Source organism: Tamandua tetradactyla (assembly GCF_023851605.1).
Source record: "Tamandua tetradactyla isolate mTamTet1 chromosome 22 unlocalized genomic scaffold, mTamTet1.pri SUPER_22_unloc_2, whole genome shotgun sequence".
Classification (NCBI taxonomy): Eukaryota; Metazoa; Chordata; class Mammalia; order Pilosa; family Myrmecophagidae; genus Tamandua; species Tamandua tetradactyla.
The window spans coordinates 1,034,702-1,106,790 of NW_027518252.1; the positions used below are offsets into that span (position 1 = coordinate 1,034,702).

Sequence of the window (72,089 nt, forward strand, 5' to 3'; positions counted from 1 at the left end):
TATTTACTCAGTCTTCTTTCAGTTATTACTAATCCTTTAACTGCTTTCTGGACTATTATAGAAGATGGACTTGATAACTTTTGTTAGTAGTTTGGAGATTTTATGAGGGAATGACACCCTGGAATGCTTTACCTTGCCATCTTTCAAACCTTGCCTAACAGGTTAATGACTTTTTGAACACATCCCATGAAAAAAAATGAGCAAGTTTCCTCTAAAATCCAGAGGAATTTGCAATCTGGTTCTCAGAAATAACGGAATAGAGGTCATGTGTGTGTTGATAAAATAAAAATTAAGTCAAGACCATTAAAAAATGTTCTCAGAAACAACATGGCTAAGGTAGCACTGAAAACCAAGAAGTATCTCTCATTGTTAAGATTATTCACAAATCTAAAGGCAAGAAGGATTCCATAGATATAATGACCACCCAGATGAAAAGGTCTTGGGACCCCAGGGCTATTACTATTATACTCACTTTCCAGGTGCAAAAAATGCATACAGTCTACTATTAATGAAAAGATGTTGTTGGAGGGTTGATTGCAGCAGGCAGTCAGTAAAAATGTTTCACATTTCTCACTCTACAGTGTTTGGAACAGCAGGTCTATCATCTTATTCTGTTGGAACTGAAAAATATCTTTCATTTCTTAATAATGTAAAGTGAGAGTTTTAGGAAACTTCCCATACTTTCCTTCACTACAGGCTCAAAATCTACTCCTTTACTTCTTGGGCCATTGATGTAGCAGAAAACACTTGGGAAAGTTCAGAAGATCTACTGATTCTCAACATCCTCACCATCTTGGTATTCAGCCACACTGCAGCTGCCACTGCTGTCACTCCAATGCAGACATTCTCACCACCTGGTCACTTTTATTACCTGTTCATTCTGTGAACAGCTGTCACATTTGCTGCTGTGGACATAGCTTTTCCCACTGTCTTGGCACTGGCTGCATATGTGCCTTTGGTTGTGAAAGTGGTTACAGAAGATGCTTGTTGACCTGAACTAAAAGCACCCTCTCTCAAATGAAAATGTTCTCATCCATTCCTTTACTAAGTCAATAGATATTTACTGGACACTGAATATGTGTGAGGAAATGTGCTAATTTTTGCAGGTATGATTTTAGAAACAGACAAAATCCATTTTCTAGGAATTTACATTCTATATACTACTGAAATATATATATAATTACATATTTATATATAATACATAAATATATATATGTAATAGAGTTATTAAAATATATTTTAGATTGCAGTAAATGTCAAAGCTGAAAAATAAACTAAATAGGGAGAAGGGATGGGAAGTGTGGGATTAAATGTTAACTAAGAAATGTTTCATGAGACAGTGATATTGGCATGAAGAGCTAATGAAAGAAAGAGGTGAGCTACAGAGGGTTCTAGGGATAATGTATCACAGGCAGAAGGAATTTATCATTGTTAAAGAGCCTCAGGCAGCATGTCATACAGTGTGCTTGAAAGCCGTGGTGGATATTGGTTTGTGCCCCTCCAAAAGATATATTAAGGTCCTAAAACACAGCCTTGTGAATGTGACTCTATATAGAAATAGGGACATTTAAGAGGTAATGAGATTTCAACCAAATGAAAATAAAGTGATCTACCAAACAAAAATGCAAAAGTAAAGAAAATTAAGCACCTCACCTGCATAGAGAATTCATACTGGAAACTATTCTGTATGTATATAATTTATATTAATTAACAAATCAATTTATATTATTTTTATATAATTACATACATAATTTATATTACATTAATCTATACTTTATATTAATTTATACTATATGATGTCCCCTTTCTGATTAGGAAAACCAACAATTAGTACTCTCAGAGGAAATATTTCTGGATAAAACTGAATTATACCCATCTTATAATGGGGGATGTTATAATCAATTTAATATGTTGGAAAAGAAATTTAAATGTAGAAAAGTGGCAATTTTATATCTTTTATATTCTTGAGTAAGAACTAATTTTTCCGTGAATCCTATTTCCAGACAAAAGAAAATAATAAATTGTCATTAGAATATTTTTTCTGAAACATGAAAAATCATTTCCCCAAAATATGATTATACATTGAACTCATTATAAGTTGGTATTTTTCATGGTAGACAGGTAAATTTTAACATTATTTATGTTGTTTTAGCATGGATTTTTATATTGTTAAATATTTGCATGTAAAAATTTTGTTGTTCAAGTCATTTAGATACGAATGTGTAGGATTTTTATCTTATTTTTACTTCTTAACATGATTTTCCAGTAGTGCATTGACTATCTAGGACTTTGGAAACTATCATAAATTAATAACTTTTTATTAAAACCATGCATTTATATATATATATAAAAGAATTGAAGCATTCATACCAATTCTTCAAATTCCTTAAATCATCATTCTATTTTTATAATTTTTATCCTATATTGAAAATTCTGGTTCCCCCCCAAAATCACTATTTTTGCTCACTTTCTGTACCTAATACATAAACACAAGTTTTGTAGTTACTACCCTTTTTCTACTACACTGATAAATTCTTAAAGATTTTGCAATCCCTTTTAAATTTAGAATATATTCCACTAAATGTATATCCTTAGCATACAATGTTTATAATGCATTGGAATTAATTCTTATTTTTCTTATGTCATTAGGGATTTGATGAACAATTAGGTCACTTTTCCTGTTTGCATTCAATTTTAGGACTTTTTTTCATCCAATAAATATTAATTTTCCTTTTTAAATCAGGAATGTGTACTCTGTCATAAATACATAAAATTTTATACCCAGAATTTTCATTGTCATCTCCATTCCTCCCACACTATTCCTGCCCAAGATGAACTGCTTAAATTGTTTATTATGTCTGAGGATCTTATTAGAAATGATATTAAAAGTTTATATATATAAGGATATATATTTGCATGTGGAAGACTATGCATATGCATTTTTTTCTTTTCTTTTTTACATGAAAAAAGTTCTCTCTACATTTTTTCACTTTTATTTTAATTTTTGATTAGACATACTATGTAAAACACTGGATATTAGCTTATAGAGAAACATTCTGCAGTATTATTATGACATATATCTTTAGATTGATGAATTACAGTTTATACCATCATGCAGAATCAGCATAAAATAATAACTTTATTAACTATATATTATATTTCACAATACAGAGACTGGTGTAGTAGTTTGAAGCTCAAAAGACTTCAGGTGATCATTTTCTTAAAGCAACTCCACTCTTCTGATTGTAAACTATTGCAGGTTGAATGTTTTTATTAGGTTATTTCAGTTGAAATGTGTCTCAGGTGGGCTTCAGTCCTCTTACTGGAGTCCTTAATGAGAGGATGAAAAGTAGAGAAAAGAATACAGTAGACAGAGAGGAAGACACAGAAGCTGAGAAAGAGCCATAAAAAGAGGAAACTGGAAGCAGCAATACCTGGAAGAGAAGGGAGAGACCAGTGATAACACCATTCTCCTTGCCATGTGACAGTGGTGGACAGGATTGCTAACAGCCTGCCTTCAAGAAGAAGATTTTATCTTGATGATACCTAGGTTTAGACATTTTCATGGACTCAGAACTGTAAGTTTATAAACTAATAAATCCTCATAATTAAAGCCACCCCATTTTATGGTATCTGCATTTCAGCAGTTTTAGTTTTAGCAAAATAAACAGCAGATATATATTAGTTTAGAATACATAATATTGTACATGTACTTACTTGACACTTGTAATATAGTTAGATTATGGATGACTTTAATTTTTCTATAATGTTTTAACTTTATGAAATGAAAGGTTTAATACAATTAAACAAACATAAAATCATGATACAATGAAAAATATGTCTCAAAATCTACTTTTTCCATTCCACATGGCTAGATGATCTCCTCATTACTGCAGAAAAAGCAGAAATTTAATCACGTGCCATGATTCTTTGGGGAATATTATCTCTTAAAAGTAGACAGGTGTGGAATTTTTCTGGGTCATATGATAAGTGTATGTTCAACTTTTATAAGAAACACACAATTTTCAATAGTGGCTGTATCATTTTATGTTTATACCAGCACTATGGGATAGTGCCAGTTGTTACAAATCCTTGGCATCATTTGGTATTGTTGTTCTGTTTTATCTTACCAGTGGTATCTCAAATTAGCTTAAATGTTTCTTACAGGTTTGAATCTTTATTGTTTTAAAATTCTACATGTCCTTTATGATATAATATTTTGTTATTTTATGACTTCTATATGGTAATATACATTGAATATCCTTTTTCCTGAAATTCAACCATGTATTATGATTTCATCAAAATGATTATTCTAAACAGAATAGTAAAGATGTTGGGGAGGTTTGAGTGTTTCATTTGAACATGTCAATGGCACAGACTCTCTCCTACTTTAGGACCAGATGACCAATATGTTGAAAGTGCTTTGGAAGGCTGCTGATTAATTATGGCTGATCTTAAAATCAGCCAATCTAATTACTGAATTCTTTTTTTCTTTTTGCCTTGAAACATCAAAGGGTATTTAAAAAATAAATGAAAATTTCCATTAGTAATCTACAGAGGCAAACTCTACATTAAGATTATCTGCATGCAATAACACTCCTTTTAAAATAATTTTGAAGAATTTACAAATTTTATAAAGAATAAGTTAAAGAGTGTGTGTATTCTGATACCAATTTCACAAAGGACAAATGGTGGTAATAATAACTAAAATTTAACATCTATGATCAAGAGAATATATATTTAATTGCTACATATATATAGCAATTAACATGGATAATCGCAAGCCACAAAAGACAGAGGCTTCCCTTTAAGAAAATGAATTGTGTTGGGCCTTATTTCTAGACTTACCTTGATAAAAACAAAACCAAATTCATTTAAATTCAGTTAAGGGCTTTGATGAATTTATTGTTCCTAAAATGTAGCCATTTAAAAACCAAATCTTGTATATCAATGAAGTACATTGTCATTTTGACTTGTATAAAAAGATGACCAGCTATTTCTGGAGTGGTAAATGTGTAATGTAGGACAATTTGGAAAAATGTCACTGGTGTATTAATTTCTTCTACAAGTTATACTTATACTATGACACAGCTTTCAGTCTGTAAAATTTTGTCCCCAAAGGAACTTTAAATCTGTTTTGTGCCTTTTCAGCTTGACTGTAATCCTTTCCCTTTATTGTCCAAGTACCCAGGGTCTTCTAGATGCACCTAAAGCTGGTTGAGACTTAGGGCAGATAGGAACTCTGAATATAGAAAATATAAGTTTGCACTAACAGCAAATAATACATAATGCCATGACATTCATCCAGGATGAATGAATACAAAATGACATTCATCCAGGATGATCAGTACCAAACCTCCCACCTGAAAATCTCTAATAGCTATTTTTTCAGAATATCTTGAAGATACTGAAGACACGCTCTGAGACATGTCTTATTTTCTTCTTTCAATTTCAGTTTTCATTCTAATAGCATTAACCTCTGTTTTTCTTCAGACAACATATGGATGCTTTTTTTACAGACGTTATGCTTGTCTCCACTGCTGAATCTAATCTTCTTTCATCTACTCTTTCCATGTCTGATTTCTCTGCTTTCTCTGAGAGTTCAGGTGCACAAGCTCCATAAAGTTCTGGGGTGGCAGCCAAATTGCTATTTTGCAACTTAACTTTTTCAAGTTTTTTATTTTCCTTAAGCAGACAAGGTCAATCTTTAGAAAATGACTCCATCAAATCTGTATCCCTTTCTTGTTACTGCATTGTACTTTTCAATTTATAATTAACGTCATTTATTATGTTTTTTCTCATTTTCTCTTTTGTTAAAGCAATGTTAAATTTGGTCTTTTGTTCAGCAATCAAATATGTTCAAACATTTTGCATTTCTTCGTGATTTCTTTTTCTTGCTCTTCAAATTGTTCTAGAAACAGATTTTTCTTCCTGAATCTTTTCTTGAAGTTCAGCAACTAAACTTGAAGAATCTTCTCTGGAAGATCCAATGTCAGGACCTTTTGTTATTTGACTAACAAGATGTTTAACTTTGTCCAATAACTCATTTTCAACAAACTCTCTCTCCAACTTAAATTCTTTTATGGCAGTGTGAATGGTAGCTTCTTTCTCACAATTAAGCTTCTGAATTAACTCTTCTCTTTCTTGTTCCTGACTCAGGATCAATTTCTCTTTGTCTTTCTCAAGTTTCTGGTTAATAGTGTCATATTTTTGTTCTTGCATGGTAATTTTTTCATCTTTTTTTTTCAAGAGCTCTCAATTCAGATTCTAATTTACTCTATAGTTCAATATTTGTTTCTTCAATTTTTTTCTATTTTTATGTTAGATAATACAAAGAGGTTACATTGTTTAATTCAGTTTTAAGTATATCTGCTTTATCTTCATGTCTACTAATTAACTCTGAAATGCACTGATCTTTTTCAATTGTCATAAAAGTTCTTAGCTCTGCTAAGCCCACCTGATAATTTTCATTATTATCCTGATTTTTTTGGTTTAATGTACTTATCTTTTTTCTCAAATTTTCAGTCTCTTGTTCAAGGAAAAATTTTAAGGTCTCTCTCTGCTGGGCTCTACTTTCTTCTAGCAAAATTTTTATTTCATCGGTCCCTGCTACCTTCAGTGCAAGTTCAACTTCTAACTTGTAGCTCATATCAGACAAATTAGAAGTCTTGAGTTTCAATTCCTGTAACTGCTGTTCTTTTTCCTGAAGAATTGTGGCATGAGATTTTTGTATCTTATTGATCCCTTGTTTATTTTCTTTTTTAATCTCTCCAAAGAAATGGGATCTATTGTAATTGTCACAAACTCTTATGTATGCTTGACTTGCAGAGTGTCCTCCAATTATTTTAGATGACTTTGCTTCAAGCACTCAAGTTCTGCCCTCAATAATTGTATCTTCTCATCTTTTTCCATAAGAAACTTTTAAAAGTCTTCTAACACTATCTCTTATGACTGTTTCAGTTCTTTAATTACACAATTCTGAGGATGCATTATATTTTCAATCTCCAACGACTTCTGATCTTTTTCATTCTGCAGGCAAACAATAGCTTCTTTTTCATGGTTAACCAAAGCAAATTCATTATCATTTTTTGTAAAACTTCCTCAAGACATACTAAGTATCCTTTCATTTTTTTAATTTTGCTTTCATTTTCTTCACCCTTCTTCAGTAGTGTATCAAGTTTAGCTTCATATTCATTTTTCAAGGACTGTAGATTTTTTATGTTTTTCCGTTAGTGTTATTTTCAGGGAGTATTTGCTTTTTCCAATACTGTTTCTTATTTCTATGGCTGAACATTTTAAAGAACTTCAGAAGCCACACTATTCTTTTTGTACAAATGTTCTGTAATGGCAAAGGTCTTCCTTGATGGTTTGTATACTGATGTGAGAGTCTTGGGGAAAAACTACATTTTTTCATTTGGACAATTAAAGAAATATAATCTGAATCCTCATTACCACATATATCTGTATCCTCCATACACCTACTATGTATATATTTCATTGATAAATCATGGATAAAGTGATTCCACCACCATTTCTGGGCTTTGTGGATCACTTATTGGATTAGGAGATAATAAAAATTTTCTATTACAAACTCATTCACAGGAGTTATAAAATCTGGTTCAGAACTTTTGCTAATGAATCTAAGTCTAAAGGACCTTGGTGAAGAGTTTGTTTAATGTTTGCCTGAGAAATAGTTTCAAAATCAAATGCATTTGCATTAATGCTGTCTGGAGACAATTATTCTAAGGAATAAACTCCAGGACATAACGGATCCTAAACAGCAAGTGGATCAGGAGTTCTCAGTTGCACTTTTTATCCTCAGTGAAGAAATAGACTGTGGGGATGCCTGATTTGTGGATGCCTTTTGTTCACTCAGTAAATCTCTAATAATCTGTGCCATTTCATCCAAACTTTGTGCTGCTTTTACCAAGTTATGTAGTACAAGTACATGCTGATGTCACGGTTCAAAGTCACAAAGTAAGGGACCCTTGAGAAATGGCTGAACTTCTGAAGGACAAAATGATTGCTAAAACCATAAACCTTGTAATTAAATATCTGGATGTTTACAGTCAAAGTTTCAAGGTTTCTGAGCACAAAAGGAAGGGGGATAGTGTTCCAATCCCCTAAACAAGTAATTTCTTAAAAATGACTTCCTATATAATTTCTCACAGGATTCCCTCTTTGACTTCTCAGCTTCATATAATTACTTCCCATCTTTGACTAATGCACTAGCCCACTCCCTGTAGTATAATTTTTTTCCTTATAACCGCAACAATAGCTAAGCAGGACATCTGAGGAGCTGTGCTAAGTGCTTCAACAATCTTCACTTTTCTAAAAGCTCTATTATGAGACAGAGCAAAGCTTGCAATTTTTCTCCATCTTGATCATCATGAAGTACTACAAGGCAACACTACTTCATTCTGACATGTAGTTTATTTGCTAGTTCTTGTTTGGCTGTGGTATGTTTTTTTTAATATCCAAGAGTTTTCTCTGATTTTACAACATAATCATCAACTGATTTGCATGACTTAGACCCAAATTAGGCAATGCAGATGCATCCTTCATGTTTTCAGCACTCATCTAGTTAGCTAAAAATCCCTGAGGAAGTTCTTTTTGTTCATTTACTAGCTGGCTGCAGCTAGCAATCATCTGGTCAGCAAAGAGGCTATCTTCAAGCTTGTTAATGACTTTCATATTCTGATTATTAAGACTGGTAATAGTGTGATGACATTCTGCTAGAAATGATCGAATAATCCTTGGATCAAGCTGCCTCATAGAATCAAAGTATTTCTTGACCAAAGATTCCATGTTATTAGGTCTAACCTGAACATTTATCCAGTCTAACAAAGAAACATTGAAAATAGGCAGATCATGCTCTTTAGCATCTACTGAAGTTTCATCATTCTGGATAGTACTTTGACAAGATTCCCTAATTTCTTTGCTACTTTCAGCACCAGTGATATCGGAGGTTACATTTTCCACTGATTGAGAAATGAGTTAACAATGATTTATCAGTTGCTTTAGGCATATGAACTGCACCAGCTCACTTCAGCCTTTTCTTAGTCTTCATGTTCAGGTTCTAAACATTCCCTCTAACTGTGCCTGGTTAGGCACTCCAACAACAGAATCTTGGCCATTACTGAAACCACAGTTCCTAAATGAGCAAGTTTTAATTTGATGTCTTCTATCAAATGCAGATAATTTGAATAAATGCTTTCAAATTTGAAAAGTAGTTTTTAGTATGAATTTGAACAGTCTTCCAAATTGACCGTGATAGCAGCTCAGTCTTTGTGTTGAAAATGTGCATCATGGACAAGACCTTACAAAAGGAGCAAAGTTTCTTGGCAACTTCATACATTTCCGTGGCAAGTTGTATATGTCCTTGAAGCTACAGTGTGAAAAACTGCAGGCTTCATAAAAGACTATTCAACTTTTATTTCCATGTCATTTTCTGTAGAAAAGTAGTTTTAGGAATTGTAGGTGGATGATCACATAAAATTCCTTCATTAAAATTAAATATTTGACTCATGTCTGTCCCGGCACTGCAGATGCACGTTTTCTGATCAGCACACTCCCCACCTTTGAACGCCAGCACCTGGGACTGGATAACAATCTTGAATTTGTTTGGAATAGAATGCTTAAGGTCTGCCACAGTTTGTACTGTAAGTTCAGTGTCAAGTGTCAGGGGAGTTCCAGTGTTGACCAGAAATATATACAATTTCACGATGATTTCTCTGGAATCTGTGAGATTACACCTCGTGCTGTGATACGATTACAGGGAACTCTTCCTTGGGCAGCACTACAGCCCCAGGCTCCAGACCCATCTTCTGCCACCTCAGCTGCGGCTACCAACAGCCCATTCAGTGCCACCAGCAGACACAAGGGCGGCGTCTGGTGCAGATCCGGAGCTCTGGGTGGGAAGGTTGGGCCCGGCCCGTGGAAGACGTGGCCAGGGGCCGAGGCCTGGGGCTGGGGGCCGCAGCCTGTCAGAGCCTGGGAACCGAGGGACTGAGACCCGGGAAGCGCAGAGGATCCATGGCCAAGGACACTCCCAGCTCCAAGTTAGCTTAAATTTGCATTTTTGTATGGATACTGGTGTTGAACATCTCTTCTTGTGCTTATTTTCCAACTTTTATTCTCTCGATGAAGTCCGTGTCAATTTTTAATTGTATTGTTTTTCTTCCTTCTGAGATTTAAGTGTTCTTTATATGTTCTGGGTGAAAGTCCTTCATCAAATATTTAATTTGCAAATATTTTTTTCCTGATCTATAGCTTGTCTTCATGTCTATCAGTAAACTTTATTCAGTGAAGACCAATGTATTATTTTTTTTCCCTTTTTGTGGATAGCACTTCTAATATCATAGCTAAAAGCATTTTGCCTATCCTTATACATCAAGATTTTTTTCTCTTGTCTATTAAATATTTTAGTATTTTATAATTGGCATTTAGAGTTAGTATTTGTATAGAGTGAGATTTATATAAAAATTCCTCATTTTGCATATCATGTCCAAATGTTCCCACTTCAATATTTCAATTTTTTCTTTTTTTAATTGAATAACCTTTATATATTTCTCAAAAGCCAGATGATTTTTACCATATAAATACATTCATTGAGCTCTCTATATATGTCGTATATCTTTTTTTATCTGTCACAAACACTACAAAATCTTACCCTTAGTGTAAGTTTAAAAACTGGTAGGATCAGTCTTTTAAGTATACTGTTCTTTCTCAAATTTTTTTGTCTATTCTAGTTTTTGCCAGGGCCATATAAGTTTTAAAAACAGTTTGTCTAGAGCTACACAAAGTCTGATGGTGTTTTAGCTAGAATTCTGATTAATGTATCTAGATCAATGTAAAATTTGGCAAATTTCTTATATTCTTATGCAATCTATAAACAGGAATTGTTTCTCCATTTAATTCGATGTTTGACATCTTTCTTCACACTTGTTTTAGTTTGGAGAATTCAGATTGTGTACATAGTATAATTAAATATTTAAGTAATTCATCTCTCTTTATTATTGTAGCAAATTTATATCTTTTTATTTTGGCTTTCATGTTTTAAATAGCTACTACATTGAAATATGATTGATTATAGGTCATTGTCTCTGTATCCTGTGACTCTGCTAAACTTATGAGAGAGGTTATTGCTTGTGTAGAATCTTTGAAAAATTTATGTTGGAAACCATACCCTCAGTGAATAAGGACAATTTTTGCATGATTTCTCTGTATTTTATTATACTTCACAACTTATTAGAATGACTAGTAGTAGTGGAAATGACTATTTTTTTGTCCAAGTGCTGGAGTTTAAACATTCAGTCTTTCACCCTTAATGTGTGGTTAACTAGGGTTTTAAAAGATGATTTCATTGAGGAAATTTGGGAGCTTTATTGTATTCCTAGTTTGGTGATAATTATTAACAGAATGAATGTTGAATATTAGGAAATGTTTTCCTGCGTCAAGTTCTATGAGTTTATTAGTTTTTCTAACATATACTGTTAGTATGTGGGATTCATTGATCAATGACCCATTATTGAATAATTTTTCCTTTCCACTAAAAACCTTACTGGGTCATAATGGAATAAACTTTGTGTTTTGGGATTCAACTTGCTAATTTTTGTTAAGAATTGTTGTATTATGTTTATGAAAGATATGTTTGGTAGCTTACTTTCTGGTACTGTTTGCATTGGGCTTTGTTACCTGAGTATGCCGGTCTTACAAAAAATAAGTTTCTGCCAAAGATTTTATAAGTGTTAATGTAATTTCTTCCATAAGTATTGGTTTAAATCTGTCAATGAAACTCTCTGGGTCAGGAAATGTCTTTTCTGAGGTTTAATAGTTATAAATTCACATTCTATAAAGTTTTGATTCTCTTCATGTTTTTTTATTGAATCTTGAGAGAATTTTGAAAATTTACAGTTTTTGAAGAATTTTCCTATTTCAGGTAAGTTGTCAGTTTAATGTGTGTATGTGTTCATAAAATCTCTTATTATTCCTTTAATTTCTTAGTAATGTTTAAATCATAATCATAGTTTTGTGTCTGATACTTCATCTTTGTCAGCCTTATTACATGTCCACAACATTTTTTTAATTTTTAAGAAGCTGCCTTATGGTTTTATTAGTTTTAACCAATTTTGGGTCTTTCAATTTTATTGATTTCTGTTCTTGTACTTTTATTTTCTTCCTGTAGCGTGCTTTGGATTTATTATTTTTCTCTTCTAGTTTGTTTTGGTGGAAATTAATATATTAGTTTGAGACATTTATTTTCTCATATAATGGTATAAATTTTCCATTAAGCACTTATTAGACATATGCTGGAAATTCTTATATGTTTTCTTTCATTCTAAATATTTTCTAATTTCCATTGATATTTACATGTTGAATAAGGGACTATTTTGAAATCTGTTGTTTAATTTCCATATGTTTGGAGAATTTCCTTTATTTTTCTCTTACATATCTTATTTCCATTATGGTAAGGGAGCATATGCTGCATGATTTCAGTTTTTTCAGGCTTGTGAACTTTTGTTTTGTTGTTGAGGAAATACTCTATTTTGATGAATATTTCATTTTCACTTAAAAGTAATTTTTATTATGTGGTGTGCTAAAGCTGCCAGAATGCAATATGCAAAATTTTGCAAAGTCACTTTATTAAGTTACAGAAAACCCTTCTAGAGCCATGAAAATGTCCATATTAAGGCACCAACAAAAGGATACCTTCTGCAAAGCAATGTTGCTTACATCTGGGCTTCCTCTTTCACATGGGAAGGCACATGATGAAGTTTATTGGTCTTTTGATCCAAAATGTCTTTGTGGGTGTTTTCTGTTCCTCTTAACATCTCAGGTCCCTGGCCCTCTCCAAGATATCTCTCCCATAAAGGATTCCAGCAAACAGATTAAGACCCACCTTGAATGAACTGGATCACATCTCCATGGAAAATAACTAATCGAAAGGTCGCACCTAACAATAGACCTGCCCCCATAAGATTGGATTAAAAGAACATAGGCTTTTCTGGGGTACATAACACTTTCAAACCAGCACATATGGTGTTCCACTTCTTAAGGAGTTATACTCCTACATGAGGAACAGCACTTGCTCAGGGGAGTTTTTTACTAGCCTTATATTCTCATTTTCTCCTTCAACCTTGGGGACATAACTAAGACTGGTCTACTAGAAGATGATTAGGCCTTGCCTGACTTCACCTGAGATAATTGATCAGGGTTATCATGAGTGGTAGTATATGATTAAAATAGTAAATTGCAGGCTTACTTCCCTATATTGGTATTTCTGTTGGTATCCTCAATGATGACAACAATAATCATGTACAAAACGGTAAAATCTAGCACCCAAAACACTGTACTATAACAGATGGGATCACAATAACAAATTATCCTAAACCTCTGGGTTAATGATAGGAAGGCTACAGGATGATGTAATAAACTCCAGGATAAATCATCTACAGTAGTAGATCATCAGCTACAATAATCTTCACTCTGTTATTCCATCCTAAGGTATTTATGATTTTTTTCTTATTGTAGTAACATATTTGAGCTACAGTTTTCCCTTTTAACCACTTTCAATTTTATACTTCAGTGTTATTATAATTTTATAATTATAATTTTTATAATTCAGTGTTATACTTACAATTTATAATTCAGTGCTTTAATTACACTAAGAAAAATGTGCTACCATCACCACCATTTCAAAACATTTACAACAAAACTAAATATTCTGTACAAAGTAGGCATTAACTCCCCATTCTGTAATCCCAGTATATTTCCTGATACCCTATATATTCTAGACTCCAACACTATGAGTTGGTTTATTATAATTACTTCATATCAGTGAGATCTTATAATATTTATCTTCTTCATCTGGCTTATTTCACACACCATAATGCCATCAATGTTCATCCATGTTGTCACATACATCAGAACCTCATTCCTTTAAGAGATAAATGGTATTCTGTTGTAAGTACACATCGCATTTAACTCATTCATTCCTTGGTTGTTTGACAATTGAGTTGCTTCCATCTTCTGGCAGTTGTGAATAATGCTGCTATAAAAATCCATATGCAAGGGCCTGTTCAAGTCCCCGATTCCAGTTCTTCTGGGTATATATGTAGTAGCAGGATTGCCAGGTCATAGGGCAATTCTATACCAATATCATCCTCCAACACCTCTTTTCTCCACAGGTGGAATAAGAGAGATGATTGGTGTTCTAATTTGTAAGTTGCTGGAATGCAGTATACCAGACATGGAAAAGCTTTTTTTTTTTTCTACCTTTTTTATTGTTTAGTATAACATATATACAGAACAAAAAATTAAAAAAGCAATAGTTTTCAAGGCACTGTTCTAAAAGTGGTTACAGAATAGATCACAGAGTTTGTCATAGGCTGCCATATAATCCTCTTATATTTTTCCTTCTAGCTGCTCCAGAATATAGGATACTAGAGGGCTTAAATACCTTTTTATTATCACAATCAATTTTTCCCCTTCTTTTTTTTTTTGTGAACAATAACATGTATACAAAAAAGCTATAAATTTCCAAGCACAGCACCACAATTAGTTGTAGAATATATTTCAGACTTTGACATGGGTTACAATTTCACAATTTTAGGTTTTTATTTCTAGCTACTCTAAAATATGGATACTAAAAGGGATATCAGTTTAATGATTCAGCATTCATATTCATTTGTTAAGGCCTATCTTCTATGTATAATTCCATCATCACCTTTGATCTTTCCATACCTCTCATTGGGGTTGTTTGGGCAATGGTAATTCTAAATTTTTTATATTGGAAGGGTCTACCACTAATATGGGGTAGGGAGATGGAACTATCTGATATTCTGGAGAGGTTGGGCTAGGTTTCAAGACTTGTTTGGATCAGGGACCCATCTGGAGATTATAGGTTTCTGGCAAGTTACCCTAACACCTAGAACCCTTGCAGAATCTGATAAATTGCCCTAGGTCTTCTTTAAGATTGGCTGGAATGGTCCTGGTTAGGGGTTGGCAGGTTATGACAGGTATCAAGGTCCACCTGAAGCTTGCATAAGAGCAACCTCTAGAGCAGCCTCTCAACTGTATTTGAACTCTCTCTGCCACTGATATTTTATTAATTATGCTTCTTTCCTCCCATTTAATCAGGATGTAATTGTTGATTGTGCCAGGTCTGGATTCAACCCTGGGAGTCCTCCCCCACATCAGACTTTCCCCCCTGGATGTTATGTCCAATGAAGTGGGGAGGGCAATGATTTCACTTGCAGAGGTGGGCTTAGAGAGACTGAGGCCACATTTGAGCAACAGCAGAGGTCCTCCAGAAGTAACTCTTAGCCATACTTATAGGTAGTGTAAGCTTCTATGTTACCTTCATAAGCTTCACAAGAGAAAGCGTCATGATTGAGGGCATGGACTATTGATTTGGATGTCCCTAAAGTTTGACACAGTATCAGGGGACTCCCTGATGGTGAAATTTAATAGTTCCATAGTCTTTCTCCCCTCCCTCAGGGGACTTTGCCAATACTTTTTGATTACCTGGTTAATATACTCTAGGATGTTTCCAGGCATTATAATAGTCTATACAGGATTAAAGGACCCCTTTCTCATTCTGGGCTTTCTATGTTTCAATTGTTCAAATGAGCTATACAGATATGTTGAATTTGATTATGCAATACAGAAAATTTCAACTCCAGATCAAATAAACCTTTCTTACATTGGTCTCAAAGTGTATGTTTGGTTTTAAAATATAGACACTGTCTTCCTTACCCTTATGTTCTGAATTACTTTAATCCTAACCTGTTCAGCTTTGTTCTTATCTCAAATATAAATATCAGGTTATATATATAAAACAACCTCTCAAAATCCAGAAATAATAATCACCACTCCATACTTACTGTGCCTGCTCTAAAAGCTTACAGTCTAGGCCCCTATTTTCTTATAAGCATTTTCTAAAGGTGACCATACCATTGTTGTGTTTTGCTTCTGACTTGTTTTGTCTCACCAAGTGTCGCACATGTTCATTCACATCATTGCATGCCTCATGACATTCTACTTTTTTGTAGCAGCACAGCCTTTGTTCATATGTAGCCACCATTGTTCAACACTCTACTTCTCCATCAGTGCATCCTTCAACCACCAGCATTTATTGGGCATCATGTAGAGGGCCCAATGTCCACAGTTCATCAACATTCTCAATTTTAGATAATTTCATTGTTCTCAAAAGACAGAAAACCAATAAACACACTCTCACCAAATAGGAGATCTAAACCTCCTCTTAAATCTTGTACCTCACCTCATTTTTTACCTCTGCTGCTGCTGTGGTAGTGCTTATGGTTTCCTTCTGAGCATAGCTCATAGCACACAATAGCAGTTTCCCCCATGTTCTGCAGACTTAAGCACTCTTTATACAAGAATCATATCTTTGAAGTAATTCTTAAAAAGGTCATTCATATTTGTAGTATGAGTCAGTGGGACACATAGGTCTACACAACATACGTTGTATAGATGCATTTTGTTCATCTTCAATGTGGAAATATTACTTCTAGACCCACTAGAGAATCACCTTCACTCCTATCTATTCCATTACATTGAAGTTCAACCTCATTAGCTAATGATTCACCCATGTCTAGCATCTATGTATCTTTACATCCCCTGTACTCTGTATTATAAGTCTCTGATTATACTGTTATGCTGGTCATAAAAGTGGAATCATACAGTATCTTTTCTTTCATGCCTGGCTAATTTCACTCAGCATTTTGTCTTCAAGTCTCATCCATCTTGTCATGTGCTTCAGGGTGTCTTTTTGATTTACTGCTGCATAATATTCCATCATATGTATGTATTCCATTTTACTGATCCACTCATCTGTTGATGTGCATTTGATTTGTTTCCATCTTTTGGTGATTGTGAATAATGCTGATATGAACATCAGTGTGTAAATGTCTGTTTGTGTCATTGCTTTCAACCCTTCTGGATATTTACAAAGTAGTGCTATTGCTGGGTCATAGGGCAACTCAATATTTAGTTTCCTAAGGAACCACCAAACAGTCTTCCGTAGTGGCTGCACAATTGTACATTCCCCCCAGCAGTGCATAAGTGTCCCAGTTTCTCCATATCCTCTCCAACATTTATAGTTTCTTGTTTGTTTAGTAGCAGCCATTCTTACAGGTGTGAAGTTGTATCTCATTGTGATTTTGATCTGCATTTCCCTTACAGCCAGTGAAAATAAGCATCTCTTTATGTGCTTTTGAGCCATCTGTATTTGCTTTTCAGAAAAATGTCTGTTCATCACTTTAGCCCATTTTATAATTGTATTGTCTGTTCTTTTGTTGTTGAGTTGTATGATTTCTTTGTATATACAAGAAATTACACCTTTGATAAATGTTTTCCAAATATTTTCTCCCATTGAGTTGGCTGCCTGTTCACCTTTATGACAGAGTCTTTTGAGGTGCAGAAGCATTTGATTTTTTTTTCATAAGTAGATCTATATTTCTTTATTGACCTTCTGAAGATGAGGTACAATATCATTGCAATACCCTGTCTTAGGAATGCTGAAACTGTTGTAACTAAGATGTACTTCTTTTTTTTATTAATTAAAAAAAATTAACTAACAAAACATTTAGACATTATTCCATTCTACATATACAATCAGTAATTCTTAATATCATCACATAGTTGCATATTCATAATTTCTTAGTACATTTACATCGATTTAGAAAAAGAAATAAAAAGACAACAGAATAAGAAATAAAATGATAATGGAGAGAAAAAACAAAAAAACCCAAAAACCTATACCTCACATGCAGCTTCATTCAATGTTTTAACATAATTACATTACAATTAGGTAGTATTGTGCTGTCCATTTTTGAGTTTTTGTATCCAGTCCTGTTGCACAGTCTGTATCCCTTCAGCTCCAATTACCCATTATCTTACCCTATTTCTATCTCCTGATGGTCTCTGTTACCAATGACATATTCCAAGTTTATTCACTAATGTCGATTCATATCAGTGAGACCATACAGTATTTGTCCTTTAGTTTTTGGCTAGTCTCACTGGGCATAATGTTCTCTAGGTCCATCCATGTTGTTATATGCTTCATAACTTTATTCTGTCTTAGAGCTGCATCATATTCCGTCGTAAGTACATACCACAGTATGTTTAGCCACTCGTCTGTTGATGGGCATTTTGGCTGTTTCCATCTCTTTGCAATTGTAAATAATGCTGCTATAAACATTGCTGTGCAAATGTCCGTTTATGTCTTTGCCCTTAAGTCCTCTGAGTAGATACCTAGCAATGGTATTGCTGGGTCATATGGCAATTCTATATTCAGTTTTTGAGGAACTGCCAAACTGCCTTCCACAGTGGTTGCACCATTTGACATTCCCACCAACAGTGGATAAGTGTGACTCTTTCTCCACATCCTCTCCAGCACTTGTCATTTTCTGTTTTGTTAATAATGGCCATTCTGGTGGGTGTGAGATGATATCCCATTGTGGTTTTGATTTGCATTTCTCTAATGGCCAGGGGCATTGAGCATCTCTTCATGTACCTTTTGGCCATTTGTATTTCCTCTTCTAATAGGTGTCTGTTCAAGTCCTTTTCCCATTTTGTAATTGGATTGGCTGTCTTTTTGTTGTTGAGTTGAACAATCTCTTTATAAATTCTGGATACTAGACCTTTATCTGATATGTCATTTCCAAATATAATCTCCCATTGTGTAGGCTGATTTTTTACTTTCTTGATGAAGTTCTTTGATGCACAAAAGTGTTTAATTTTGAGGAGCTCCCATTTCTTTCTTTCTTTCTTCAGTGCTCTTGCTTTAGGTGTAAGGTCTATAATTGCCTCCAATTGTAAGATTCACAAGATATCTCCCTACATTTTCCTCTAACTGTTTTATGGTCTTAGACCTAATGTTTAGATCTTTGATCCACTTTGAGTTAACTTTTGTATGGGGTGTGAGATACGGGTCCTCTTTCATTCTTTTGCATATGGATATCCAGTTCTCTAGGCACCATTTATTGAAGAGACTGTTTTGTCCCAGGTGAGTTGGTTTGAATGCCTTATCAAACATAAAATGTCCATAGATGAGAGGGTCTATATCTGAGCACGCTATCGGATTCCATTGGTTGATATATCTATCTTTATGCCAGTACCATGCTGTTTTGACCACTGTGGCTTCATAATATGCCTTAAAGTCAGGCAGTGTGAGACCTACAGCTTCGTTTTTTTTTCCTCAAGATACTTTTAGCAATTTGGGGCACCCTGCCGTTCCAGATAAATTTGCTTATTGGTCTTTCTATTTCTGAAAAATAAGTTCTTGGGACTTTGATTGGTATTGCGTTGAATCTGTAAATCAAATTAGGTAAAATTGACATCTTAACTATATTTAGTCTTCCAATCCATGAACATGGTATGCCCTTCCATCTATTTAGGTCTTCCATGATTTATTTTAACAGTTTTTTGTAGTTTTCTTTGTATAGGTCTTTTGTCTCTTTAGTTAAATTTATTCCTAACAATTTTATTCTTTTAGTCGCAATTGTAAATGGAATTCGCTTCTTGATTTTCCCCTCAGCTTGTTCATTGCTAGTGTACAGGAACACCTCAGATTTTTGAATGTTGATCTTGTAACCTGCTACTTTGCTGTCTCATTTATTAGCTCTAGTAGTTTTGCTGTGGATTTTTCAGGATTTTCAATGTATAGTATTATATAATCTGCAAACAGTGATAGTTTTACTTCTTCCTTTCCAATTTTGATACCTTGTATTTCTTTTTCTTGTCTACTTGCTCTGGCTAGAACTTCCAACACAATGTTAAATAACAGTGGTGATAGTGGACATCCTTGTCTTGTTCCTGATCTTAGGGGACAGTTTTCAATTTTTCCCCATTGAGGATGCTATTAGCTGTGGGTTTTTCATATATTCCCTTTATCATTTTAAGGAGGTTCCCTTGTATTCCTATCCTTTGAAGTGTTTTCAACAGGAAAGGATGTTGAATCTTGTCAAATGCCTTCTCTGCATCAATTGAGATGATCATGTGATTTTTCTGCTTTGATTTGTTGATATGGTGTATTACATTATGATTTTCTTATGTTGAACCATCCTTGCATACCTGGAATGAATCCTACTTGGTCATGATGTATAATTCTTTTAATGTGTTGCTGGATTCGATTTGCTAGAATTTTGTTGAGGATTTTTGCATCTACATCCATTAGAGAGATTGGTCTGTAGTTTTCTTTTTTGTAATATCTTTGCCTGGTTTTGGTATGAGGGTGATATTGGCTTCATAGAATGAATTAGGTAGCTTTCCCTCCACTTCAATTTTTTTGAAGAGTTTGAGCAGGGTTGGTACTAATTCTTTCTGGAATGTTTGGTAGAATTCACATGTGAAGCTGTCTGGTCCTGGACTTTTCTTTTTGGGAAGCTTTTGAATAACTGATTCAATTTCTTTACTTGTGATTGGTTTGTTGAGGTCATCTATTTTTTCTTGAGTCAAAGTATGTTGTTCATGCCTTTCTAGGAACTTGTCCATTTCATCTACATTGCTGTGTTTATTAGCATAAAGTTGTTCATAGTATCCTGTTATTACCTCCTTTATTTCTGTGAGGTCAGTGATTATGTCTCCTCTTCCATTTCTGATCTTATTTATTTGCGCCCTCTGTCTTCTTCTTTTTATCAATCTTGCTAAGGGCCCATCAATCTTGTTGATTTTCTCATAGAACCAACTTCTGGTCTTATTGATTTTCTCTATTGTTTTCAAGTTCTCAATTTCATTTATTTCTGCTCTAACCTTTGTTATTTCTTTCCTTTTGCTTGCTTTGGGGTTAGTTTGCTGTTCTTTCTCCAGTTCTTCCAAGTGAACAGTTAATTCCCGAATTTTGGCCCTTTCTTCTTTTTTGATATAGGCATTTAGGGCAATAAATTTCCCTCTTAGCACTGCCTTTGCTGCATCCCATAGGTTTTGATATGTTGTGTTTTCATTTTCATTCGCCTCGAGATATTTACTAATTTCTCTTGTAATTTCTTCCTTGACCCACTCGTTGTTTAAGAGTGTGTTGTTGAGCTTCCACATATTTGTGAATTTTCTGGCACTCTGCCTATTATTGATTTCCAACTTCATTCCTTTATGATCTGAGAAAGTGTTGTGTATGACTTCAATCTTTTTAAATTTGTTGTGACTTGCTTTGTGACACAGCATATGGGCTATCTTTGAGAATAATCCATGAGCACTTGAGAAAGAGGTTTATCCTGCTGTTGTGGGGTGTAATGTCCTATAAATGTCTGTTAAGTCTAGCTCATTTATTGTAATATTCAACTTCTCTGTTTCTTTATTGATCTTCTGTCTAGATGTTCTGTCCATTGATGACAGTGGCGAATTGAATCTCCAACTGATCCAATAGATGTGTCTATTTCCCTTTTCAGTGATTGCAGTGTATTCCTCATGTATTTTGGGGCATTCTGGTTCAGTGCATAAATATTGATGATTGTTATGTCTTCTTGTCGAATTGTTCCTTTTATTAATAGATAGTATCTTTCTTTGTCTCTTTTAACTATTTTACATTTGAAGTCTACTTTGTTGGATATCAGTATAGTTACTCCTGCTCTTTTCTGGTTGTTATTTGCATGAAATATCTTTTCCCAACCTTTCACTTTCAACCTATGTTTATCTTTGGGTGTAAGATGTGTTTCCTGTAGACAGTGTATAGAAGGATCCTGTTTTTTAATCCATTCTGCCAGTGTATGTCTTTTGATTGGGAAATTCAGTCCATTAACATTTAGTGTTATTACTGTTTGGGTAATACTTTCCTCTACCATTTTGCCTTTTGTATCATATATATCATATCCAATTTTCCTTCTTTCTACACTTTTCTCCACACCTCTCTCGTCTGTCTTTTCGTATCTGTCTCTAGTGCTCCCTTTAGTATTTCTTGCAGAGCTGGCCTCTTGGTCACAAATTCTCTCAGTGACTTTTTGTCTGAAAACATTTTTAATTTCTCCCTCATTTTTGAAGGACAATTTTGCTGGATATAGAATTCTTAGTTGGCAGTTTTTCTCTTTTAGTAATTTGAATATATCATCCCACTGTCTTCTTGCCTCCATGGTTTCTGCTGTGAAATCCACACATAGTCTTATTGGGTTTCCCTTGTATGTGATGGATTTTTTTTCTCTTGCTGCTTTCAAGATCCTCTCTTTCTCTTTGACCTCTGATATTCTAACTAGTAAGTGTCTTGGAGAATGCCTATTTGGATCTATTCTCTTTGTGATGTGCTGTACTTCTTGAATCTGTAGTTTTAGGTCTTTCATAAGAGTTGGGAAATTTTCAGTGATAATTTCTTCCATTAGTTTTTCCCCTCCTTTTCCCTTCTCTTCTCCTTCTGGGACACCCACAGCATGTATATTTGTGCGCTTCATATTATCATTCAATTCCCTGAGCCCCTGCTCAAATTTTTCCATTCTTTTCCCTATAGTTTCTGTTTCTTTATGGATTTCAGCTTTTACATCCTCCCGTTCACTAATTCTAACCTCTGTCTCTTGAAATCCACCATTGTAGGTTTCCATTGTTTTTTTCTTCTCTTATACTGTATCTTTCATTCCCATAAGTTCTGTGATTTGTTTTTTCAGACTTTCCATTTCTTCTTTTTGTTCATTCCTTGTCTTCTTCATGTCCTTCCTCAATTTATTGATTTGGTTTTTGAAGAGGATTTCCATTTCTGTTTGTATTTCAGAATTAGTTTTCTCAGCTCCTGTATCTCATTTGAACTATTGGTTTGTTCCTTTGACTGGGCCATATCTTCAATTTTCCTGGTGTGATTTGTTATTTTTTGCTGGTGTCTGGACATTTAATTACCTTAATTAGTTTATTCTGGAGATTACTTTCTTATCCTGCCCAGTATGTGGCACTTGTCTGTCTGTGGGTCCCACCAGCAAAATATGTTGTGACTTCTTTAACTTTGGAAGGCTCTCCCTGCTGGGGGCGTGGTCGAGACAGAGGAAAGGTTGTAGGCTGGTTTTAATGGCTTCAAATTGCAAAGCCCTGGGATCTGAATTCCTTGAGAGAGGAATTCCTCCTGAGTTGCACCTCACCCCTCCCATGGGGAAGTTTCAGGTGCCAGACAGCCCTGAAAGCAGCCTGTTTCCGCGCCCGGGGCATTTACAGCCTGTGCAATCCCGGCGCTGAGTCCAGATGGAACCAAGCCTCTGCAGAAACAGCCGCAGAAGGCTCCACTTCATCCCCTTTCCTCCCTTTCATTCAGCCCAATAGGCGACTTCTGCCTTGATCAGTTTCACCTGGGCTGGGGGCCCACTTCTAGCAGTCAGAATTTGTTTGTTAATGCCAATATTGGTGTTTGGTTGGACCCAGTCCCTGCCACTGTTGGAGACTCTTTCCTTTCCCTCTGGGAAGCCGCCCGTGGGGGAGGAGAGCCAGTCGCCAGCCGCCACAGCTTGGGGTACTGCCATTCTGAGACTCGCGGTCCGGGAAGCCACCTGTGGGGGCAGGGCGCTGGCCACTGGCCACCACAGCTTGGACAGCCTGTCGCTCTGAGACCCGCAGCTGGTCTGGGAGCCGCCTGTGAGGGAGGGGCACCGGCTGCCGGCCTCTGTGGCTTGGGAAAGTGTGCACGGCTCGGGAAACTCACTGTTACAGAATCTCACAGCCGGTGCAGCTGATCCAGACTGGGGTGTGCTGTGTGTTCAATTTCTGTCGTGGCTCCGGGAGCTGTTCTGTACTGTTTCCGGTTATTTAGTAGTTGCTCTGGAGGATGAACTAAAATGCGTGCACCTTACTAAACCGCCATCTTGGCCCCCCTCTCCAGCATTTGATTTTGAGGAGTTCCTACTTATTTATTTTTCCTTTGGTTGCTCATGCTTTGGGTATAAAATTTGGGAAGCTATCTCCTATTACTAGGTCTTGAAGATGTTTCCGTACATTTTCTTCTAGAAGCTTTATAGTGCTAATTCTTATATTTAAGTGTTTGATCTGCTTCGAGTTAATTTTTATGTAGGCTGTAAGATAGGGGTTCTTTTTCATTCTTTTGGCTATTAATATCCAGTTCCTCCATGCCCAATTATTGAAAAGACTGTTTTGTCCTAATTCAGAGAATCTGGGGGCCTTGTCAAAAATCAGTTGACCATACAGTTATGGTCTATTTCTGCATTCTCAGTTCAATTCCATTAGTCAAGGCTTCTGTCTTTGTTCCAGTACCATGCTGTTTCAACCATGTGGTTTTATAATAGGTATTAAAGTGAAGGAGTGTTAATCCTCCCAGTTTGTTCTTCTTTTTTAGGATGTTTTAGCTATCTTTGGTCTCTTTCCCTTCCAGATGAATTTGGTAGTTAGCTTTTCCAAATCTTCAAAGTAGGTTGTTGGGATGTTGATTGGTACTGTGTTGAATCTGTAGATCAATTTGGGGAGATTTGACATCTTAACTGTACTTAACCTTCCTATCCATGAGCAAGGAATATTTTTCCACCTATTTATGTCTCCTTTTATTTCTTCTAGTAATGTTATGTAGTTTTCTATGTACAAGTCCTTTACATCCTTAGTTAAGTTCATTCCTAAGTGCTTGATTCATTTAGTTGTTATTTTGAATGGATTTTTTTCCTTAACTGACTCCTCAGCTAGCTCATTGCTTGTATATAGAGATGTTACAGATTTTTGCACATTAATTTTATATCCTGCCACCCTTCTGAATTTATTAGCTCAAGTAACTTTGCTGTAGATGTCTCAGAATCTTCCAAGTATAGTATCATATCATCTGCAACAAATGAGGGTTTTAATTCTTCCTTTCCAATTTGGATGCCTTTAATTTCTTTGTCTTGCCTGTTTGCTCTAGCTAGATCTTCAAGCACAATGTTCAATAATAGTAGTGACAGTGGGCATTTTTGTCTTGTATCTGAACTTAGGGGGAAGGCTTTTGGTCTCTCTCCATTGATTACGATGCTGGCTATTGGTTTTTACATGTATTCCCTTTGTCATATTGAGGTAGTTACCATTGATTCCTATCTTTTGGAGTGTTTTTTTATCAGAAAAGGATACTGATTTTGCTGAATGATTTTCAGCATCAATCGAAATGATCATGTGATTTTTCCCTTTTGATGTTACATTAATTGATTTTTTTTGTTGTTGAACCACCCTTGCATTCCTGGTATAAACACCACTTGGTCATAGTGTATAATTCTTTTAATGTGTTGTTGGATTCAGTTTGCTAATATTTTACTGAGAAATTTTGCATCTATGTTCATTACAGAGATTGGCCTGTCGTTTTCCTTTCTTATAACATCTTTACCCGGTTTTGGTATTAAAATGATATTAGCTTCATAAAATAAGTTAGGTAGAATTCCTTTGTCCTCATTTTTTTGGAAAAGTTTGAGCAGGATTGGTGTTAGTTCTTTCTGGAATGTTTGATAAAACTCCCCTGCAAAGCCATCTGGCCCTGAGCTGTTCTTTGTAGGAAGATTTTTGATGACTGATTGAATCTTTTTACTTGTAATTGGTTTGTTGAGATCTTCAATTTCTTCCTGAATCAGTATAGCTTCTTTGTGTGTCTCCAGGATTTTGTCTATTTCATCTAAGTTGTCTTGTGTGTTGGTGTATAGTTTTTTAAAGCATCCTTTTATGATTTCTTTTATTTCTTCATGGTCTGTAGTAACATACCCCTTCTCATTTCTGATTTTGTTTATTTGCATCCTCACTCTTTTTTTCTTTGTCAGTCTTGCTAGTGGCCCATCAATTTTATTGATTTTTCTCAAAGAACCAACTTTTGGTTTCATTGATTCTTTCTATTGTTCTTTTGTTCTTCCATACATTTATCTCTGCTTTAATCTTTATTTCTCTTCTATTTTCTTTGGGGTTAGTTTGCTGTTCTTTCTCAAGTTCTTCAAGGTTTGTTGTTAAGTCCTTGATTTTTGCTACTTTTGGTTTTATTTTAATATAAGCATTTAAGGCAATAAATTTCCCTCTCCACACAGCCTTTGCCACATCCCATAGGTTCTGGTAAGTTGTATTCTCATTTTCATTCATCTCCAGATAGCTGTTGATTTCTCTTGCAATTTCTTCTTTAACCTACTGGTTGTTTAAGAGTGTGCCATTTAATCTTCATATATTTGTGAATGCTTTCATTCTTTGGTGGGTATTGAGATCCAACTTCATCCCATTGTGATCAGATAAAATGCTTTGAATAATTTTGATATTTTAAAATTTATTAAGTCCTGTTTTGTGTCCCAGCATATGTTCCATCCTGGAGAATATTCCATGAGAACTAGAGAAGAATGTATAACCTTGTGTTTGGGGTGCAATGAACTATATATGTCTGTTAGGTCTAATTCAAATATCAAGTTATTTAACTTCTGTATTTCCTTGCTGATTTTGTGTCTATTGTTCTATCTATAGAGAGAGTAGTGTATTGATGTCTCCTACTGTTATTGTTGAAACATCTATCACTCCCTTCAGTTTTGCCAATGTCTGTCTCATGTACTTTGGAGCTCCTTGGTTGGGAGCATAAACATTTATGATTGCTATATCTTCTTGGTGAATTGACCCTTTAATTAGTATATAGTGTCCTTCTCTGTCTCTTATGATGTCTTTGCATTTAAAGTCTTTTCTGCCCAATATCAGTATAGTTGCTCCTGCCTTATTTTGTTTACAACTTGTGCGGAACATCTTTTTCTATCTTTCACTTTCAATCTATTTGTATCCATGTGTCTACGATGAGACACTTGTTAGCAGCATATAGCTGAATAAGTTTCTTAATCCATTCTGCCAATCTGTATCTTTTAATTGGTAAGTTTAGTCCATTAACATTCAAAGTTATTAGTGAAAAGGTGTTTCTTGAGTCCACCATCTTATCTTTTTTTCTTTTATTTATCAGGTCTATATATTCTTTTCCTTATTTCTCTTTGTATTCTCTCAATTACTCTTAGTGGTAGTCTTCAATTCTGTGCCCTCCTCCAGACCTCCCTCTCCTGACTTCTTTTTTAGCTTTCAGAGCTAATTTTAATATTTCTTGTAACAGCAAGTTTCTTGTTGACAGATTCTTTCAGGACTTATTTGTCTGTGAAAGCTTTAATCTCCCCTTCAATTTTTCTTTTTCACTTGGGCAGGCACCAGGAATCAAACCTGGGTCTCTGGCATGGCAGGTAAGAACTCTACCTGCTGAGCCACTGTGGGCTGCCCTCTTCCTCAATTTTAAAGGGAAATTTGTCTGGGTACAGAATTCTTGGCTGAAAGTCTTTCTCTTTTAGGATCTTGAATATATCATACCACTGCTTTTTCACCTCCAGGTTGCTAGTTTAGTAGTCTGAACTCAGTCTTATTTGATTTCCCTTGTATGTAGTAGATTATTTTTCTCTTGCTGCTTTCAGGATTTTCTGCTTCTCTTCAACATTAGACAGACTGAATAGTATGTGTCTTGAGGAAGACCTACTTGATTTTTTTCTGTTTGGAGTTCTTTGAGTTTCTTTGACTTGCATATTTATTTCCTTTAAAAGGGTTGGGGAGGTTTCCCCCATTATATCCTCAACTACTCTTCCTAACCCTTTACTTCTCTCTTCTCCTTCTGGAACACCAGTGATTCTTATATTTGTGCACTTTGTTTTGTCTATCATTTCCCTGAGTTCCCATGCAATTTTTTCCATCTCTTTTGCCATTTGCTGTTTTGAGTCTTTGAAGTCAATTATCCTGTCCTCTATACCACTTATTCTTTTTTTCTGTCTCTTCAAATCCGGTGCTGTGTGTCTCTAGTATGTTTCTTCATTTGGTCAACAGAGTCTTAATCTTTGTGATTTCTGCTATTTTTCTATTTATTCTTCAAATTCCTCTTTGTGCTCTTCTACTCTCTTCTTGATCTCTTTTATGTCATTTACTATCCCACTTATTTTATTAAGTAGAAATTTGTGAACATCTTTGACTAGTTCCAACATCTGTGTCTCCTCAGGTGGTTTAATTTGGTCATTAGGCAGGGCTATATTTGTCTGCATTGTGATATGCTTAGTGATCTGCTGTCTTCATTGCATGTAGATATCTTGATTGATTTCCTTTGGGAGTTGATTTCTTTCCATAGTCTAAAGCCTGTGTTTGTGAGATGGTTGTACAGCAAGGAGCATGGCATGGGGTGGAGCACTCAATATGGTGATTTGTTTCAGGGCAGGTATGGGTGCAGGTTGGGGATGTTATGCTGGTTTTTGTGAATGTAGGTGCCCAACGGCCAGGAAGGATGTAGCTGTGTGGGTGCACCAGTCTGGGGGATATAACTCTGGTGTGTGCTGGTCTTTGGCACAGGGCCTTTTGTGCACATGTGTAGAGCTGTGACAGTAGGTTGGCGTTACATCTTCATGGATTGGTGGCAGATATGACCCAGCTATTCATATCAGCACTTTCTTAGAGCTGGGAAGTGAGGCTGAGGGCTTTGTCTACTGCTGTACATGCAGTTCTCAGAGCTGAATGATTTGATTGGAGGGCTGTGTTGCTTCCTATGGACTGGAGCTCGAAGGATATTAAGGAATGATGAGAAAGAGATGGGATCAGGGGTTCTGAAGATCAGCAATAACAGAAAACAGATAACTTTATTCTTAACCAGATCCTGCCTATGTACTGCAGGATGACAAAAGGCATGAATGCCTTTCCTGTGGGAACAGAATGCTTATGTTTCAATGTGCTTCCTTCATACTTAAGATAACCATTTGGGGTAAACAAGCATTCTCTTCCTCCAAGACTGTTCTATATAAAGCAGATAAAATAAAGCAGATTACAATCTCCACAGTTTGCTGCTGACACCACTCTGATACCATCTGCTCCGAAGTAATTCTTATTTTAATCCTATCTCCTACAGGCCTGTGCCCATGCATGAGTGTGGGAGTGTTGTAAACAGATGTGCTGAGCTCAGGGAGGGCAGAATGTGGCTGTGTGACACTATGGAGGTCACAGGTAGCCTAGGTATGGAGGTTAGTGCCTGCAGAATTTATGTGCTGGTGAAAGCCTGCATGAAACAGGGAGGAGGAGATAGTACTTGGAAAGGGTGTAGGAGAGGTGGGTTGGGCTGCACTTGGGGTGGGGGTGGGGGCAGTTATATGCACTGGGGGCTGGTGGGGCAGGTGTGCCTGGAGTGTGGGTAATGGGAGTGGGTGAAGGGGTTCAGATGTATGTTGGTGCAGGGTGAATTGCCAGTCATCGGGTTACACCAGTGATGGTAGTGTTCCCAAGGAACATGGCCTAGCTTACTTCCTAGTCCTGTGTACCCATCTGTGCACTCCCACAGGATCTGCTGCTTTGTATCTCCACTTTAGGTTCCAGCTTTCTGCCTCTCAGTCCCTTGGCTTTTGCAATCAGGGCTGCCACATGTGATACAGAAGACTCTCCCAGGTCAGCTGTACTCCCGAATTGCTCCCTCAGTTGTCCTCCTGTCTCTTCTCTAACTTTTCCATGGAGCAGGGCTAATCTCAAGCTGCTCTAATTGGTCATCTTTCTGGAAGTCCTGGAACAATTTTCAAAGGGTAAATTTAATAAATTGTAAGTTTACAGTTCTAAAGCTGTGAAAATATCCAAATTAAGGCAAGACTATGAAAATGGACAATCTAAGGCATCTAGGGAAAGATGCCTTGGTTTAAGAAGGCTGATGATTTTCAGAGTTTCTCCCTCAACTGGAAAGGTGTGTGGTAAACATGGTGACATCTGCTAGCTTTCTTTCTAGGCTTCTTGTTTCATTAAGCTGCCCTGGGGGCATTTTCCTTCTTCATCCCCAAAGGTCTCTGGCAATGTGGGCTCTCTCAGCTCTCAAGATTTTTCCAAAATGGTTCCCTCTTAAAGGGCTCCAATAAGCAACCCCACCTTGAATGGGTGAGAACACACCTCCATGGAAACCATCTAATCAAATGCTACCACCCATAACTGAGTGGGTCACATCTCCATGGATCTTCAAAAAGCCCCCACCCAGAAATATTGAATGAGGATTAAAGTATATGGCTTTTCTGGGGTACACCACAGATTCAAACAGGCACAAATGACAGTGTGGTGGGAATCACCACTCCTGTATTTTTCAAATACTTAAGAATGACAGCAATCTCTACAATCCCTCTAGAATCCATTATTGCTTTTGATTTACTAGTTTGCTAGGTAAGTGTACTTCTAATGACTCCACTTGACCTTTCTTACCATTAATAGATTAAGGGAACCAATGTGAGAATTCAATCAATTGCTGAGTATGTCTATGCCTATTCCAATTAAGCATTCCAGAAAAGGGGAAATAACCATGGAATTGGTCCTAAAAAAAAGCATCAATCACCTGACCTCCATTAGCCCCTACACTGACTGGTGGACCAGAGTGCCATTTGGGGTTTCCTGGAATTAATGTCACTTCTGAGTGGGTGTCTAATAATCCTCCAAATATCTGATCATTTCAATTTCACCATTTCACAGTTACCCTGGGAAAATGCCACAGGTCTCTTTGGGGAAGGCTGGGAGGAAGATTAACATTGTAAATTGTGGGCCATGTAATAGGGTCTTTCCTTGAGGGGACCTGGCCTTTCCCTCATTCAAAGAGCTCTGAGTCTGTAAACTGTGTTTCATGTCTGGGAATTGATTTAGGGGCTATGAATCTCTGTTTTTGTAATTCAAGTTAGATGTTCACTTGACTTAGAACTCTTCTGCTTATATAGGTCAAATGAGAATTTATTAGACTGTCCATTTGTTTTACTTGATCTACTATCCCATGATTTGTTAACCAGTCCCATAGGACTCTGCAAGTCAGATTATTTTGAGTCTGGTCTCCATTATGGTAGCCACAACTACCTTGCTTTGGTGAATACATGCTGTCTTGTGATTTCTGCCAACTTAGGATCTGATTGCCTACATTTTGTTTAAAGATTCCTGCTCAGTGACAATGGTTCCGACAGTAATATCTGACCTACAGAGAGGGGCAGGATTGATGGGAATAATTTCTAAAATTTCTTCCTCAGAATAGTGATGAAAGCTGTGATATCTGGACATTCCTGTGGTGTGCAAGCAGATCTTCCATAATAAATATACTCCTTATGTCCCAAAATCTCTAAGCCCATGTATTCACTCATCTACATTTTACTGGGGCTATTCAGCAATTTTGACCTCAGATAATACCAGCCACCTTTTGATTCATGTTTCAGCCAGCACCCCAAATAAACTATTAATACCCTTTCCAAACCCTCAAGCTATGTCATTGAATCCAGAATTTCTGCTTAGTGGGCTCCTATCAATAAATTAATCCTGATCCATCTTTATATCTGTCCACCATTATGCCACTTACTTAATATCTATTCTCTAACATATTCCTCTGATTTCTGTCCATATAAACTGGAAAACTCATACAGTTTTTATGATTTTAGCATATCTCCTCAGGAGTTACACTTTGTACCTCATCTTTTGGGGCCTGGTGGGACTTTAGTGTAGTTATAGGTCTGAAGGTAAAGAAGAATTGTAGGGGTGGGTCACAAAAAGATTTAGAAGTGTCTTTCAAGCCAATTACCTTATCAAATTTTGTTGTCATTTCATCTGGTGAAACAGGATTTATCTTTCTAGACATAGTAGTAAGGAATGTTTCCTCAGGTGAGCTGGTTACAGCTTTAGCAGGCTCTATTGGGTTAATTTTGTTAAGTGGAGATTGAATAGCAAGCTCTTATGGGCACACTCAAGGTTAAGAAGCTGTTTCTGCAAGTCAGTTTGGAGATTGGGTAGCTGTTTCCTTAGGGAAAGCTGGAGGTGGGGCAGCTATTTCCTCAGGGCAGACAAACAGAAGCTCAGCAAAATCTATAGTTTCAGTGTCCCCACTGTTATTAATATCAATCCATATATCCCTACACCAATTTACAGGATTCCATCCTTTAAAATCAATGCACTCACTTTAGCAGCAAGAACCCTGTCATGTTCACAGTTTTATTTACGTTGTAAACCTGTTATTCACACAATGAGATTCCAGGTCTGGTTTAAAGAGATCTAAAGTCAGAAGCCACAGGATATAAGATTCATTCTACAGGGCACAAATTGAAATTTTTATATCTTTCTTAATGTGCTGAAGTTGCAAATTTTGAGACTTCAGCTCATTCCTTTCTTTTATCACTCCATCCAGCATATCTGAGAACACCCTGGAATATCATTATAACTTTAAACTCCACAAGAATCTGTTAGGGTGTCAAAAACACTGGTATTTAGAGCTTAACCTCATATAAGCATATGATTAACAGAATCAAATAGTAATATTTTGTGTATCTCTATGCCATTTCACATCATGGACTGTCAATGCCATCTTGATTATTGGAAATAGAGACATTATTGCCTTTGAATCTAAGAGTATAAAACCAAATGTAAAGCCCTATTTTTAAGATTCCATTTTTCAAGAGCCAGTCCTGGTACCAAAGCTGCATTGTCAGGGTTTTCTAGAGAAACAGAACGAGCATGAGACTTCTTTAAATATGAGATTTTCTCAAAATGTTTCACACAACTGTTGGGATGCCTGAGTAGAAATTCCGTATGGCAGGCTGCAAGCTAGCAACTCTGATGAAGGTTTCAATGAACTTTCTAGGAAATGCTGGCTGGCTGGCTGGTATAGATATGAAAATTCTTTCTTCTGACTGCTGACATCTCTGTTAAAAGACTTCAACTGGATTAAATATCTTTCCTGTGGAAAATTTCCCTTAGTTGATTATAGAGGCAATCAATTTACTGATTCTTTAAGTCCTTGAAATGTCCTCACAGTAAGTTAGGCCAGCATTTGCTTGAGTAGACCACTGGGCACCATCTCATGGCCAAGTTAATACAAGAAGTGAACCATCATGGAATGTAATGACATTCTTTTCAGAGGATAATTTGTCATTCATTGCAAGCACTATCTCCTAAAAGTATTATATAGTTCAAACAATCACAGCTATAAACTGATGGCAGGTAGACTGGGAACCATGGAAATGCATGAAGCCTCATGTCTTCCAGGACCCATGCAAGGGCCCAATGCATAGCTGATACTCCATAAGTGATGCCCAAGTGAAAGTTTTGGAAACTTCTGTTAAATTGAAAACAGTCTCTGGAAACAAAGCTGTAGAATAAGTTTATTGCACTAAGTGACATGTGTGGGAACAGACCCAAAAGGAAGCTACTTCTCACAGAAAAGTAACGGGAAAAACAGTTTATGTAGCTACTTAGAACAAAGAAATAGATGGAGATGGGGGAGGGAGAGGCAAGGTGGAATTGAACTGTGTGAGCTTTCCTGGGAAGGATGTCCTTGGGTCATGGGCCATAAATTTGCAAGGATTGTTTGCCAATGGTGCTTACGTAAAAATGGGTTTATCTGGTGAAAATAGGAATGTCTATTATCAGTGTGACTTGTTTATTATAGTTCCTTCTTTCCCATGGAGTCAGGAGTCTTAATTAGCACTGCAAAGGACTGTGGGTGTGTTAGATTGAATCAGTTGCCTTTTGTTTCTTTGTAGTTTCCTGAGTAAAAATGGACATTTAAGCAAATTAAGATGATTACTAAAGCTATTTACCATTCTAACTTCATGCTTTCATAAAAGGTGAGAATTTCAGACAGCGTGTATTCCTACGAATAATCTTGTTAATGTTGGATACATGGACTTCATGGCATGAGTCATTTCAGTGATGGCCAAAGTGTTCCTAAATATCAGTGTCAAGAATTTTACTGAAGCCACATTCAGTCTCTATTGGAAAAGTGATATAATCCCATTATTTAGGATGGCCATGTGCACCCTTTTAAGTTCCAGTTCATCATTGTAGAAGTGAGGAAAGATTCCCAGGGAAATTTACTTGCATACACAATGAGACCATGTCATCAGTAGTGTTGGCATAGAACTCAGGACTCCTTCTTCTTCAAGGATGGATATCTACTGAATCTCATCCTTGCTAGTGAGTAACATAGAGTTTTTGGAAAAATAAATGAAACCATAATGTGGTTTATGAAGCTCAGAATCATGCACACACACAAATACACAGTCATAAAAATGGTTGTCAAGAAATTAAATTCAGCAATCATTGTTAATAGAAAATCTTAAATGATGATCAGCTACAAGAAGATAATTCCCTACCTAGCGTGGTACACTGTGTCTATTTCACTCTAAAAAAGATCAAAGCATAAAGATGAATGAATATATGCATTATAATTGAAAGAGAATTTCAAGTTACTAAGGTCTATTTCTAACCATACTGGTTCAAGTAGTTTTATAAATGTTAGACAGTATAATAAAAAAAAGACCAATCACAAAATTATGAATGAAAGGCATAAGATGTTTATTTTTGTATATTTGATTATGTTGGTGCTGGTTTGAAAGGATAATGTACCCTAGAAAAGCCATTTTTTAAATCCTGATACGATCTTTTGGAGGCAGCTTCTTTTAATTCCTGTTCAGCACTGTAGGCTGGAAACTTGATTAGATTATCTCCACAGAGATGTGGTTCACTCAAGTGTGGGTATTAACCTTAGATTACAGGGAAATGTGATGCCACCCATTCCAGGTGAAACTTGATTAGTTTACTGGAATCCTTTAAAAGAGGAAGCATTTTTCAAAAACCATGACAGTAACAAGAACCACAAAAGTCCCCACACACAGCAACCTCTGTATATGAAGAAGGAAAGCATCTCTGGGTGAGCTTCATGAAACAAGAAGCCTTGAGTGAATGCTAGCAGATGTCACCATGTTTGCCATGTGTCTTTCTACTTGACCTTCACTAGCCTTTCTTGAGTCAAGGTAACCTCTTGCTGGTGCTTTAATTCAGAAATTTTATAAACTTTCTTTAATTTGGACATTTTCATGGCCTCAAAGCTGTAAACTAGCAAATTATTGAATTCCTGTTTTAACAAGCTTTTCCATTTCTCATATATCACAAGCAGCCTGCAAACTAGAACACTCATAAAATGAATAGAAAGTGAACCTCTGCAAAATTATTTACTAGTAGAATTTGAAGGTTTGAAAGTTTAAAAGATATATTAACATATTAAAAATAATAGCTTCCCAGTTTCCTGGAAGTAAATATTGAATAATAAAAATTTCAGAGGCAAGTAAACAATAATATATTTAAGAATAAATTTAATAAGAAATATTTAGAAAACACACACTTTCATGCATATGTGCAAATGCACCTACATAACAAATGTCAAAAGTCTTAAAAGAGAAATGTTTTCTGTATACCTAACTAAGTCAAAGGCCCTAGCATACTCCTATGTGAGGTGAATACTTTTTTAATGATGTCTACTCTCTTCATGTTGATGATAAGGCTAATGTTATTCCAATACAGACTACAATATTGTTGTTTCTGAAAAATAACAACATGATTCTGCTTTCAATTAGTAATGTTTGTTTTTATATTTGGGTCCAGTTGGAAGTGAGCTGCTACACAATGGGAAACTGAGATTATACTTCATTAAAAAAGATAGCTTATAACTCAAAGTTCCCAGAAACAGATCCCATGAAGATTTGACAGGAAGGAGAATCAGCTCAGAAGGCTCAACCAGCAGGTGGGAAGAACACAATCAGAGCAACAGGTCTCATACATTAGTAACTTTATTGTCACTCAGGGGTGGAAGTTAGTGGATTTTCTGTGAAGGCAATATTGGGTTCATGTAAGCCAACAACTCTGTATAGGGTATGGGACTGGGACTCAAAGCCATGGGGAATTAGCTGTGAGTTTTGATTGAAGTATGTGGATGGTGCGAATGGTAAGCACAAATCCAGGTTTCAGCTCTGAGAGAGTTTATGCCCCAAGGATATAAAACTGTGCATTAACTATGTCAAAGGTCAATGTTGAAGTAAACAACTTAACCATAGTATGATGGATGTTGAAGCAGTGCTTCCTCACCTCTCTCAGCCTTCATAGAATTTATGAGAACCAGGACACTTCTCTGGATTAGGTTTTGGCTTAAGGGAAATTGTGGTTGGTATGATCTATCCAAGCCATTTAAAGTTTCTCCACATTAGCAATGAAGTTGTTTTGCTTTTAGGTCATTCATATGTTCACTGGAGTAGCAATTTTCATTTTCTTCACAAACTTTTACTTTTAATTCAAAGCTTAGCTAAACAAGAGGTGTAGTTTTGGCCTATCTCAACTTTTGATATGCCTTACTCAAAAGATTAATCATTTATAGCTTTTGATTTAAATAAAAGAATAAGAGTTGTGAATCTTCTTCTCAATTGAACATGTAGAAGCAATTGTAGGTTTATTAATTGGCCCAATTTCAATATTGTTGAATCTCAGGGTAAAGGGACATCTGATGAGAGGCATATATGGGAAGGACTGGTTATTGGAGTGGTCAAAACATACACACTTATCAATTAGATTTATCATGATATGGGTGCAATCTGTGATACCTGAAAGCAATTACAAGCATAACATCAAAAATCACTGATTTAATAACTGGTATAATCATAGTGGAAAATTTGAAATCTTGCAAAAATTGCTAAAATATCATAAAGAGACAGAAAGTGCGAACTTGCTTCTGGAAATATGATGACAATAAATGATAGAGTTCCCACAGACCTTCAATTTTTAAAAAATGCAGTATCTGTGTAATGCAATTAAATGAAGTGCAATAAAATGAGTTATACTTGTAAATGTATAATTTTTCTTTACATTGCATACCACATTTTAACTTGTTTGATATTTAGAGCAGCCCCAAATGTTTTATTTTATAAGTTTAATATAAAAAGAAACAGAGACACAGAGACATATGAGACAGGGCCTGCTGTCACAGCACTATTTAATGTCATGGGAAGAGAATTCAGTTCATTTGACTCTGCCTCTTGTTCACTGTATATCTAATACATCAATCTAAAGTGAATGCCTGTATAAATCAGAATTATTCCAGAAGTTTTATGATTGTTTTCAACTGTATTAATGAATAACAAGCAACATGACCTGTGAACAGCATAAATTCTAAAAGTTTAGATCCATATCACCATGATTCCATTATGATAAAGCAGATAATAAATTTAACTGAAATGTATTAGCCTTCACTGCTCCCTTTAGTCCAGCTATCTGGATCACACTTTTCAAGGAAAGATTTGCAATTGAGTATTTTCCAATATCAATCAACCTGGATCCAATTTTTTAGGTCCAGACCTATTGTTCTGGGTGGAAACTTTTTGTTTCCATGAAGATTGACCAAATCAATGGTGAGTGTGACATTTTGGTTTGATTATTTTCATGAAGATGTGACACCCAATTGTGAGTATGACTTTTTGATTAGATGGAGATAGAATGGAAACCTATTCAAGGTGGGTCTTGATTAGTTTACTGGAGTCCTTCAAAGGGGAAACATTTAGGAGGATGCTAATATGCTTGGAAAACAACCAAGTTTCAGAGCTGACAGAAATGCAGACATTCAGAATTTTGACAGAGAGAGCAGACTTCCAGAGACATGGATGTTTGGAGATGCTTAGCCCAGTAGATGTTACCATGAGCTTTCCCATGAGATTCTAAGCAAGACAGAACCCAGAGATGTGTCATGAAGCAGCTAAGTGAAGGGCCACAGATGCTTATAGAGGAAACCATTGCCAATAGAAGCTGGAAGCAATGGAACTGGGAACAATGACAAGTAGATACAAGCCACATGTCTTCCCATGTGACAGATTTTGGCCCTTCTTAAGTCAAGGTATCTTTCCCTGTATGACTTAGTTTGGACATTTCTATGACCTTAGAACTGTGAATTTGTAACATAATAAGTGCCTTTTAAAAAGTCATTCCATTTCTAGTATATTGTATTCTGGCACCATTTAACAATCAGATTTTGGTCCCAGAAAAGTGGGATGCTTTGGCTTGCAAATACCATTTTGGAATGGCTTTTTAGATGGATAAGTGGAAGAACCTCAAAGACTTGTGAGGAGTTTGATAATATCTGAATTGCTTTGAATAGATTGTTGATAAAAATCTAGACTCTAAAGATACCTCTGATGAGGCTTTATACATAAATGGTGAATGTTCCATCACAAACTAGAAGAAAGGTAACCCTTGTTTTCAATGGTAGAGAATTTGGCAAAACTAACTACTGGTATTAGATGGAAGGCAGAATTTTAGAATGATGGACTTGGACATTTAGCAGAAGAGATTTCCAAATGAAATGTAGAAAATGCAGCCTGGTTTCTTCTGGAAGCCTGTAGTAGAATGCAACAGTAAAGAGATAAGTTGAGAACTGAACACATGCTGACAAAGAAATGAGAAACAGATGGTCTGGAAATTTCTGGGCTTTCAGAAAATGAGATGCCAGAGATTAGTTCCCAATATGAAGATTTAACCAAAAGTAGACCCTGTCAGCAATTTCAGATAAAGTCAGGATTGGAAATGAATTTATCTGGAAAGGATTTGTGGCAAGTCAAATTGTCCATGGCTTTAATACCTGTGTCCTACATGTAAAATTAATTTTTATGAGATTTGAATAAATGTAACCACTGCCAGTCTGGACTAAAAGAGACAGAAAAGGGACAGATTGAAGGAAAAATTTCTTCAAATTCAGTACCTTCCACATTAAAGTCTGAGGCTAACAAATCTTGGCCAGGAGAGTGGAAAGAAGAGCAAAACAACCTATCTACATGGAAATGGTGAGTTTTCCTGGAAGGCTGAGGGTGGAACAAATTCATTGGGATTGGATGGAGCCTGTTGATCACCCCATTATTTTGAGGGAGTTTTTCATGTGCTCTGGAGATGGCAGAGAGCCTGAATGCTGCCCCATGCTGGGAGAGGGTAGAGCCAAGAAAAAGGTGGTTTCCCAATGATCCCAAGGGTTGCAACTTCACCCCAGAAATTCCAGAGAGAAGGGACACTGCATAGGCCTTTGGAAAGTGTGGGACTTCCACTTTCAAAATCCCCAATGATAAATGACTCTCAGACTTTGAAATCCAATGGAGTTCATGCTGTAGGATTTTGGGGACTAATTGTATCCAGTGACTTTTGTTTTCCTTTAAAATTATCTTTATGACAATGGGAGATGTATCCTATGACTGTTTCTTCTTTATATATCAGAATAAAATGACTTGTTTTGAATTTAACATGATCACAGCCAAAAGAGAATTTTGCCCTAGGACAGACCACACCTGTAACTGACTTTGATGAGATTCTGTACTGTTTTTTTTACTTTATATTGTATTTGCACTGTTACTGATATGTTTTAAAATATGATTCAATGGTATTCTTATATCAATTCTCCTTTCAAATGAGAAGAATAGCTGACTACTATAGTGCAAGCTCTCCTACTTCAGTCCTTTTGTTTTTGACCTTATCGGCCTGCATGAGGTAAGTGCTGACATCTTTCTTTGCACCATCATTATCAGCAATTTAAGAATTCCAGCAGGTCTATCTCTAAATCCTCAATCTATTCATCTATCCTCATCTATTTTAAAGTGTCTCACACTGGTTAGTGACTAGCTTTTACACATATGCCCCAAAAATGTAATTTTAGAGTCAATTCCCTGCACCACTTCATGCTTTTGTGAGAAGGAATTAAATAGAAGAGTGTTACTCTGGGCTAGGGAATTTAAAATGGATTAGGCATGGTAACATTCAGGAAGTTATTCTAATGCAAATTACATCCAGATATTACAAACTACCAATTATGAAAAGCTTCAAACAACAACATTCCTGAAAGCCCTATGAATATGAACACCATAAGCAAACCACATGATGAAGAAATTAGCAAACTATTTAACCTGAAGGACATTTTGAGAGCCCAAATATCCATCTATCATGATCAACTTATGTGACCTTCTTCTTTAAAAACCCTTGCCAAGAATCTCTAAGAGAGGACACAATTTTCTTGCTACCTGAATATGTGCTCTCTGAATTGCAATTCTAACATCCCAAGTAAATACTTCTGTTGTCTTGCTGCTCAGTTTGTTTTTTCTCTGTCCACAGTTTAAATCCATAGCCTGACTTTGTCTTCCTTCTCCTTACTTTTCGTGTCTCTGCTTCCATTCCTTTACTCTACTTCAGAATATAAACTGGCCTTGGTTTGGAAGGGCTGATTTCATGCCTTTCAGCAGCTTACACATAGTAGAAAAATGAAGCACTGAGTGATTCCACTTAATGCTTTAGCTATTTAAGAATTTTTGCTGTTCTATAAGTGCTTGCTTTTAATATTCAGATAATAAGATTTCAGAGACTAATGCATGAGTTAAGTAAATTGAAAGAGCTTATGTAATCTATTCACAGAGTGTTTAAAATATCAGATTCTCGATTTATTTACTGAGAAGTTGATTCAAACCAGGGAAATATTGGAGAATATTGAGGTTGATATATCTGAGAAAATTTGTCTCAGTGAAAGATTCAGGAAAGGTCTCAATGTCTGAAAAGAATATTCAATTATGTGAGATATAAATGTATCAAGGAACAGGAGCTAAGTCAATTTTTTGTAGTATTCCACCTCCTTAGTTACTTCATAGAGTATCATATTTTCTTATTGAATTCTTAGAAATTCTTGAAAGGCAGTTAGAAGAGAGAATGAGTGGCTTGAAAGCTTCTCAGAAGCTTGTAATTGATAAGGATAAGCTGTGAAATCATTTTTTCTGATTCCAAAAGTTGAGTGGTATCCACAACACTATACACCAAACACCGTGGATAAATGTGACCCAAGGGTGGGATTAGACAAGAGAAGAACTCACTGCAGCTTTTCTTGAAGTATATGATCAAGTATGTCATTGCTCTGATTTCAGGAAGAAGAAGGTTCACTTTACTTTTATCAAAGTTTTATACCATTTTAAAGATTCTCTGAGTGATTTTATTTTAGAAAATATTCTTTATTCAAAAATAAGGATGATTCTTCATATCAAACACTATCAGGTAGGAAACATAATGGATTATTTCACACAGAGTATGAATGGCTTATAGTAAGGGTCAACTTTCTTCATTATTACCTAGGAAATCCCTGAGTTATGCTAATTGTCCATTGTCTTGTCCCAAGTCTTTTGTCAATCTCTAACATCTTCTGAATTAGATGATCAATTTCTTTCTAGCCACTTCTTTGACAAAGAGCAGAGTTTGGCAAAATAATTACAATATAAAACAAGCAAACAGAACCAAAATATATGGCTACATGCTATGGGAGCTTCTCTCATTGGAGAAAAAATGTTAGAAAGAACAGTTGGTGTTCCAGAAGATAAATGCACCTGCTATTAAAATGCTGACTAAGAATAACCCAGGGCATCACTTTTTATCTATCCATGCCTCATATCAAAAAAATTTTTTCCCTGTATTAGAGTTCTTTTGTTTTCTTACTCATCTGTTAATGCACTGGATAAAGTGTCAGTCATGAGGTATTCACAATTACATGGTTATACTGGAAAAGCTATGTAGTTACATAATCATCTTCAAGACACAAGGCTGCTGGATTACAGTGAAACAGTTTCAGGAATTTCCCTGTAGCTACTCAAATAGTACCAAAAACTGAAAAAGGATGTCTAATATACTGCATAAGAATAATTTCCAGAATGACCTCTCGGCTCTACTTGGACTCTCTCAGCCATTAAAACTTTATTGTGTTTCATTTCTCTTTTCCTTTTTGTCAAGGAGTCTTTCTCAACCCCATGATGCCAGGGCCAGACCCATCCTTGGGAGTCATGAATTTAAAATTTTATTTGAAATCAGACTGAATAAAAGTTTGTCTTAAACCATTTCCCCTTGTTGAGATGATGCCATTAAAGAAATTAGCCCAGAAATGATGCCTGTTTCTGTGAAAACTGCAATTTGGTGAAAAAATAAATCCAAGTCTTAACTGAAATGTTTTGTTTCACCTAGAATGATTTCTCAAAAAAAAGTAAACCCTTCAGTACCTACAGCTCTTTACTTCCCATTGCTATTTTGACTACCCATTTAAATTTGTTAATCATTACTATTACTTCTTTAGTATCCCTTTTCTCTGATTTTTCTTTTGTAACATTTAACTGTATTATATAGTTCAACTTTTGTTTATTGTCTTCTTGGAATGCAAGACCCATGAGAGCAAAGAATTTGCGGTTTTTTTCACCCATTTCAAATATTAGAAAAAGGCCTTGCACGTAACAGGAACTCAGTAAGTATGAATGAACTACAGCAGGTCCTTAATATGGCTTGTGAGATTTAGTCTCTCCACATTTAGTTTTTCCCTCTTCCCCAGCAAATGCAAATGTACCTCATATCAAAATTTAATAAATGCAAAGTTAAATTCACCCAAAATTATCTGTTCCCCAGATAGAGCGATAGTATAGCCCAGTAGCACATTCATACCTATCTCTCATTCACAGTTGAACTCTTATTTGTTTGAAAAATAAGAAACTGTGTTTAATTGGCATGATCTGAAATTACAAATTCATTATATTTTGGCCATATAGATTTACACATAATACCAATAGTCTCACAAAAGAACAAAATAGATACTAGATTTACCACAATTTAACATGTTTTAAAAATTATAACTAAACTAAAAAATTGCATATTAACCAAGGTCTGTATAATGAGTAACTTGGGAAATTAAATTTAGAGACTTAAAGACTGAAAAAATACCTTTAATAAAAAAATAGATAAACTTAATTAATTATTAAACTTTGGTCACAACTAACAGATTGGGGGAAATAATTGCTATTAATATCTTATACATCCATAAAATGACTTTACTATATAAAAAGAACATACAGATTTTTTGAGAAATCCCCAGTATAAGTTTGACAAAGTTCATGGGCAGAAAAAAAAAATTCTGAAAAAGTTAATAGAAAGACAAAAAATAGATATGTGTCCAAATTTCTTAATAAAAAAAAGAGTCCAGATTTTAATAGTTTCCCTGTTTTAAAATGTTATAAATGGTACAATATTGAAAGTATATCAAATTTAAAATTTTTGCATAGATGTGGTAATACTTATTAAATGTATGTGGGGTATTCCTGCTGATTTATTTGTCTTTTCTTTTCCAAATATTCTGTAGTGTTTTTATATTGCTCTATAATATTTCTTAATGTGGGGCATGTGTCAATTTTAAGAGGGTGAAAGAGAGATGTTATTAAAATATGAAGAATTACAGAGCCACTCAAATTTCCTTTCTACACTTGTGAGGACTGCTCTGGAAATGATGATGTCTCATTAAGTGAGAGTCAGTGCCTGGAATATCCCTAATTATGTATGGAGACACCTATGCCAAGAAAGAGAAAATTGTCAGTCCATCTCTCCCTACTGGGCTTTAATATTCCTCATACCAGTTGTTGTGCTTGGTCTACATTAACCATCTACCATCTTCTGAATTTATAACAAAATAATGAGCAGAGTTCTTGGAGGACTCTGATCTTATGAAACTAGTAAGGGGCGGGGCTGGTGGGCATATCTTTCTGTATTCATTACATGGGCTTATGCTTAATGATTGCTTTCTATTTCATCTGTGATTTAACAGAGTGGGGAAAAAGACTCAAATCAGGAAATTAGATGGAAAACCCACTGATGTAAACTTATTAATATTTCAAGAATTAGGAAGCTGAAAAATATATAAAAATTAAATTTATGTCTCATTAGAAAAAGTGTGTCCAAGAATTTATTTTGCATAATTATAGAAACATCTGCATGATGTGGTTGTCAGGAAATGCACAGAAAAGTTCTGGTATGAATTTATCTTGTATTTGCCCCTGGGCTTCAGCTTTCTTTGCTTACATCTTTCTGTTCTGACAGTATACTGTCTTTTTCATGTTCTACAGCATAATCTGGCTAAGGAGAAGTCAAAACTTAAATGTAATCAACATCATTCTTAATGTGTACCTATCACTGTTCATACAACGAGGACTGTTTCCTTGCACAATTTTAGTCTTCCTGAATGCAGGGACCATACTTTGTACTTTCCTTTCAGAGCTTAAATCTTTGACATATTCAGTGGGCCTCAGGAAATATTTGTGGAATGAATAAAGTGATGGCTTCCTGGAAAACAGAATTAAACAATTATTCTGCCACTGACTAATTAGAGCAACAAGACTCTAAAATAGATTCTTAAACACTTTAATTATAATTTTCTTTCATCTGCAGAATAGATTAAACAATTGTATAGTATTGCATAAGGTTGTGGGAAAAGGAAAAGTGAAGCTTGTTAGTCACTAAGCACTAGGCAGCCATTGTTAAAGTGTTCTTACTACAATTTGCAGGTGAATGCACATACAGGTAACAATAGTTATTTTTCATAATTGCTATTTCAGCTAAATTTGTTGTTCAACTCTTTCTAATTTTGGATGTTGACAATTGATCACTCCAGGATTGGGTTGGACAGTGATATTTGAAGTCACAGCACTCTGGAAAAGGGAAGCCCCTCGAACAGTGCTGTTCAGTAGAAATCTGATGGAAATTACAGAGGTAATTGTAAATTTTTTCAGTAGCTGTGTTAAAAAATTTAAAGGAGAAAGTGAAATTGATTTTAATATCTATATTGTTAAACCAAATTTACCCAAAATACTATAATTTCATCATGCAATCAATATAAAAGTTTTCATTTAGACACGTTGCCTTCTTTTCTCATACTAAGTCTTTGAAATCCAGAGTACAGCTTTTACTTATAGGACATTTCAGTTGAGTCTCCCCACTTTTCAGGTGATAAATAAGCATGCTGTGGCTTGTGGCTACCATATTGGAATGTGTGGATCTGTAGGATGCCAGTAGCAGATGCTTATCTAAATCATCGCCTGTTCATAAAAGTGATAAAATATTATTTAACTGAAATAGCTAAAAATAAGTACATAATTTGACTTTGAGTTTAAAGACTAAATCCCTCTGTTGGGAGAGAGTATAATCTGGATTTATTTAAGTAGGTTTACATGTTTTCATTTAAAATTTGTTTATTAATCAATGATCTGCTTTCATTTAATCATGTTATTGAGTAATGTCTTATTAATCATTATTTCTTTCCTAAATGAAAGAAAATGAACATAACACTACTTTAAACATTACTTCTCTCTTAGTTGCCTACTTTTCAGTACTAACAGGATTGTTTCTCAGAGGCCAGAGCTCTGACTTATTCTCTAGCATGAGATCAACACATTTAATAACCTAACACCTAATAAACATAAGGTAAGCACTCAGTTTTTCCAAATGTACAAATATCTCAAGATCAGTTGTAAGTTAGGTAAAATCAGTCAATGTTTTTACCCTGCCTTGGGCACAATATACATTTTCTCTAACTGGTCCCATGTGGGAGAACTAAAGGCCCAGAGAGGCAAAATACATAAGTTGGGCCCCTCACTCCCTTACTTTCCCACCACCCTATGACAATTCAATCAGCCTGGTTCTGTTTTTATCATTTTATGTATATTTTCCTTAGTGTAAGACTCTTCTGAATAAAGAGTTTATGATAAAATTACTTTAATGTCAAAGAGCCAAAGGACATACACTTGTTTCAGTATAAACTCTAAGAAGTAATAGTCAACAAGACAAGCATATCATCCTTTAATGAATGATGGTGTGATGTAACAAAATAGAATCCTGCTCTGGCTGTTCTTCCAGGAAACTGAAAATTTTGAGCTTCATGAATGTGGGTGGTGTTTAGAGTTCAAAAGTAAAGATTAATTTCTTAAACCAATATATGAACTAAAATTAACTTCAGGGAGAGTTTAAAAGGGGGATAATCTGAGACATAATTAATTTCTGGGTGATTATTTTTATATGAATACACCCTAATTCTTTCAACAAATCCAGAATTTTCTTTTTTTCCTAAACATAATCTCTTTTAGTCTCCTGGGCTCCTCAAGCAAATACCATAAATTGTGTTAGGTTAAACAATGTGAATTTATTAGCTTATGGTTTGGGGTTAAAAGAAAATCCAAATGAAAATATCCTCAAGGTGAAGTTTTCTCTCCAAAGATTGTGGCAATCTGTGGATACCTGCTGGCAATCTTTGCTCCTCTGCCCCATGGCAGGCATATGGCATCATCTTCTTATCTATCCCTTCTTTTATGGATTCTGTTAATGCCCTGTTATTTATTTGCTGTGACTTTTTCTCTTTCTTTCTGAATATCACACTACTTATAAGGGACTCCAGTAATAGGATTATAACCCATCCTGGATTGAAGTGGGCCACACTTTCTTACTTGAAATACCATTATCAAAAGCCCTACTTAGAAGGGATTCACACCCATAGGAATGAATTAGATATATGAACACATTTTCCTGGGGTATCTATCTCCAAAACACCATAATATTACTTCTCCATTATTGTCAGAAGTATGGAATAGAGTAATAATTCCAGGAATCCTTACTTTGTCCACCTCAACTTTTTGCAGCAGCACCCACATCTCCTAATCCTCCTTGCTCTCATCCTCCTTATCATTCTGATCTCCATAATAGCAACACCATATGATCATTTTCACTCAATTGGACTCACACCCTCACACCCTCATGTACTACCTGTGCAGATAATTCTGTCTCATGGACAAGTTAGTGGGACAGAGACCATTACCTTTGGTGGCTACACTGCCCAGAACTTCCTCTATTTGATTTTGGCAGGAGCTGAGTTCTGAGTTCTTCTTCCTAGGACTCATATTATAGGATCCTATGTGGCCATCTGCAACCATTTTCACTGACCTTATAAGGTGTAAGATCTGCTGTTGGTTGTGGTAGAAGCCTGGCTTGAAGACTTTAGAAATAATTTCTTACTCACAATGGTCATCATAAAGTTCTCTTTCTATCTCCCTGTAAATTATCACCTTCTTCTGTTATATCCCAACACTTCTGAAGCCCTACTGTAAAGACACATTAATTTATGAGATGGCTAACTATATTTGCTGCCTCCTTTTGCTCCTTGCCACTTTATATCTGTGTCTCTTGGACCATCATTTTCATCACTGTTAACAGGATGAATGAAGTGGAGGGGAGGCAAACATTGATGGTTGCCTCCTCAAATAGGGTACTTGTCTGTCTTTTCCATGGGGCTGCCATGTACATGTATTTGCTGCATCTTTCTTATCACACTGCTGAGTAGGACAAAGTAGTGTCTGCTTACCCCACTGTCCTCAATCCCATGCTTCACCCACACATCTACAGCCTTAGGAAAAAGAATGCTACAGGAACCTTAGAGAAGACTCCATGGAGGCCTTTCTCTATTGAAAGCATAAACATTTTTTAAGAAATCTGTCTCTGCTAAAACAGGCTTGAAAATAAATAAATCAGGCTTTATCATCACATTTCGATTTAAATATTTTTTTCTAGGGAATATACAACTCACCCACACACTAGCAAATGTGAGACATTAAAGAAAACTTTGAATAGAGTGGGAATTAATTTGGGGTTTCAGTAGTCAACACATCTTCTTTTGGCAAATGAAGCACTCCACTGGAAACCATGCAGTGACCTCTGGCACACTGTGCTTTCAGCTATGCTTGGCTAAGTAATGGGAATGTTGTTTTCAGGTATTCCTATAACTTCTGACCTTAGACACAGCAATCTGGCCAATTCATTGAAATCTACTTGTCAAATACTATATTCATTTTATTTCAAAAGATTTTCCTATATCTAATTGAATTTTCTATGAATGACTTTTTGGTTTTACATAGATAAACACATTTAATTCAAACAATTAAATGGCATCACTATTTGTTGAAGAGTAATTGTCCTATTCAATTAATTTTCTCAAATGAATTCTTTCAACATGGCTTGTAGACAAAATACAACTGGTTAAATTTTAGAAGGTAGCATATAGAGTCTTTCTTTATTTTGTAATATTTTATGAAAATCACCCTTGAAAAATGAGTTCAATGTTAAAATTCTGGTCATGAGGAATTGGTAGAAATAGATGATTCCTACATTTCCTATGCCTCATTGACCTTGATCTCCTAATAATAATTCCTAGGACCAACAGGACAGCTTCAAGTCACATATTTTTTCACTATACTTAATTTGTCCAATGGTTTACTGTGTTTCATTTTGGAGTATCTTAAGACAAAGTAGTGGAAATTGTGCTAATTTGAAACCCATTTTTATCTCAGAAAGGCCATGTTATTTCAAAACAGATCCAATATTATAGAGCCAGACCTATTGTTTAGGATGGAAACTTTGATCAGATTGTATCTAAAAAGACACTCAATTGGGGGCATTGCATTTTGATTATATTACTTTCATGGAGATGTTACACATCCAATTGTGGGTGTGACCTTTGATTAGATGGAGATATGACTCTGCCCTTTCAAAGTGGGTCATGATTAGTTTACTGGAGTCCTTTAAAAGGGGTGACAATTTGGAGAAAACACAGTTGCTTCAGAAGTGACATACATTTAGATATTTGGAAATGTTTGAGGAGTCAACAGAGAGAGCAGATGCCTTGAAATTGTTATTTGGAAAAGTACAGCTCAGCAGATATCACGATTTGCCTTCCAATGAGATGCTAAACAAGCTAGAAGCCACAAAGATCCACAGGGGCAGAGAGAGCTACATGAAACTGGAAGCTGGGAGAGAATGCAAATGTCAGTCACATGCCTTCCCATGTGACAGACATCAACCTTTTTTCAGAGTCAAGATATCTTTCTTTGGATAAATGTTTGGAATTTTTATGACCTTAGAACTATAAGCTTGTAACTTAATAAATCCTCATTATAAAAGCCATTCCATTTTTGGTATATCACATTCTGGCATCATTAGCAAACTAAAACAGGAATATTTTGAGGATAAAGGATGCTTTTTAAATTTTACTTATTAATTTACATTCCTCACTTTTTAAATTTTCTATTACATTTTATTTTAGCTTATTGTATTTAATTATGTTAATAGTTTGTTGTATATTAGCCAATATTTTCCAATTAATTAGACAAAATTACCTTCATCTCTTCTATTTTCCTTCCTTTCCCCTCTTGACTAAGACTCTCTTTTAAATCTTCATTCTTGCATTGCCCTAATTTCATGTCATGGGACATTATTATCCTATTTTTTATTTATCCATGAGGGAAATATTTCACATTATAAAGAACAAAATGTGCTTATATATAAGCTCATTTCTCTAAATCTGGAGATATTTGGTGGTTTAAACCAATGTGTAGACAAGTCACCAGGCAATTAACATAAATTTCAGCAAATCCAATGTTTCTATACAGTAGAAAAGGGATAATTTATCCATTCTTGAGCTTTGATAGGCACATTATTTTTCCATCTTGTATTTTGCAAGAGGACTTAAAGTAGAAAAAGGCACTACATTTTATTCTTAAATACAGACATCCTGTCCTTTTATCCCTCAGTGACACTGAATTTGGAGCAGAAGTTGGAGAGTTAATGTTCAGGCTCCACTCTGTTTTGACCTCCCAGGATTCCTCAGCCAAATCAGTCACCTTCTATGAGATTTATTGCTTTCATCTGTGACATGAAGAGAATAACTAAGACCAAGATTAGAAGTATTGGCTATCTTCTGATTTAGAGTGAGTATACTTTTTAAATGAATTCTGTATAAGAAAGCAATTGTGATATTAAGAAAAAAGGATTCTCATTATAGAGAAGTTTATTCACCAAAATAACCATTGTTTTCACTATAAATTAAATTTATTGTCATGTTGCACAAAGTGATTTATTTTTAGATCTTGCTACTCACTGTATAGAATTGGGGTATTTTAATTTAATTCCCACCTTAGAGTTAATATTTTGAAAGAAAATGACAAAACCAGTATAAAAGCAATTTTAGCTTTGGAAAATCCTATATGCCATGAAGTATTATTATAGCTAACTCATCACCACAGATAAGGGGCAGTGAAGTCTGCCTACTTCACCGACCTGTATTCTAGTGGTAGTATTGTGTTCTCAAATTGTTTTCAGGAAAGAATACTTTTCCTGTGGAGACAAGATTACAGATTATATCAATGCCTTTCAATGCTAGCCTAAGACTCCATGAGAAAACATATAGAATATTTTTCAAGGACCAAAGTTGGTCTGGCCATCATATATATTTGTGATCAAAGAAATAGTCATTTTATCCCTAATATTTTAAGAGGGGCTGCAAAATCATAAGGCCAATTGCCACTGATTTTACCTATTGAATAAAAGATCCCCAAACACCCTAACATGAAGAATGTATCCTCTTAGACAGAAACTCCTCAACCAACTCTGAATAATTTGACTCCTCTACCTCCAACAAATCCAGTGAATCAATAAACATCACATGCCTCCAGGCATATCATAGCCCTTATATTTGTTTGTTTGGCAGTTAAGTTTCTGACACATAGTTTCCACTCAATAATTGAATGAATAAAATAGAGATAAATTTTGGAACATCATTTTCTTTAAAAGCCCATTCTTTATTTTCCAGAGTAGTGTCAGCAGATATATTATATATGTGCCATTAGTGGGCTCTGCAAATCCCCAATTTATACAGTTTTTATTGCCTCTTCTCTTTCTTCCCCTTCTTTATCTTTCTGTGATTTCTCTTCCTCTTTCTTTCCTTTCTAAATATCCCTACCTTCAACTTCTGAATCTTTTGTTCTCCTTTACATTCATCACCTCTGTTCTTAGATTTTGTGTACTCATTTACTTTTCTGTTATATTGATTGTGTTTCAGGAGCCACTGATGGCTTTGCAGTGGTGCTGTTTTTCCCAGATCAACATGGCATGGACACTTATTCTAAATTATCAGAATATCCAGAGATGGGGAATTTTGCTATCTTTTAAATGAACTTCTTAAGTATATTGACAATGTTATGACAACAAAATAAAATGGAACTAAAGCAGAGACTTCTCTTGGTCAGAACTAGACATCTGTTCAAGTTCTGGCCCATGAGGTTTTGCATACTACACAGAAATCTCTGCTTCTTCATTACTGTGCTCAACCAACTACTTTGTTTCTAACATATTGGTATAAAAATTTTTCTTCTGGAAAAGCATGGAATTCCCCAACATTGGACTCAAGAATCTCCATACAAGTGAAAAAAGTGGGAGGAATTTTGCTTTCAATTTTAGTCTTGTTATTTTGTTCTTTAAATCAACATCACTCACTTAGAATATAGATCCATAGTTCAGAGATTCCCAGTCTTTGTGGTAATCCAGAGTGTGTCAATCATCTCAAGAAAAATGCTATAAACACGATTCTCTTCACTAGGTTTTAATAATGAATAAATATAATAAAATCACATTGGTAGTAGTGATAAGGTCCCTGCATATTAAGTAATCATAATAAAACCATAAGAATTAAATTATAAAGGAAGCATCATTTAAAGTCAGCATCATACAATATAGCATCATACAATATAGAAGAAATTTCAGATGATTATGTGAAACCTTTAACACATGGAAAGCCAGTCACTAAAAATGGAATCTCTATCAAAGCACACACAAGAAGTGACCCCACTGTTGCTATAGTCCAGCTACATTATCCTGAGTTCAGTGAATCTCTTATCATTTTCCTAACATGGATCTGCCTTGTTGATAACCCGCAAATGTAGATGATCTCAGAGGCATCTTCTAGATCCAACATCCTTTCAGCTGTGATACTGTTTTCTCCCAGATTTCTGACTGCTCTTATACATTATTATACTATGTCTGATTCTCCAGCTGGATATCCATTGATATGCATCTCTTTCCTCAGGAACATGAGCAAAGAGCTCAAATTTTTGGAAATTTTGAAAGTACTTTCTTAAAAAAATAGCATGACTTAATATGATAAATAGCATTTTTTTTCAAATGAAGATTTATTTACTTTGAATGTCAGAAAGCTCATTGTATTACAGTGGGAAGACAGAATTACCCAGAGCTAAAATAAATGATTTTGAATCGATACAAAGACTGGTATTCTAGCTTTCCAATCTAAGGATCATATCTGTTTCTACCTCCACCTGAGAAATATAATTGGAAAAAGTTTGAAGGAGTTGGAGGATAAGGACAGTGGAGGAGTGCAAGTAAAGAAAGATGAACAAGAACAGTGGAAAGACAGATGGAGGAGTTACACTATATCTTTATATTATAAGTGATTTAGACCCCATCTCTTGTAAGATGGCTAAGTTCAACACTGCAAGAAAAATAGTGATGCATAAGTGTCATGAACATAGAATGATTCATACAATCTGTATATTTGAACTATTTTCCTTAACAGATTTATTGATAATAATGATAGAAGTCAGGTCTAATTGTTATAGGAGCTCATACCAACCATTCTCATGACATGAAAATCAGAGACAGTAATAGTCATATAGCACACTGGGGTAAACTGAAGTGGCTGCTGACAATTAAGATGAAATCCAAGGGGTCTTGTGCTGGCTCAGTCTCTAATAGTTCAATTCTTGACTGAAAGGATCAATATCTGTTTATAACCCCTGTGAGGTTCCATGATGAGCCCCTTCTAGATTAAAAAATGTTTAGATCAATTAAATATCTGCTTGATTTTTTTAATTTATTGATGTCTCATATAAACATCTTTTAGTAAGTATTAGCTACTAAGTAGCATTTCAAATAGTGAATATGTGCTCCTGTCTTCTCTAATATAAGGGGCATAAGGTGTGGGTTTAATGGCTTTCTGATTATTAGAAACCATTTAAGTAATATGCCCATTTCTATGACTAGTGTATGATGAACACTATATAATGATTCTTACTGTTATCATTGCTGTTAATTAAATTTCTCTCCTCCCCATACATGACCACCTCCTCTTTGTTTACCTCTTAGGTAAATAAAATGAATTTAGTGTTAGAAAATTCATTTCCCTCATATTTAAATCTCTTAATATACCTATGCAAAAGAATTTTCAGAAAATGTGTGGATTCTTTCTGTTTTGCTTCATCAGCTGTTTCTTGTTTTTGCCTTCCCTTCTCTCCTCCCTTTTTCTTTCTTTTCCTTCCTTTCTACTTCCTTTTCCTTTTCTCTTTTTTCACATCACTTGTTTTTCATACTGATTTTGAGTTCCTTCTCTACTACCCACATGAGGAATAACTCCAAAAGTACTTAATCTCTTTGAGTGGCATATACATATCTTTAAATATATTTTCCTCAAACAATATGTGCCAAAGTCATTTATCAGATTTGTACAAACTCTTAGTTCATTGACACACTGCCCGTTAGAAATTTTCAATATTTTTTAGTCCTTGTCTCTTACCCCCAGATCACATTTTTTGTTACTCTGAAGAGACCTCAGAATGACAGGAATAGTTAAATGATTAAATATCAAGAAATTATTACAACTTTTCACATGGGAAAAGAAAGCAGCCTCTGATCAGAGGGAAGAGGCTTTGGTTGATCTTCTAATGCATAAGGCAAACCTAGAAAACTTGAATTAACTGTTAACAGTGGGCTTCTGCCTGGAAGATGTTGAAATTAAAATTTTTGACCAAGCCACACCTTCATATCCAAGTATTTAAGAAGTCTATAATTCCACTGACTAAGGCTTGGACTCAGTTGCTCTGAGGTAGTATCTTGGTTTCTATGCAAACCAGATCGACTATCTCCCAAAAGAAAGATGTTTCTTTAAGCATCACTCTATTTAAAGTTCACCATTCTATGACCTTATCTGCTAATGACTGAGGTAATGATTTCTTCAAGTTTAGAAAGGATAGCTAAATATATTCATTTTCTGGCAATTCAACCATTTGAAAAGGGATAATTTCACTTGAAACATGTAAATCTAAGTGGAATGTGGTAAGAATTTAGAATGAATTCTAAATGAATAATCAATTTATTGAACAAGTAAAAACAATGTTTAAGTGCTATTATTTGGAGAAGTACACAGTATTCATTATGAGGAAATTTCACACATATATGAGTAGATGGTAAGTGTATAAATTATTGAGAGAGAAATACTGGTTGTCCTCTGAATATCTGTAAGGCAAGGATTGACTTTTCTGTATGGAACCAACTGTAGGTAGATGTTTTCTGCATGCTTTAAAGCATTTCATAATATGTTGAATATTTCTTTTATATTTCTGATATTTTAAGTACCTTTTTCTTTTCTTACCCCATAAGCCATTAACCTGTGCTATCAGAGCCCCCAAAACCAAATTTCTCTTTTACATACAGACAGAATATATACCTTAAAGATATCCCCTGGATGTATTCCTATCATGAGTGTATGAAAACCTGCTGGATTGAGTGATTGAAGCAAAATTGGTTTATCTGTATGTCAGATATGTAGACTGCATGGTGCAATGTGAATATATGATGTGAATATAGAGCTGCAAGTCATGTCTTCCCACCTCTGCTGCTCCAGGTCTTGCTTGACTATCCTTCCTTCCTGTCTCCATTTCCTCTTCTATTATGCATTAGTGATATGTACTAAATGGTTTCAGTGCCCCATACTGATACCTGTCACCACACATACTCTATGACAGGACTGCTAAGCAGATGGGAGCTTGGAATTCAGAACTTTTACTTCTTACTATAAGAGCCACCTGTGCTTTGGATTCCATAACCAGAATTTAAATCCAATATCATAAAATCCTGAACTATGGTTATTAGTATATGTTATCTACTTTCCATTATAGCACGCATAATTGTTTTAAAGTGATAGAAGGCTCTTCTATCTTTGTTGTTTTATATTTATTTTTTCATTTTGAAAATCTCTAAATTGACAGCAATTGGTGGGAGGAAGTAGTGGATGCACTAATGAAATAGGGCAAAAATTGGATGAATATGGAAGGTGAGGGGAATAATCAGGGAAATATATTATAATGAATATTTGAAATAAGGTGAAGGAAAGGAGATAAATAGAATACCAAGTAGCCATAGGAAGAAAGGAATGCCCAAAAGTCTTCCTGATTTAGAAGAGTAGACAAAAGATTGCAAGTTTAGTGAGTATAAGCAAAGAATGGAACAAAAATGAGTTCAGTCCTTACAGTTCAGTGTAACATCAAGAAAATAAATATTAATAATAATTAATAGTAATAATTTTGCCTTCAAGACTATCCTGAATAAAACTGTCAACTATAGCTTTAGCTATATTTTTTTCAATAATGATTTCATCATGTAGTATTCATAACCAAACATTTAACAATTACACCCTATTTCCAGATATTTTTAGTAAAAAATATCACAGTCCTGACTTTTCAGACCCAGTATAATCCAGTCCCACCCTATCAGTGCATAGCAGCTCTCTGAAGTGCCCTTCAGCTGTAGTTGAACTAGAACCCCCAACCTCACCTCCCTTACCTCATGTACTCCTCTAATCTCCACTTAAGAGTCCTTCCTGATATTGCTTAAATCATTCATGATTCTGTATTTCCTTTTAATTTTTAAAAATCAGATTTTGAAATCAGACCAATTTTCTTCTATGCTGTCATGCTGTTTGTTTTAATCAAACTGCCCCCTCTTCTCATTTTTCTTATTCTACCATTGCTTTTTCCAAAGTGATTATTACTAATGTGTTCTTTAAGTGTTCCACACTTTCAGTTTATTCCAGTCTCTAGACACAGAGCTCTTTGAAGTAAGGAATATAATATAAATTACTTGGCCTGATGCACAAAGTCTTCTTTGAAGTGACTGCTTGCTTCAACTCAATATATGTAAAAATATGTTTAAAATCATCCTGGCACATGGTGAGCTTTATTTGTTTTGTATGATTTGGGGGACATTGCAACCTCTTATTTCTCCTCCTACCTCTCCTGGGCCTTCCACATTTAGTTATCTTCTCATCATAAATTTCCCAAAGTAGATAGGTCCCAAGATGTTATCCTTGGCCCCTTTTTCTTCATGCAGCCACAAATAATCTCTCAATCTTTCAATTATGTGGTATTTTTTATTAATAGTACAACCCTATCTTTATACCTTGAAAAAACAGATAACCAGAGCAGCCACTCATCCTATAGAAGCTAATCAGCTTTTGTAGGGCCATTGACAGGGATTACTATAGCATCTTTGTGCATGTCATACCCTGGTCTCTTTAGATGACTCCACAAAGAGCAGCTATATAAGCTGCTACCAAATATGCTATTTCTACTAAAAGACCACAAGTCTCCTCAGTGTACTGTATTTTTCTTCCCTAGAAATCCCCATTTTAGATTTATAATCTACTCTGTGATAATTATGTTAACATATATTTCATTTCTCAGTTCCCATTGTATACTCCTCAGTAATCAAAGTGTTAATGTTAAAATGTGGCACTGTGCCCTGAACATGGATTTTATTTGCACTTGAAGGATTTTATTTCTAAGAATTGAATGGAAAACTCTCTTTTGATGGCATTATAAGCTTTTGAAGAAAATGTCATTAGGTCAAAGTCATTTCTTTTAGCAATGTTATTGATACAGAAATTTAAACTGACAGCTTCCTTCTCATAGTTTAGTTATGATGGATTCCTGGGACAAGAGTGTCACAATGGATTGGTCTGAGAGATCTTGATTTTGGGTAGACCATTTTTTTCTGGTAGAATATCACTTGGTCTCAAGAGGGGTCTCTGCTTACATGTTGCCATAAGGGTCTCTCAATTGTACCTGGATTTCTGTGGCTTTTCCCAGAAAGTCACAGAAGTCCTGGCATATCCTGCAAGCATAGTTTCTACCAGGTGGCATCCCTTTACACAGATCTTCCTAGTTTTCCTTACTTATTTCTCCATGTGACTGACCATGGGCAAGAGCAATACAACTCCTCAAGTTCACCCATTCCTTCCAATTACACAGACAGATATGAAGATATCAGAACTCTTAAACCCATATTCACAGAGCCCTATTCATTTTAGCTGGATTCTTTCCCCACCTCCATAAACTGTTAGATGATTAAGTAGCAAACTTCTGTGGTGTTATAATCAGTCCTGGGAGTCAGCATATCTTTTACTTTGAAGAACAGAAAAGCCTGTTTTAGCTGACACCACACAGCTAAAATGCTTTCATTTCTCATTTTTCTAGAAGCACTTTAGCTAAGTAGGGAAATGTAAGGAAATCTGATAGTCCTGAAGAGAGGAGAATGGTGATGATGAAAGAAAGCTTACAATTGGGAAATGTAAGTAAACCAAACCACACATGGATTAAGCTATAAAGTGAAAATGGTTGCTAAAATTTGCTGCTGGGCACCTGACCTAAAGTGGAGTAGCTCAGAATGTATAATTTTGTTTATAATGTTGACATTAATTGAGCTGTTTACCTGGAATGTCAACTATCACATGATAGAAAATTAATTACACACCTCAAATATGTTTCATGTTTTGTTGAAAACATTGAATTTATTAAGAAGAGTCAAAAATACTCCTTTGTGCTGAGTGCCTTTGGCATGCTGCTACTCATCTATCAAGGTCTGTTCCCTTAACATACACATTCACATACACACACACATACACACACACAAGCATGCAAATATATACACATGCGACTTGGAACCAACTTGTATTTCTTCCACTCTCCACATCTCTCAGTTTCTATTTGCAGTTTTAATTTTCTATTATTTTAGGGTCTATTTTAAAATAGGATCAAGGAATTAATAAGACTTTAGGTAATAAAAATAATTTACCTCCTCTTTTGAGTGTTCCATGGGCTTATTCTGAATAGTTGCATGAAACAAAATTCTATGGCCTATTTTGATGTGAAATAATTCATTTTCTTAAGGGATTTTTACCTTTGATTGATTTGTCATTTTATTCTTCATTTCAGTTCCTCAAAGTGTACTTTTAAAGGGGTGATTAGAAGCTGATTTGAAACTTTAAAGTGATATATTAGTTACATGTATGTATCTAACTGAAAATAATAATTCTAGTCAAAATATGATTACCGCTCACTTACAGAAATGTTTTGAAATTCAAGCAGTTATTGCAGAAGCTCTTAAACAGTTTTCATTCTAATATGCTTTAATCTGTCACCTAGTCTGTGGTTCACAGCTGTGGCTGTTGAAAGGAAATGTCTTATATATCAAAGAAAGCAGAAGTTGCTGACATCAAATTTGTCTAAAAGTCAAGCTTTAACATTTAGGTCTGGTTTAAGTATCCAGGCATTTGTTTTTCTTCTTCTCAACTGGCAAGCTATGATACATTTATATTTCTACATAGGCCAATAGAGAACTGGTGTTTTTGGAAGGAGTAAGTTTTAGTTTCTTTTTAGCTTTGTGAGATTCCATTATTAATAGTTTAAATTCATTTTTGATGAATACCCAGAAAGGAAAAAGAAATCCTTTTGTTGTTCTCCCTGAAATATATTTTCAATAGAAGAGGAATTCACTCTTTCCAGAGATTTCAGAGACTATATATTTGGCTATCATGGAACCAAAGTTATATTTACATTTCTAGTAGCTAAAATATTTTACATAAATAGGTCTCATCAGTAGTTTTCTCATTGAAATTGTGAGAGATACATGATGTTAAGAATTTTTATAGAGGAAATGGTAATGAAAATTTATCCCAAGATCACTAAACATGTCAAAGAGATTGGCATTTACATTCTTTAAGGATAAAGTGAATGGAAATTAATTTCATTTCTTCCTGGGTATGCTGAAACTACTGTGTCTTTTTCTCTCTAAATTCAGTAATTCTTTTTTCATCTAGGGTTACCTTTACTTCTAAACATGAAGGATAAGCAACATGTTAGGAAAAGAAATATAAATAAAGAGAATATCACCCAGAATGGACTTTTAGGATAATATATCATACAATAAAATGTTCAGAATGGCACCACTTCAGAAGAGAAGGGGATAATACTTTAAAAAACCTAGACCATTGTTGAATGATGTTATGCAGTACTAAATAATAAAATTTGGGTAGACTCTATGGTTTTAACCAGAAAGATTAGCACAGAGATGAATTCTAAACTTTGCTTATTGAGCAAAGTTCATTGAGTTCCTCTTTCAAAATTTATAACCCCAAATTATGCTGTTAGAACAGATAGTAATTCTGACTAAATTTATCCATATCCAAAACATAAGTTTCCTTTGTAGTACAACAGTGGATCATAAACAACAATGGCCCCAGATCCTCAAATAAAGATGACAGTCCTCCCTTGTCAATCTTTGACATTCCAACTGTATCCAATACTAAAAAAATAAGTGAAATAAATTAAAATTACCTAGATCTATTGACTCCATATTTATTTTTCTATCTATTTATTAAAGCACAAACTGATGTATTTTGAATGATGCTAGCAATGTAATCAACTTCATAGCAAAGAACAATTTAAATTCAATTACTGCATGCATATTGATTATAAGGAAATATGGGGGAAAAGGCACAACTTCCAACCTCAGGATATTTTCAACCAAAGCAATAGCATTAGAAAAATGCATGCAGAATATGTTTCAGAATAAAAATAAAACAGACTCCAAATGGATACTTTACAAATTTTATACTTTGATTTATTTTCAGCCTACTGTAATATAGACTTATGGCCTTTTTGCAGATGATGATACTATTCTGAGATTAGTCTGTCTAATGTCATAAATAAAATTAATTTTTAAATTAAGATTCTAATATCGTGAGTTCAAAATCCCTATTCTTTCTTTTATGTTCTGGCATAGTATTCATAATGGGTCATCCCTAAATACTTGACTATAAACTAACTTTCTGCCCTTAAAATTCTAGGAGCTATAATGTGACATGGACATGGAAGTCATTTGCTGTTATACAACTGACCTCATCCTTTTCAGACTCATCCATCCTTTGTTCTCTGTGCTTATCTTTGCAGTAAAGCTCTTCATCTTTGTGGTGGCTGTAATAGCCAATGTGGTTATAATTCTGTTCATTCATATGGACTCCCATCTCCCCATATCCATGTACTTCCAACTCAGCCAGCTCTCCATCATGGATACAATACACATCTTCATCACTATCCTCAAAATGCTGCAAGACCTTCTGTCCAAGGAAAATACCATCTCCAGGGGGAGGAATGGCAATATTGCATCATAGGAAGATGTAGAATTTAATTAGTCATATAGAGCAACTGGTAAATATGCAGAAAATCTCTGGAACAACTATATAAGGCATATTTGTTGTTAGATACACATTGTACACCAGTCTGGAATGAGTGGAAGGGCTAAAATCAAAATGCAGAAGTTTAAATAAAGTCCCCAAACTCTGGAGGCTAGCACTTCTCCCCAACTTGCATGGAAGTATGTGTTGAAGATACTTACTCATGGGACAAAGAAGCAGTCTCTTGGGTGGTCTATGGTGGCTCAGCAGACAGAGTTCTCACCTGCCTGCTGGAGACCTGAGTTTGATTCCCAGTGCCTGCCCATGCAAAAACAAACAAACAAAAAAAAAACAAAGAAACTGAAACAGTCTCTTCTAGAATCAAGGGAAGGTAGCTTAATCAAACTCTAACTGTGCTTTTAATTTTAAAATGTGGACTGCTGAATATGTGCTCGAGAACAAATAAACCAAAAGCAAGCAGAAAAGAAACCCTGAGGTCCATCCCAGCAGAGAGAATATGGAGCTAATATGAAAAATAAAAAGGAAACTTCTGGGGTTGGCTAATCTCAGGATACTTGAAAGAACTCTGCCCAAAGAAAAGGGGTACATAGAGTTCAGCACCAATTCTAGCTCTTGACTGGTGAAATTGGAGGATTTGGGACTTGCTCTGAATAGAAGTTACATTTTTTAAAAATTATTCTAAGTAGGCCATTAGAGAAATCTTCAGAAATTTTCTTTTCTCAGCACTGACTCAGGCAAGGGCAAAGTTAAGGTATGTCTGAAAGACAAAGCAATTAATCAAGTGGAAGTGATTATTCCATAAAGAATGTATCTTACTCATGAAAAATGTGGTGGGCCAAAATCAAATAGTGATCCTCATTTAGAGAATTCATGTCCCAGGAAGTGGAAAACAGGAAAAGCATAAGCTTGTCTTCTGCCTCTGCTTCTCTCTCAAACATGTCCCTGGCAGGGACAGGTCCTGATAAAAATTAAATGTACCACACCACTTCATATTGGTGAAGTGCATTGGGCTGACAAGCACCACCTACTGGGAAGAATAGAACTGAGTCAAGAGGCTTCAGAGGAAAGTGTGCAACCTGCTGGGTCTCAACCTCAGAGAACCCTGATGCTGACTGCATCCATCTACTGAGGCTGGTTAAGGTTGATTGTAGCTGGGCACACACTCCTCAAAAAAAAAAGATTTCATATAAGCATGGAAAAAACATAGAAATGAGTGGAAAATCTCAGATTAGTTAAACAGAATCTATGCCAGAATTCTAGAATAAACTGTACTGAATGTCAAAGAAAATAAGAAATCCTAGTGAATAAGAAAATCAATAAGGAAACCAACAAGAAAATCCTAGGAAAAGAGTGAAAACAACTTTCAGAATAAACTACTCAAAGAAATCAGATGTCTAGACACCAACAAAAAATCATAAATCATATTAGGTATCATGAAGATATTGCCCAGTCAAAGAAAGAAAGTAACATTTCAAATGAGATACAGAGATTGAAACAACTAATTAAAAATGTTCAAACAAATATGTTAACTCAAACATCAATTCAATGAGTTAAGGGAAGATATGGCTAAAGAAATGAAGGCCATAATTAAGACAAGGGACAAAAATGCAGAAGAATTTGAAAGCTTGAAAAAACAAATAGCAGAACTTTTTGGAGTGAAAGGCACAATAAAAGAGATGAAAAAAATGCAGTTGAGACTTACAGGAGAAGGAATTCAAGAACTAGAGGACTGTTCAAGGTCTCTTGAATGTACATACAAATCCTACATACAAAAGAACAGATAGGGAGAATAATGGAAAAATATAAGCAGTATCTCACAGAATTGAATGAAAAAATGAAGCATGCAAAAATTCATGTTTTGAGTATCCAGAAATAGAACTGAAGATAGAAGGGGCAGAAAGAATAATGGGGGAAATAATCACTGAAAATTTCCCAACTCTTGTGAATGACTTAAAGTTACATATTTAAGAAGTGCAATGTATCCCAATAGAATAGATCCAAATAAACTTACTTCTAGATGCTTGCTAATCACATTGTTACATATAAAAGACAGAGAGAGAATTCTGAAAGCAGCAAGAGATAAGATATCCATCATATACAAAGGAAATGATAAGACTATGTGTGGATTTCTCAGAGGAAACCATGGAGGGAAGAAGGCAATTATAGGATACATTTAAGACACTGATGGAGGAAAACTGCAAACCAAGAATTCCGTATCTTGGAAACCTGTCCTTCAAAAATGAGGGATAAAGTATCTACAAATAAACAGACCTGAAAAAGTTTGCAAACAAGAGACCTAGTCTGCAACAAATACTAAAGAGAGTGCTACCAGCAGATAGGAAAAGAAGGGAGAATGAAGTTTGGGGAAGAATGTAGTAATGAAGACTAACAAAAAGGGTACAGAATAAAATCATGATGTTGTAAAAGTATGGATGAGCAAAGTGGTCATTATTTTCAGTGAAATCTGCCAGAAGCAAAGGGACAAATATTATATGATTTCATTATTATGAAGTAATATTAATGAGAAAATTTTGAAAGTTAAAGTTGAGAAAACAGATTGTTGGGAGATAGAAATAGGTAGAGATTGGGAATTTGATGCTGAAGGGGTTCAGAATGTTCAACAGGATTGATTATAAGGATCCAGAAATGCATAGCACACAGATATCTGATGGTAGTACACCATTGTAAGCCCATTGAGTCAAAGCTAAGCGTGAGTATGTTTAAAAGAGGAAGACTGGGGCATGGATGACAACAGAAGGAAAGGTAGAAGATACAACATGGGATTGTATAACAGCAAAAAGAGTGGACAATGATGGTGATTAAATGTAAAAATACAAGAATGTGTTTATGTGAGGGAAAAATGAATGTCAAAATTACTAGGTGTTGAAACTGGGATAGTACATAGAAAAAAATGCAACCTAAGTGTATAGGTAACAGTAACAATAATATGCATCCATTAAATGCTACAAAGGCAAAACTAAATGTCAATACATTGGGGATATAAGGAAGGGGTATAGGATGCTTGTGTTGTTGATTATCCTTTTTATTTCATTTTGTCTAATTTATTGTTTCTTCATTTTTTCCATCTTCTTTCTTTGCAGAAGAAATATGAATGTCCTCATATAAAATGCAGTGGCGAATGCATAAGTTTGTGATTATTCATTATTTACTGAAGATGATGTGCTGGTTTGAAACTGTTATGTACCTAAAAGTAGTTACATTCAGGTGTCAACCTGACCAGGTATTGGTGTCCAGTTGTCTGTTGTTGTGGACTTAAATCATCAAAATATGAAATTCATTGATTTCTTATTACATCTGCAGTTGGCTAAAAGGGGTGCCTTAATCAATGTTATATTTAATTTACTTAGCTGAAGGCTTAAAATTCTAGTGACTAAGAAAATCAATAAGAAAACCAGTAAGAAAATCCTAGGGAAAAGAGTGAAAACAACTTTTAGAATGAATTATTCAAAGAAATCAGATGTTTAGACACCCAGCAAAAAATCATAAATCATACTAGGAATCATGAAGACATTGCCTAGTCAAAGAAAGAATGTAACATTTCAAATGAGGCACAGAGGTCGAAACAACTAATTAAAGATGTTCAAACAATATGTTAAATCAAACGTCAATTTAATGAGTTAAGGGAAGATATGAGAAAAGAGATGAAGGCTTTAAACAAGACAAGCGACAAAAATACAAAAGAACTTGAAAGCAGCCAGAATGCAACATAGGAGAAATGGATTGGTTTTTACAACGGAGTTTTATTAAGTTACAAATTTATATTTCTAAAGGCATGAAAATGTCCAAATTAAGGCATCAACAGAGGATGTCTTCACTCTAGAAAGGCTAATACTGTCTGGGTATTCTCTGTCACATAGTAAGACAAAAGATGACATCTGTTGGCCATACTCTCCTGACTTGGTTCCAAAATGGCCCTCTTACCTCCTGTGGAGTCTTCACATCCTCTCCTGGGGATACAAATTGATGGTAGGGTGTGTGAGTAAAAATGTTGGAAAATAAACAAACAGAAAAATACAAGTGCTGGAGAAAATGTAGAGAGATAAATGCACCTATTAACTGTTTGTAAGGAATTAGAATGATACACCACATCTGGAGGTCAGTTTGGTGGTTCTAAAAGTGGATAAGTATAGTGTTGCCAAGTGATCATGCCACCATGTTATTAGGTTTACACTTGGAAGAACTGAAATCAGGGAAACAAATTGGCATTTGGGCACTGGTTTGCAATAAATGGAGGTGGCTGAAGGGTCAATTAACTGATGAACATAAGGTCAAACTGTAATGCAAACATACAATGGGATGTTGATCAGCTACAAGAAGGAGTGAAGTTGTAGGGCATGCAACCAGGTGAATGGAACTTGTAGACAGTATGTTGAGTGAAACAAACCAGAAATGAAAATATGAATATTATAAAGCCTCACAAATATGAACTAACTATAACGTGCAAACTCTGAGAATTCAATTTGAGAATTTAGATTATCAGGGGAAGGATTATTGTGAAGGTTCCTAGACTGTAAGTCCTTACAGCAGTCACATCTATTCCTGAGTTGTAATGGTTGTTTTTAACTGAGATCCTTAGCTCTTTCTGCATAATCTGATGTGCCATGGAACTCATCTAACTTAAATTGTATGGTCAGCTTATTTGGACACCACAATTTATTGGAACCTTGAAAAGTGAATGAGATCTTGGTGCTTTTTTTTTTAGGTTATGCACTGATAAATCCCAGAGTAATCTGTGCAGAAAATAAAGAATGTATTTGCAAAGTCCCTTTGGAGGACTGAGGAAAAAGTGAAAATATTAAACTTCCTCAGTTGCAGAATTCCTGATATTCTTGCAAGAACTAGGGACTGCCAATTTAATATGCCAAGCCCTTGATTTTGGAGCTTGAACTTATGAAAATTATCCCTGCAAAGGAGAAACTAACCAATTTATAATTAAAAGTCTAAGAGTCACCCCAATACAAACCTCTGTTGTTGCTCAGATGTGGACTCCCTTCTAAACCAATTCTTCAGGTAAACTCATTGCCCTCCCCCTTACATGGAACATGACTCTCTAGGGTGTAAGTCTCTTTGGCTACATCGGATTTGATTCCCAGAGATGAACCTGGACTGCTAAATTGGGATTGAGAAAGATTTCTTGACCAAAAGGGGGGATGGTAAATGAAGCCAAATAAAATTTCAGTGACTGAGAGATTGCAAATAATCCTGACAGGTCATTCTGGAGGTTATTCCTATGTATTATAAAGGCAACCCTTTTTAAATGTTTAGATTATTCCTAAGTATTATAAAGGCAACCCTTTAGACTAGCTAAAAAGAAATAACTGCAACTGTTGAACTGTAATCCAGTAGTCTTGATTCTAGAAGACTGCATAACTATACAACTTTCAAAGTGGAGCCACATGATTGTAAAAAACCTAGTGACTGACACTCCCTTTATCTTGTGTATGGACAGATGATTAAGTAAGGAAAGGCAAAAAATAAATAATAGGGCAGGAAAAGGGCATGGAATGATTTGATTATTCTTTCTTATTTTTATTTCTAGTTGTATCTTTATTTTCATTTTTGGGGTAATGAATGTTCAATCATTGATTGTAGTGATGAATGCACAACTACATTATCATACTGTTGAACCATTGCTTTTACACGTTTGATGATTATATGGTATGTGAATATACCTCAATATAATGTCATTATAAAAGACTATTTCCTTCCTAGGCTGTGTAGTTCATATATTCCACCACCTGACCCCTCCCTGAGGGGAGTTCTTGCTGTGACTCATGTCCTTTGGCTGGAACATTGCTGTTTGCAGATACCTCTGATATCATCTCCTCATGAACCACAGGGCTTACTTTTTTATGGTGATGTGTTTCTGGGCTGATGACCCTTTAGATGGATTTATGCAGGTTCCCATCACTGACTTCCCCTACTGCAGTTCCTGAGAAATTGATCATTTTTTTCTGTGAGACTTCAGCCTGTGATCTCATATGTTGACATCTCCCTCAATGAGACATTAATATATGCCTGCTTTGTACTTGTGCTGTTCATCCTCATATCTCTCATCTCTTTCTCATACACATGGATACTGATTACATTTGTTTTAGTTTATAAAAGTTGCTAGAGTGCAATATACCAAGCACAGAATGGCTTTTAAAAAAGGGAATTTATTAAGTTGCAAATTTATAGTTCTAAGGTCATGAAAATGTCCAAATTAAACTAGGCTATGAAAATGTCCAAACTAAGGCATCCAGTATAAGGTACCTTGGCTCAAGAAGGCTGATAAAATTTAGGGTTTCTCTTTCAGATGGAAAGGCACATGGTGACATCTGCTGGCTTTCTCTCCATGCCTCTTCAATGATTTCCCTGGCAGTGTTTTCTTTATGCATCTCTAAAGGTCTCTTGCTGTGTGGACTCTCTCAGCTCTCTGCTTTTTTGAAATGGTTCCATTTTAAATGCCTCCAGTAAGCAACCCCATCTTAAAGAGTGCTGAGACATCTCCATTGAAAACATCTAGTCAAATGTTACCATACATTATTGGGTGGGTCACATCTCCATGGAAATAATAAAAAAGATCCACCCTGCAATACTGGATGAAGTTTGAAGGGCATGGTTTTTCTGCAGCACATAATAGATTAAAACTGGTACATTGCCCATCAGATAAACTCTGTTGAGGGCCAATGAAAAACCTTTGCGAACTGGTCCTCCCATATTATGATGATAAGCATTTTCTATGGGGCAATCTTTAATGCCAATGTTCTGCCCCATTCATACCATATGCCAGAGAAAGACAAGGTAGCATCTACCTTTTACACCATCCTCACCCCATGTTCAACCTGATCATCTATAGTTTGAAGAAGGAATGTGTGACAGCAGCTCTAAGAAAGTTTCTGGGGATGTATTCCTTCTCTGAGAGAATCAGAACCAAGGGCATGTCCAGGAAGTAATAGCTATTCCGGGGTCTGGGATCAAACATCCTTATTACTGTCTCCAGTGACACATTGTTTTAGTTTCTTTGGCTGTTGGAGCAAATACCATTCAATACATCAGCTCAGCAATGGGATTTTATTAACTTATGGTTTGGAACATAAAAGAAATTCCAAATCAAGGCATCATCAAGGTAATAATTCCTCCCCAAAAACTGGCATTCTGGGGTTGGTTACTAGTGATCCTTTGACTTAGCTTTCTCCATCAGTCTGAGATTCATTCCTTTTATAATGGAATCCAGTAAAGGATTAAGACCTAATCTTACTGAGGCTTGTCATACCTTTAATAAAATAACCTCAGGAAAATGTCTTACTTAACAATGGACTTACACCCACAGGAAAGGTTTAAATTTAGGAACATATATTTCCATGTTACATATATTCTAGAATAAATATAGAAGTGAAGATGTTTCCTCCATCACTGATGATTTGGGTTAAAAATATTGCTTTCAGTACTCTAGCCACAAGGATGGCCTTAACTCAAAGTTTATTATAATTTAGTTTTTACTCTTAAATTAAAAAATGAAACAGCAACAAAAAGAACAGAAGAAAGAGATCAAAAGAAAAGTTCTGTATGACAGAATTTCTTCAGCTGGAAAAACGGATCAGGGTTCAGTTATTGAATATACTCATTGTGACATTAGTTCAGTGCAATTTTCTTTCCTATTAATTTTAATCCTCTGCACTTGTGCTAATGCTTTCCCTCTGTTCTACCCTACCGTGTCTCATGCCTGTCCTGGGCTTTCCTTCCACAAAAGAATTTTGTGTTACACATTTCCACTCTCTTCTCTGACATATTTTTTGTCTTATTTCAAATTTCCTTAAGATCCTTCATAGGGCTGGGTTATAATATATCTAATAAGGCATTCTTATTTGCATTTCCAATATAAATTGTTTGTGTATTTAACAAGAGCATTTAACACAAACATGCATAGATATTAAAATTAAATGGAAAACAACATGAAGTGGGCTTGTTTAAATGAGTTCCCAGGAGTCTCACAGAAGGTATGCCTCAGGGACTTTTGGGAAGTTGTTAATAGACTACTCATTAGCATCAATGATGATTAAACAGTGCACTTGCTTTATGATAATTTATTATGCTCAAAATTTTACATGATGTGAACTTTTTTCTATATGCTATATCTTAATACAATAAAAAAGAAAAAGTCACATCATAAATATGGTGGGTGCCAATACCCACTTATACATAGAACACGTGTCGCTCTATATGAGAATGATCAAGGATTTCCTTCCAGTCTTAGGACCAACTTCTCAGAAGTGAAAATTTGCAGTCATTATATTTTCCCTATCTTAAAATTAATGTGAAATATTTGTTTAGAAATAACAACTATAAATTATAAAAAATAATAAAATTCACATTGATTTTATACCCATACCATGTCAAATATTGTCTAGATTTGGGGGAAAACATAAAGAAAAGAACTTTCCCCAATTTGCATGAAACATTCAACTCATTATCTAGCTCTGATTATTATTTTTACCAAGTTACAAAATTTATTGAGCAATTTGTGCCACAGGAAATGGAAACACTGATATTCAAAGCAAATTATTGCCTCTTTCAAGCAACAGAAAGATGGGAACCTCAGAACCATATATTCTGAATCCAAACCATAGTATTGCTATTAATTAATAGAAAATTTCCCTAGATGAGAAGGGTGTATCTGTCAGGTTGTTAATGATAATAATGACCTGGGGAAAATATTCCTCAGGGAGTAAAGGTTAATAAAGCTTGGTCATTTTCGGTAGGTCACTAACTTGGCTGGTCTACAAAGGACCTGATGACCCATGATGAAGGGCAGATAGATGATTCTCAGTGGGGTCTTTTTTCAGATGAGCAATATGAATCTTATATTAACTGAGCCTTTCATCTAGACATTTATTTCATAACCATATGAAAAACTGTTATCGTGAATAATGTAACATTCATTCAATGTTTACTTAAGTATGCAAATAAGTTTCAAACCAAAATAAAAGTTGAAAATATTTAGACTGTTTTTTAGGGTGGAGATGAGATTGCCTACCACTGTTGAATTTGTGAAATCAAGTCTTGCTAACAAGTCTATAATCAACGTGATACAAAATTTGTGAAACATCTCTTCCTGATTGTATAAATCAGTTATTTAGAACAGGCAAGACACCTATAATAATGTAAGATTCCATGGAACTGAAAAATTATTTGGCAAAGTAGATAGATTCACAAATTAATGGTATTTATTATTAATGTATAATTACTACCAGAAGAATTTTAAAAATCATTTTCAGTTGTGATTGTCTTGAGGTTAAATCTTTTAAAATCTGAATGTCTTATCTTCATCTTGCCCCACGTTTATCAAACATCTGTGTGACTGCCTCCTTCAAGATCCCAGAACCCCAAATTTGTGAATTTTGAGTGTTTATTTCTACTTTATTCCTTTGATTTGTACAACTTGCTATGGATATATGTGATAAATACATGCCCCTAAAACAGAATCAACTGTAATTAGTCCATATTTATTTTACTTAAATTAGCCTTTTAAGTTTAATTTATTAGATTTTATTCATCACATAAGCAGATAGGTGTCTTTATTTTATTCTGTGATACTTCCCAATAAGTTTGAAATCATCCTGATATAAATATATCTTCAGTAATTTATTTGAATAATTGAACAAGTCATTTTATTTCAGAAAGATTTATGACTAGGAAGTAATAAATTTAATTTAAATATTTTAATTATTTAATTTTTATTTTTCCTGTACAGTCCAGGGGAAAAGGGTTGTGATGGAATCTGGAGGTCAAAGTTTACATGTTCACACAGAATTGCATTTCAAGGTAGAACTGAAATGAAAAGAACGTTACCAAAATTCTTTCAAAATTCACCAATTCTTCCCAAATTGCTACTAAGTTTGGTGCAATTCTGGCTTCTAAGAAGAAACATCATTGGCTTTTCATAGAGTAGTCTTGGATATTCTTTCTCTTTTGCAAACAGGAGATGAGTCTTATATGTAACCATTTGCTCATGTTAGTGGGGGAAAGAAAGATGCTTCCCTCCATATTGATTGAAAATTTAGATGTGAGAACAAAGGTAGAATTTCATATGTCTGTTCAGAATTTCATATTACTAAAATTGTTAATTCACTGAATTTCAAAAGTGCTTGCCTGAAATGACAAGAAATTTTAATGGACCATCCAATAAACCCAGAAGGATATCATGAAGAAAACTGTTTGAGCATAGTGAAAATCATGACTCTCTTCATGATCTATCTGGGAACTAATGAAATCAGAATAGAGGTAGTTACTTGAATATTCTTCTAGACTACACTATTCTGACCTGAAACAAAGCTAAATACAAAAATGTGTTTATTGTTTGAAAGGGACTTTGGAAGATTGTAAACATCTTTAGCTTCAAATAACTTTTAAGAACAAGATTATGAAATTTGTGCATGTATTAATGCTTTCAGTCTAAATATGGAGAACTGGACCGATTCTAGAATTTCTTAACATGTGTGTGGGGTCAATGAATGCTTTTATAATCTTGTCGTATGATATTTCCTATGATGTCTGCACTATGCACTGGGATAGTAAGGTAAGACCTGATGATGGCACAATTATATATATTGATCAATTTTGAATTCAGACAATTTAGTTCTTCCCATTCTGGAGACTGTTATCTTCCCATTGTTAACAAAAGTGGGGAAATATATTCTGAAAAAGAAGGAAGATCCTAAAAATTATTGCCCACACTTCAATAATATCATGAAGTGCCAGGTACTACTATAAAATGCCTTGCATACATTATTTCATTTTATCTTTATGAAAATGTTTTTATTATAAACAATAAACCAACATACTAACATTCTTGATGTATGAACATTCTTGACATGATTACAAACAATGGCTCACAATATTATCACATAATTGTGTATACATCACCATGATTATTTTTTGGGGGGCATTTGCATCTTTTCAGCAAAAGAAAGAAAAACAAAAAAACTCATAATGCCATACCCCTCGTCACTTCCTTTCATTGTACTAGTATTTCAATCTACTCTATTTTGAGTTTTGTTCCCCCTATTATTTATTTTTATCCATTTTTTTACCCATCTTTCCCTACTGTAGATAAAAGGAGCATTGGACACAAGGTTTTCACAATCATACAGTCGCATTGTGAAAGCTATATTACTATACAATCATCTTCAAGAAACCATGGGTACTGGAACACAACTCTACAGTTTCAGGCACTTCCCTTTAGCCATCCATTTTAACAATGATACTGAGAAAGGGACTATTATGCCCATTGCACAATGAGGAATATGGGGAATGAGTTGCACAGTGTTTCAGTATTGAAAAAGGTGCAGAACACAGGCAGTTTGTGACCAGATTCTGTGAACTTAACAGACAGAACTGCCTCAGAAGCAAAGGGTAAATTTTATTGTAGAGCTGGGTATACTGTAGGGAACTGGAGGACTTGGCCTAGCAACTTACTTTATTCCAAAGGACAAGTCTCCACCATTTGGGAGCATTCTTTCGCATACATCTTTTTCTCTTCTGTGAAAAGTTATTCCACATTTCTAATACATTTATTAGTTTGTGTTTATTTTACTTCATACTTCTTGATTATTTTTTATGAATATAGATCAGTGAATACCTTAAAATCTGATCTACAATAACCAAAGTCCATATTTTAAGAATAGAGCCACATATTCCAGGTGAACATTTTGTGGAATAAGTCTTATGGGTTGGGAAGGAATCAGATGAATTCTTCTCTAGGACACAGGTGAAAATATGGGCTTTAAGACATGTTCTCCTGTCTAGAATTTCTCTCCTGTCACAGATCCCTACATTATCCTGCATAGAAAGATCCTCTTTAGAGGAGTCTGAAATATTTGTCTGAGTTTAAATAATTAATGGGATTCTTGGTGCAAATTTTTACCAGTCCAGTGAAATCCAAAGGTTGAAATACCGAGATGTAGAAAATTATATGTATTTATTGTCTGTGATTTTTATGAGGAAGCTTATCATTCAATCTTGAATTAAATTAGTTTGCATATCTAACCTATAACAATTGTACAAAAGCAAAAAATAGAGTCAAGATCAAATGAATGTCACAACTCACCAATCATCAAACTTGTATTAACTGTATAATTACATATCTTAAATTAATAATGAGATTTAAATGTGTAACTTTTCTCTCAAGTACAATGAGACTGTCATCATCACATTTTAATGGATAAAAATCACCTTATTTTTCACTTGAAATTCTATTTTTGTGTATACCTAATTTATTTATCATGTTTCCAATTAGCAAGTGTTTATGATATTTCAGTTTTTTAACCATTACAAACAAAATCAAGAAGAAAACTTTTACAAATTA

General features: G+C 35.1%; 2 pseudogenes; one reads left to right on the forward strand and one right to left on the reverse strand.

The window, feature by feature from the left end:
• Positions 1–5,080: 5,080 nt before the first annotated feature.
• LOC143672923 (RB1-inducible coiled-coil protein 1 pseudogene) lies at positions 5,081–46,505 on the reverse strand (annotated as a pseudogene).
• A 12,881-nt stretch (positions 46,506–59,386) lies between these two features.
• On the forward strand, positions 59,387–66,678 carry LOC143672924 (olfactory receptor 2T2-like; annotated as a pseudogene).
• Positions 66,679–72,089: the final 5,411 nt, after the last annotated feature.